This window comes from Lampetra fluviatilis, chromosome 38 (genome assembly GCF_964198595.1).
Source record: "Lampetra fluviatilis chromosome 38, kcLamFluv1.1, whole genome shotgun sequence".
Taxonomy (NCBI): Eukaryota; Metazoa; Chordata; class Hyperoartia; order Petromyzontiformes; family Petromyzontidae; genus Lampetra; species Lampetra fluviatilis.
Window position 1 is genome coordinate 9,958,120 of NC_136312.1, and position 70,200 is coordinate 10,028,319.

At 55.9% G+C, this 70,200-nt stretch overlaps 2 protein-coding genes across 5 annotated transcripts in view; one reads left to right on the forward strand and one right to left on the reverse strand.

Annotated features, from left to right (window-relative positions):
• Window positions 1–418: 418 nt before the first annotated feature.
• Window positions 419–31,399, forward strand: LOC144945729 (uncharacterized). Of its 4 annotated transcripts, none has more exons than XM_078874298.1 (4): window positions 419–490; window positions 17,935–18,034; window positions 20,721–20,833; window positions 31,012–31,399. In XM_078874298.1, exons 1-4 carry the CDS (start codon window positions 425–427, stop codon window positions 31,351–31,353), a joined length of 621 nt encoding a protein of 206 aa, XP_078730424.1. In that variant the 5' UTR covers window positions 419–424; the 3' UTR covers window positions 31,354–31,399. The 4 variants fall into 4 exon arrangements, with proteins under 4 accessions (XP_078730424.1, XP_078730426.1, XP_078730425.1 ...); XM_078874300.1 differs by lacking the exon at window positions 419–490 and adding an exon at window positions 567–719; XM_078874299.1 differs by lacking the exon at window positions 419–490 and adding an exon at window positions 1,469–1,638.
• A 20,780-nt stretch (window positions 31,400–52,179) lies between these two features.
• Window positions 52,180–70,200, reverse strand: part of LOC144945629 (uncharacterized) — a 153,090-nt gene continuing 135,069 nt past the window's right edge. Inside the window, 14 exon segments of the mRNA XM_078874168.1 lie at window positions 52,180–56,895; window positions 57,144–58,405; window positions 60,497–60,595; window positions 61,658–61,882; window positions 62,428–62,615; window positions 62,922–63,769; window positions 64,691–64,761; window positions 66,104–66,170; window positions 66,890–67,428; window positions 67,724–67,861; window positions 67,986–68,016; window positions 68,451–68,603; window positions 69,129–69,245; window positions 69,888–70,050. Of these exon segments, the coding sequence (XP_078730294.1) occupies window positions 56,575–56,895; window positions 57,144–58,405; window positions 60,497–60,595; window positions 61,658–61,882; window positions 62,428–62,615; window positions 62,922–63,769; window positions 64,691–64,761; window positions 66,104–66,170; window positions 66,890–67,428; window positions 67,724–67,861; window positions 67,986–68,016; window positions 68,451–68,603; window positions 69,129–69,245; window positions 69,888–70,050 (4,222 nt within the window). The 3' untranslated portion in view covers window positions 52,180–56,574.

The following is a 70,200-nucleotide window of genomic DNA, read 5'->3' on the forward strand; positions in this document are numbered from 1 at the left end:
CACGTGCTCACTCGTCCCTATGCATGTACGTATACGCAGGCGTGTGTATGAGCGAGCGTCCCTGCATGTGTGTGTGTGCATGTGTGTGTGCGTGCATGTGTTGTGTGTGCCCGCTGCGAGCGGGAAGTGGGTGACGTAGGGTTGCGTGCATAGATTTTTTTTTATGTCGGACGGCCTGCACACACGCGCACACACACGTGCGTGTGCCAGCACCCAGTTGATGACACAGAAGCGTAAGGGAGAGGGTGGCAGCTGGCCTTGCCCGGTGCCATCCCGCACGCAGTCACGCAGGCATGCCACCAGCGCCACCAGCGGCCCAGTCGGTGTGTCCCCCCCCCCCCCCGCGTAGTCGTCGGGGACGAGGAGGTCGGAATTGGCGCGAGCGCTCCCGTGCCAACCGCTCGTTCGTGAGCAAACATGGCGGATGTTGAGTTGGGGCGAGCGCGACGTAGGCTTGCACGTCTCTGCGGACGTCTTGCCGGGAGAGAGGGTGAGCGAGAGAGCGAGCGGGAGGACGCGTGGGTGAACGTGCGTGTGCGGGCGAGCGGGCGAGAGAACGTGCGTGCGTGCAGTGGGGTGGGGATGGATGGCGGTGGGGCGAATGGGGTGGTGCGTCCCGTCCAGGCCGTGCCTGGAAGCCGAACCGAGCCTCCTCTTGCCCGCCGCACGCCATGTGGCATCTCGTCGCTCCCGCATTCACGCGCGCACAGCGCACGCACGTGAGCCGATAATTGTGTAGGCATTCCGCGCGCGGTGTTTTCGCCGGCGAAAATGTGCAGCCACTTATTCATGTCATACTTAACGATGCCTTGCATCGCTACGGGCTAAATCATGCACGCAGTAAGTGGACACCTAAACGAATTTGTATATCGTTAATTCCTGTTGCCCGTGACTCGGTTCTGTTTATTTTTGCGAGCACTTCGCTTGCGGCGAGGGGAGGCGCGGCGGTGCCCTTCGCCTGCGGGGGAGAGACCCCTAATTAAGAGGGGAGGTGACCGTGTACGGTGAAGCCGTGTTTGGCACAGTCCGCGTGATTTGAAATTTTGAATTTCGGCCACACGTTTGTGGACGTTAGTAGCCCCAGTGATGCAATGTTTGCTGCCGAGTAGGGCTCGCGAATTCCGTGGGGGGGTGGGGGGGGGATCCGTGCTCGCGGGAGACTCTGGTTAAAAGTTAGTAGTTTTTCAGCGTTGCCACGCGTGCCGGAGCACGGACGTTATATTTTGGCTTACGTCGCCGTCTGGGCTTCTCTCTCTCCCTCGCTCGTTCGCTCGTTCGCTCGCTCGCTCGCTCCCGCCCGCGCTGCGCTGGGAGGAAACGTTTTGGCAGAGAAAACCTTCGAGGCGCCATGTTCACCCGCGGGTCTCGGGAGCCAGCCGCACTGTAACTGTAAGTGCAAGCGAGACCACGCAATCAGACACACACTCCCTCTTCTGTGCTCTGATTACTTTTTAATTTTTGGGGTATTTTTTTTCCTTCTTTCGCGCTCGCCGGTTATCCGTGCATTTTCTGGGGCCCGAGCGCCGCGTGCCGAGTCTTTAACCTCCGCGTTCTGCCGACTCGGGCCGCAGACTTGCAAGAGAGCCTGTGGCCTAGCAAACAAAACCCTGCGGTGCGATGCTTCGGCAAGAGGCAAAGGTAACGTCCGAATGTTTCCGTCCCCTTCCGACAATTTGACGCGCTCGCCCCCCCCCCCCCCCGTGTCCTCCCATGGCGCGCACCGGACGGAGCACCTCGCATCGGGGGGGGGGTGCCCGGCTGTCGTGAACTTTTAACGTAAAAAAAAATCCGTCGCTGTGTTCGTGGCACCCCGCGGCGCCCCTCCGCCGCCCAGCCCAGTATGGCGGCGGCCTCCTGTGCTGTTGGCGACACGGAAGAAATTTTGTGGCCGATTTTTCAGCGAGCGAGCGTCGATCCTCGCCGCCCCGGCGACAAAAACCGCCTCCCTCTGTGTGCGACGCGACGGAGCAGCAGGTTAAGGCGGCCCCAGCGCCGTCGGGGTTTGACCCAATTCACGGGGCGCCCCGCGCTCCGCTCGGCTGCCACCCCCGCGTGCTCCCTCGGGCATCGCCATGGGGTGCGGGATCTGCGACCGGACCGGGCAAGGCAACTTTTTTGGAAGTTGTGCCAGCGATCGTGGTGGCGGCGGCGGCGAAGGCGGCGGCGGAGTTTTCGCCATTGTGTGCCAACGAGCGAGATGTAAAATGGCGCCGGTCGTCCCGTTGGCGAGGGCGGCGCCGGGTTTGCGCACGGGACCTCGCGAGCGGGAGCTGTCTCGCTCGCTCGCTCGCTCTGGCCGTGTTGGGATCGCGCCAAGTGGTTGTGTACAAACCGATACGCGCCGTGTGTTTGCACGGCACGGCACACGTACCCCGCTCCGTGCCGTGTGAGAGCGAGACGATGCACTTCAAATTTAATCGCATCGCCACAGTGGCGGCCGCAGGATCTCGCGATGAAAATGAATGTTACCGCCGTCTTCACGAACGCGAGCCGATGCTTCGCGATCGCGGCCTCTTTTCCGTTTCTCACCTCGATGAAGCTCCCCGTTGCCTACAGAGTAACCTTGTTCAAGTATTTCTCCTCCGGGACGGTTTGATGCGGTTGCGTCGCTAGAGGATCAGCCCAGGGCCAGAGACGGTTGTTATCTTGTAAGTGGACACAGACTCGCTGGCTAGTTCACTTGAATATTCGACTTGCAACGTCCATCTTTTCACTGCTCAGACATTGGGTTCAAAATAATCCGCATGCGAGTTTCGTAATGCACTCTATCTCTGTCATTTTGACCATCTCTGTGCATGTACGCATACATAAATGTGTACGCATGCATGTTTGGCTGGCTATGTACCCCTACGTATCTGTATTTGTTTCGATATTTGCATGCATACATGCATGTGTTTGTATGTGTCTGTGTGCATATTTGTACGATTGTATTTCTATGTGGACGTGTGTATGTATGTGATTGTATGAGGGAGCGGTAGTGTAGTGGTTAGCACGCGCTGCACACTCTCACGGCCAACACCAGTGACGACTGGAGCTTCCTTAGGTCGACTCAGTCTCAAATAAGTTCCTGTGTGTGAACATCGCCACTAGGGAGACAAAGGCGGCCGGGCGTGGTGTTGGCCAGCCACCCCCTCGTGTGCCGTTCTGGCCTTCATCGGTGCTCGCTAACAGCACTTGCCCCAACAGTCTGTTAAGGCGACACGGGGGGGGGGGGGGGGGGATCTTTGTCTTGGTATACACAGTGTCTGTGTATTTATTTGTATGATCGTATTGGCATATAGACAAAAGCTGGAAAGTGCACAGAGAAGCGTGGGGTAGACGCAAGCTTGGAATTAGGACGAGAGACGGGGAGAGGAACGCCGCGTGGGTCAGGGCACACGTGCAGCTTGGGAGACGTCGCGTTGACCGTTGGGAAAAGAGCGCGGGGGTTTGGAGAGGACATGTTCCATACGAGGGGATGATGGGCGACACCAGTGATGGAACGGCAGCCCAGGGAGAGAACACGCACGAGAGCACGGCCGCGGTGGAGACGGAGCGGCGAGGTCGGCACACGTGCGGCGGCGATGTGGAATGGCGTCGCAAAATTGTAGATCGTTGGTCGAAGGGTGTGGAGACGGGCGTGCATTTGTGCATAATTGTGTTTTGCTGGTATTGCGCAAAACTAAAGCTCAACTATTTTTTACCAGGTAAGGCCCACTGAGCTGTATAGCTGTTTTTCAGATGCGACCTGGCCACAAGCGATCACTCCAAGAAGTGGCTTATGTTGAAAATTATATCAGCTAAATACTCTTGAAACACATGTTGATTCTAAATGTGGAGGGAAAAAAACCTCAGGACCCCAGAGAAAAATCCACGCGACCACAGGGAGAACACGCAAACTCCAAATATACAGCAGGCGTCAGGGTCAGGATCGAACCCACGACCTTCTGTATACCAGGCGACGTCGTTAACATCTCGCCACACAAATGCCCGCGCCACGATCGCACGCGTATCGTACACACCCGAACGGTCGCTGGATCACGTTCGTTAGCTGTCCCCGCAGCTCGCTTTAGAATCGTCCCGTCTCCTCGGATGTTTTGCCAAAATGTTACGGAGAGATTTTCGTGCGGATTTGCCGACGTTATTCGTCATCCTCCGAAGTTTACGTACGGAGCTTTTGATGTGACGCGATTGGCGACGCGTCCACCCTGAGAGTTGCCGCACCAGACGTGACGTCGCTGCTGTTGAATGGGAATTCGGATCGATTTTTCGATGTCGCGTTAGCAGGCCGTGATGTTTGCGAGCGCCTGTTAGTTCGTTTTTATTTGCTCCGTAAGCATAGAGACCGGGCCACGTCGACCACACGATTGCTCGTCTTCCACAATCGGCACGTGGTCGGCCCTCGCGTAGCGTGGATACCACGGGGCGCACGGTCTGCCTTGAAATAAATCCCCTGGCCGACTGTCGGATGAGATGCCAGGGAGAATGGTTGAGTTTACACGAGGAAGGACCGAGGTGGGCTGATGGCTGGAGTAGAGAAACAGTGAGAGGTCTTCGTTGGCGAGCGAGGTGGTTTGACAACGCCACGTGCGTGACTTGGTGCCAAGCACAAACTCTGCGACGTTGAGATCGTGGAGGGCGGCGGTGGGAGGTTTAGCGGCGGTGGCTGTTCCGATCGGAGAGAACGTGTTTATGAGATGTTCAGACGGAGGAGGACATCATCGCGGGAAAGGATCGGTTGAAGGGACGGGCGATATGCTCGGGCGATGTTTTGGAAGTGAGGGGATGACCTTGGGTTGTTGAAGGTTGTGGGACGAAACACCCCGAGAGCTTTTGGCGCGTGGGTGGGGGGGTGTGTGGGGGGGTGTTGGAAACCGATAGTCTTGGGATCTCCAGCTTGGTCTTGGTGTTCGTCCAATCCTCGCTCGGCTCGTTGACGATTGCCGGATGGCGGCGTCGTTCGTGCCGTTGGTGCCGTTGGGTTTTGTCGCCGCCGCCATCTCCCAGATTTAAATTCGGGGGGGGGGCCCGTTCGTGTGTTTTTTTTTTTTGCTCGTTGGGCACGTTCCAGACCGTGAACCATTGGGATGCAGTTCCAGGACAGTAAATCGGAGAAATCTTGCCGGCGTTGGAGGGGGGGGGGGAAGCGTGTTCGGTTTATATCCTCGGCACATCGATAGGGCGATTGCAGGCCGCACGTGAGCATTTCGTGGATTGTCGTCGCGCGAATTAACGGTTAATTTCACTTTACGCAGTTTGTCATTAAAGAAGTGTAATTCATTTACGAATAAACACCCAGGTGTTTGTTTATGGAGAGGGAAAATAGATGAACGCCACTGCATGGGTAATGCCGTGAAAGCTCTCGATTGTCAGTGGCGGCGGTGGTTCAGCTGTTCGTTTAAAAAGTAGCAGAATATTGAGTGGCTATACGAGTGGTGTTGCACGTAACGATGTACAGGCTACACAACGGTCAGAAGGGATTTCCTGCTTCCCGAGCGAGCGCTCAGACGATGGAGTTCATCATCTCCCGTTTACAGCCGCGAGCCAGTGGTGGAAATTCCACGTTCCTATGGCAGAGGCGGGCCTCTCCTAAAGGGCAGAACCACTGGTTGACGTTCGGCGCGCGCTAATAATTCAACGCGCGCTTTTCTACAATCGGTGAGATGTGGCCGCGACGTAGTCGTCACTTCCTCGCCAAGCATGCAAAGTTAAATATTGAATACTTTTAACGCTGCGTTGCGAGGTCTCTTTTTCTTCTTTTAAACACTGCCGCAGCGGGGTTTAAATATCGTTCAACAAGCAGCGCAATCCGGCGGCGCTCTTAAGTGCACGTTACTACAGCGTGCAAGTAAAAAAAATACCCGATTCTGCTTCTCGCCGTGCAACGTTCTCTGTGCACGTGGGGCGTGCTCGCACGTCGCCACGTTCGGCGCGATGTCGCCGAGCGTGACTTGGCTAAGCCACGCCGCGTACGACGCGAGCCGTACGCTTGGTGCCGCGTCCGTACGCACCGCGGCGTATCGCTGCAACACACCTCGCCCTGATGCAAGCGCGTGCATGTCGCGATGATGCACTTGCAAGCGCGTTCAATTTCGCCTCGATACCCTCAACGTGCGTGCACACCTACAGTGTTGTTTTTTATTTAATTATGGCATAGACACACACACGTTTAAACTTCTGTCAGGTAAGGCCCACGTTGAGCAGAGAAAGTAATCTTTTTAAACGTCGTCCGGCGTCTTCTCTTCGCACGCTTGATGTACGACTTTCACCGGCCACGTTCCCGCGTGAACCTCGCACACTCCCCCCTCGCCCCCCCCCCCGCCCCGACGAATTTCCCCTCGGTTCTCTCGGACCTGGTCAATGCGGTTACGTGGCGATCCATTTATAGACGCCCCACTCGTTTCTCACCCCCCCCCCTCATCCCACTTGGCTTCTCGACGGGGGGAGACGCGTCGCGGCCTCAATGTTTCACGCCGGGGTGTTTGGAAGACCGCCGGGCAAAATACGACCACCTGTCTCTTGCGCGGCCGGTCATCTGTCCCGACGGCACGGGGAGGTTGCCCGTCGTGTGTCGGGGGCCTCCCTGTCCGGTCCGCGCCTCCCGCGGTGGGCAGCGGCTCGGTCACGTTGACGAGCGTCGCGCGGTCACCGCATTCGCCATCGGGACTTTCGCTCGTTGTCATTGCAGTGGGGTATCGGTAAATGGATCGCGCCGTATGTTAAGGGTCTCGCTCCCCTGATTGGCGCGCGCGCACGCGCCAGTGCCAACGCCCGCCATTCGCCACCAAGTAACGGTGACGTCCCCACGGCACCTGTGCCAGGCCGGGTGCGCTTTGAGGCCACGTGAAGTGTTGAAGGCTCGCTGATAGGAGGTCACGGGACAGACCCAGGGGCCACGGGTTGACCGACTGAGATGACTGGCAGATGCACTGTGCTCCCTACTGTGCCAACTTTTGCTGCATTTTATCCGCCCGGCGCTCCGCTCATTGTTCTCCTCCGCCCTCCGTTGTTGGAGGGCGACTGCCTCCAACAGCCCAGTAGTGTCCTTCTCACGCACACACGCGCACATACACACGGGCCGATGTCAGTAGACTCCGCAGTTACCGCAACGCGCGTTGTCTCGCTCGGCTGTGTCTCGCGTGTGTTGAGGAGGCAAAGGCCTCGGTTTCCGTGTGCGTGTCTGTGTGCGCGTGAGCGGTGGTGCAGCGGTTAGCGCACTGCGCGATGAACCCGGCGCACCGACTTCGAGTCCCGCTCGCGGCCAAATAACAGTGTCAAATCTTGGGCCTCCGCTTGGTCAGCTCACCCTGAATGCCAACCTGGTGTTGTGTGTCAACATCAGTGGTTCTGGCCACCCACCCCTTCGTGTGTGCCTTGCCGGCCTTCATAGGCGCTCGCTAACAGCACTTGTCCCCAACAGCAGTCTGTTTCGAGGCTTTACGGTGGAACTTGGTCTTTGCCGCAAGCGAATCCATCGCTCGTGTCCCTGTCGGCTGCCTGTCCAGCAGAGGGGAGGGTGACGCGCACTTGCGTTTGGATGCAATGTTTTGCAAATACGAATGGTCGTGTGTGTCAGAAGTGTCCGTGGTGTTGCTGTTCATTCCTCGACGGTACAACGTGTGATCACGATGGGGGTATTTCTATTTACTCGTTTGTTTTCATCGTTTTGCTGTTTGTTGTACCGATCGTAGCAATTATGGTCACGGTACGTCACAATAATTTTGACACAGTGCGTTCGATCCTTTAAACTTTAATCACCTGCAGAAACATTGGGTCTCCCCGGTTACCCTTGGTTAAACCAGGTGAGAGCCCATCGAGACTGCGTGTTTCTTGTGCAAGGCTAAACCCGGGAGCGATTGCGGTTTGATCGTTACGGCGATTGAATTGCGTTGGACGCAGATTTTTAACGAAACAAACGCTCGACTTCTTTCTCCCGTTCACCGTGGCGAGCCTTGTCGAGCTCGCGTTTCAGACGGGAGCAGCTCTGGGATTTCCCTCCGGCTGCAGGCGGCGATGCCAAACACAGCGACCGACTAATTGGGCTTTAATTACGATTGCCGAACGGGAGGCATCTGTTGGCGAACGACAAATCACGAGCGTGCATCGTCCTGCACCGTCCGATCTCCTCCCTCCCGAGGCGGCTTCCTCTTGAGAATTGTTGTCGAGCGGACAATTAATTTGTTTTGGCTGAAACTTTGCGGTGGTAAAAATTCGCATTTTGCTTGGCCACGGGGCGGCAACGATTGAATCCGAGCGGATGACGCGGGGGGCGCGTTCGCTCGCGCAGGTACCCTGGCGATCGCCGCGCCTCCCTCTTGCCGCCTCTGTTGGTGGCGACCGAGGAGGAAAGGTCAGTGGGCGCAGCCGATCAGACGGGACGCCGAGCCAAAGTCGTCGGCGGCGGCGCTTCTTGTCGATTGATTTTCGCAATGGAAACATTTTAATTTCAAGCGTAGGGTTTCGCGACCAATTTTATTCATGACGGGGAGTTTTTGTTGTTGTTGCTCGGATCGCTTAAAATGTAAATGTTTGATCGTGCCCTGCCGTGTTAGCAGCAATGGTAAAAACAAAAATGGCCGCGCTCCCAACCTCCCCGCCCCCCCGCTGAGCACGTGTGTAGCTCAGCGCGAGCCTTCGCAGCGAATGTTCTTAGGCTTTGGGCCTTCCGGTTTTGTGTGTTTCTGATGCCACTCCAGCACGGTAAGAATACGCTGTTGTTGAATTGTAGTTTTGCAAGTGTCGTCCCGTTTGTGATGTCGTTATTCGTCGTTGGCGTCGCAAATTCCCGGGAATGTATTCGTCACTGCAATATGTTTGTTGCTGTTCGTGCTGTTCATGCATTGCTGCAATTTTTTATTACGATTGGGGAAATGTATAAGAAAGAATGAGTTCATAATCACATCACATGTTCTCAATGACACGTCACCTTGACTCGCGTTGTTCGGTTTGTTCGTTGCGAGTTTCGTAAAAGTTTGCGAATTGACCGCGATTAAGGTCCGTATTGAATCTTCACAGACCAAGTTTTTGGACAGGAGACCATTATTTAGGCTTCTCGGCAAAAATTGGTGTCCGGTTGAGAGCAGAGGGTGTGTGTGGGTGGTCAGTGTGGTAAGCAGTCGAGTCGCGTGCGTGGTGGCGTGCGTGACACGGCCGCGCCACTAAAACTAAACGATAAACTTTTATTTTACCAGGTAAGAGCCACTGAGCTCTGAACGTCTTTCTCAGTAGCGACCTGGCAACAAATGATAGCTGAACAAAGTGGCTTTTGTGGAAATCTATAGCAGCCAAATTCTCTTAAACACACGTTGATTCTAAATGCGGAGGGAAAAACTTGAGGACCCGGAGAAAATCCACGTGAGCACAGGGAGAGAGACACGCACACTCCAAATATACAGCAGCAGGCGTCAGGGTCGGGATCGAACCCGCAACCTCCTTTATACCAGGCGAGGTAGTTAACATCTCACCACAACGCAGAACTTACAGGTGACTTTTTTGTTTACGAGACCGCACCGTGAAATGAAATATCTACGGAGGTCGTAAAACGCTTTCTCTCAAAATAGACCGGCGTTGTTAAACGGACAGAACAATCGCAATTCAGTCGAACGGCAGTCAAAACTGAAACTCAACGTTTCCGCGAAATTTATGGTAAAACAATGAATGAAATAAGTGAGTCTTTCTGCTTAGTTCCTCACGGATTGGTTAAGCAACATTTGTATGTTCCGGTTGTTTCTATGGCTGAAGAAGCCTGCTTATTTAGAGTGCATCGGCAAACATTTTTTAAAGTTAATTCTCATCGGGGCCTCGTGGTCTAAAGTGCAGTGTCCAACTCTCGCTCGCCACCTTGTCTCAGGTCTTCCCTGTGCACGTGCTATGAAGGTCGGCCATTGCCTAAAACGTCACCTTTGACACATTTTTCCTCTATTAAGGCAACTGCAGTGATATTGATGGTATCAATGTGTTTTTTCTTCTTGTTATTTGCGCCACTGCCAATGCAGCAGTATCGCCAAATCATTTACTTATGAAATGTAAATCCCCTTGCTTCAGTAATGTGGAATGTCCACCGTTGGCTCGTGACCCCAACGGAGGTGAATATCACCCAACGGTTGTTTCTTAACAGGGACGACGCGAGGCTTTCGGCTCGTGCGCTGTTCGCGTTTCCGTTCGATGGAACGTCGCGCAAAGTTGGCGAAGCGACTCTTAACGAAAGTTCTTCTCGCGTGTATATTGCGGTATTCCCAAAAACAACGTGACTGAAATCTCCTTGCTTACGAACGACAGTTCCATATGCGAGTGCTCTCGCAGTGGATAGCAGTTACCGGCGGTGGTGTAATCCGATTACGCTGGAACGGTCGGTCGCGGGCTCGTGTCTCTGACGTTGGCAAATTTGGCGCACTCGCTCGGATTGCTTGAGAGTCGGCCCGGCCGTAAAAGCACAAACGCTTCCGCAATATTTATTCTTCCGCGACCTTGCCATCGCCGGCGCGAATGACCGCGCTGTGGGCGTGCGGCGAATGCGTCAGGTGAGATTTGCATGGGATTGTATGGGGGCGGCGGAGGAGGTGGCGGCGGTGGTGGAGCAGGTGGGGGGGGCAGCGGTGGCGTGGGCTGCTTCGACATGGCGCGCGTTGAACAAAGAGCGGAGCGGCGGTGAATTATAACGCGGCGGCCGCCAACGCAAGTGGAATTCTGAGACGGTGGTGACGCCGACGTACAAAGCTTTGCGACGATCGCCCCGCTCGGCCGGGCAGCGTTCGCCACGGCAAAAAAACAAGACACGTCGCACGCGATCGGACGTTGGGCGGTGCTCGTCTTCTCATTTGGTGGCCCAAGAGCACGCGCTGGAATTTCCATGTTCCTGTGGCGGGTGCCCGAGTGCCCGCGGGCAATGGGCACACGCTGTGTATATCCGCCGAGTTGTGCCATTGCGTTGTTGTGTGGTTTGACTTGGGATATTGCGAGGTGGGAGGAGTGGTCCAGATGAAAACAAAACACAGGTAAATGGCGAGACGTGCAAATGAGGCATTGGAGACGCCGTTTATCGATTGTCCAGGTCGGAGCGGGGATGAGGCTGTCATCGCAGCCGTCACGTGCGGTCTGTCTCGAATTGCTTCCCAACGTGAGCGGAGTGCTTTGCCGACCCACGGCGGGCGAGGAGCAGCTCATGGTGTAAAGAGCCCGTGCGGGGCCGCATTCATTTCCAATTGGCAAATTCCGCGGGAGTGGCCGGTGCGAACGTTGTTGGGGGGTGCCCATCTCTTGAGGTGGCTCAGAGCCAGTGGTGGAAACTCCACTTTACTTTGGCGGGAGTTCACGTTCTGCAGTTAATAAAGACAAAGATCCCCCAGTATAGCCTGAACAGACTGTTGGGGCAAGTGCTTGTTAGCGAGCACCTTTGAAGGCCGGCACGGCACACGAGGGGGTGGGTGGCCAACACCACGCCCGGCCACCTTTGTCTCCCTAGTGGCGAAGTTGACACATCGCACCAGGTACTCATTTGAGGCTGAGTCGACCTAGGGGAGGCCCAGGACCGGTTCTGATAATCGTCACCGGTGTTGGCCGTGAGCGGGAATCGAACTCGGATCGCCGGGTTTGTAGCACAGCGTGCTAACCGCTGCACCACCGCTCCCCACAGTTAACGCACACACACACATACTGTACATCTGCATTGTATATTTTTTGGTAATCCACTCCACCACGGTTGATTGCGAGTTTAGCCGTGTGCACACGACGTACGGATAAGCTCCGAGCATACGGCTCCGATTCACTTAACCCCTTAAGGGGCCATCCGTCACAAAAAAGAACTCCGATCGCCGCTTCTCCGGCCGAACTCCGCGACCGTGTCGGTGTCGGACGTGGCGCCCTATCTCAGGGGCCGTGTGCAAAGGGGCCTTACAGGGCAGGCAAGGCCCTGGTTTCTGTCCCACGTCGTCGGGGCGTCGAGAGCGGCGGCGACCGCGTCGCGTGCAATTAAGCCCGACGCTCTTGGCGGAGCTCAACTCGGATTCGCCAGATGCGGCAGGCGTAGGCCACGGCAGACTTATTTATTTATTAAATCAGAATCCTCGGCCGTGACGAGGAGCACGATGGGGCAGAGCCATGAGCGGCAGCGGCGTTAGCGAACGAGGAGGCCCTTAATAATTGTGGCGGATTTTGGCTCGTGTAAAGTTTGGAAGCCGTCACGTTTAAAATTTAAACAATACGAGCGCGGAGAGGCCGGCGGTGGTACGGACAAACGCGCTTGGGTTCCGTCCATGTTCGGGCGAGCGATCGGTGTCGTCGACTCGCGGACATCCTCAAAGCCACGGCTCGTTGCAAAACGGCGCTCGGCAAAAGCCGGCGGCGAGCGCGTGCGATGGCGGCGGTCCTAAAGCCGCGCGCAGGAAGCCACGCGGCCACTCGGTGCCCGCGTTCTGCGTTTACGCTTCCCGCGCACACCTGGTTCACGAGGGTGCAGCAGCAAAATGGCGGGCGACATCATAGGCGTACGTGCATCTGCGGGGTTTTTTTTCCCGCGCTCGCCCCCCCTCGTCCCCGCCCCCCCCCACCCCCCCAACTCCCACTCCCCCCCCCCACGCGCCTGCGCGACATCTCTCCCTTCCTCACCCCCCCCTCCCCCCCCCTCGCACACCCCCGCCCCCCCCCGCCCTCCACCGCCGTCCCCGCGGAACGTGCTAGCGCGCGCGGGGAAAGCGTCGTCGCGAGCCCGGTGGCGCCCGCGTTTGCTGCGAGCTGGCGCGCCGCGCTCGGGCCTTGGCGAGGCAGTCCGACGCGGAGGACCGAGGTCTCCGGGAGGAAGACGGCGTCCCTTTGGCCCCGGCGATCGTCCCCGCGGTTGCATCTAAAAGCGGTGGCCGCTCGGGCCTCGGGGAAGTTGCGCTCTCCCCCTTCGCAGGAGCGGCGTTCGTGTTAAGTCGCGGCCCGGTCGCGCGTCGGTATATAGCCCCGCTTGCGGTGTGGCGGAGATGCTCGCCCGAGCTAGCGGAAGGACCGCCAGGGGCGGCTGAGGGCAGCACTTGAATCTCGGCCAAGTGTCTTTCGGGGCCCCGTCAATTGCCAATTTATTGCCAGCACTGGCAAGGGCGAGCGGCGTGCCAATAGGCAAAAAAATAAAAGTAAAGTAGGCGTAGAAAAACTCACCGCGTCAAACATTAGTGACGTCTTCGAGGGGTTATTTTAAATCTCGCGTTTAGTCGTGGGTGCCCGACTGTAACTCGAGAAGCGGCAAACGCCGCGTTCTAGCGACGGCTCCGTCGTCGTACGAGCGAGTCTTGCCGACGGGGAGAGCAGGGCGGGGGCACAGCAGCCCACGCCTGGGTCGCTTTTTTCGTTCCGACCGCAGCGGCGTCGGGAAGCCGTCCACGGCGTGCCTCCCCGCCCGCCCTCCTGCCCTCCCGCCCACAGAACCACACAATCGCTCGCAGTCGTGGTCCCGAGCGAAGCTGGCACCGAGATCGAGAATCTGCGAGGTGGGGGGGGGGGTTGGGGGGCGGGAGAAGGGAGGCCGTGGGGGGGTGGTGGAGGGGCGGGTGCGTTCGGTTCGGTGCCGTCGCTCGCGAGAGAGGGTCCGGGGGGGCCGAGCGCCGGTGTCGATGGCGGCGACTGCGGCGGCGGCCTTCTTGTCTCGCGGTCCGCGCTCGGCTTTGCGCCGCACGCTGCTGGCAAGAGGCGGCGGAGCGGTCGCGGGGGCGCGCCATCCAACGAGAAAGCGAGAGAGCCTCGCGACGAGGGCCCGGACGGGAGCGCTGGCTCGCGTGCGTGCCTACGTACGTGCCTACGTACGTGCCTACGTACGTGCCTACGTACGTGCCTACGTACGTACGTGCGCACTTGGGTACGTCCGCATCGAGCGCGCGCACGCGCACACGCGCGCCATGCGGAGGGACGGCTGACTGGGCATGCTCAGAACCTGTCGTCATCGCGCACGTTTCCCGCTCTTGCAGGAACCCCGTCCTTTCGCCTCGACGTCTTGGCCAGGCGAGGCCACGGTTTCTACGTCTCGTGCGGGATCGAGGGGGGGGGGCGATATAAAAATAAATCTCGGCGTTCTCTACTTAAGGTGATTTAAAATAATAGAAAGATATATAGGAGAGCACAAACCCACCTCCCCCCGCCAACCCCCCCCGTCACAAAATAAAAATAACCGGACTCCTCCACCCGCAGCCTCTTCGCAGCCAAAGCGATCGGTCAGTAGCCGCTCTGTCGGGTTCTTGCGCTCGGGGGATTGCTTCTCTCCGCCGGTCGTTGGTGTTTCGTCGCTCGCTCTGCGACGCGCGTCGACCAGTCCCGCGGTGAATGCCGGGGAGAGAGACGGAGCGGGCGGGCGATCGGGCGGACGAGCGAGTGCTGGCGAGCGGGCAGGCGGGCGAGAAAGACGGCGTGAAAAATGAACGAGGAAAAAGATCCCGGGCTGCGCTTTGCTCACGCCCTTTGTATCGTCTCAGATTGTTGACTTTCGGCCAATTTTCCCCTTGCCGCGCCTGCTGACATAGCTCTTTTTTATTAAATAAAAATCATGCCCCCACCCCCTCCCCACACCACTCCCCCCCCCTCTTCCCCCCTCCCGCGCGCCCCCTTCGTGTCCACCGTCCGAGGCTGTGCGGGCCGCCGCTCCTCCTCTTAGTGGAGGCAGTGGCGGCCGACACCGTCCCGGCTTAAAGCAGAAAACTGCTGTGCCCCAATTGTGCGGCGTGTGGGAGAGAAAGTATCCCGCGATGGTCCCGGCTCCGGGGAAGGGCAGGGCAAAGCCGAGTGGTGGAGGCGAGCAAAATGCGCGTTTCTTTTCATCCCTTGGAGCGACTCTGGGCACAGTGCCAAGTTCGCGCATATACAAAGGAAAGTGGGAGAATGAGGGGGGAGAGAGGGAGGGAGGGAGGGAGAGAGCAAGAGGGGGGTAGAGAGAGAGAGGGGGTGCAGCGGGTCCGTGTGAAAGGGAATCGTGGAATTTTTTTTTACGTGCGTATAAAAAAAAAGCGAGATAACAATTTCACGTGTAACAAAAAAAACTCTATTCGGATAAAAATGCGAAATCGCGGCGACGCACACGATCGCGACGCTAGCGTGCGGGCGCGCGGTCGAGAAGGAATCGGCGGCGATGGCGGTAGCACGTGTGCGCGAATGAGCAAGCGGGCGGCTGAGCCGCCGCCGCCGGAGCCTGCCCTGGCGCGCGCTGTCACTGTACGCGCGTCGGAATGCCGCGGCCGGGGCGGGGGCCGAGGGGGGACGGCCGTGCGCCGTGCGGCGGCGGCGGCGGCGACGGCACTTTCTCGTTGGCGCTCCGTCTCTCCTTTCCCTCTTCGGTCACCCGCTCGCCCGGCCTGTGCCCGCTCCCGGGCCGCGGCAGGGAGGTGCTACCCCCCCCCCATCCCCCCGGGCCCCCCCCCCCCTCTGCCTTCGGGCCCTGTCGACTCCCGCAGGCCTCTCGTTTAGCCCACTGAATTATTCACGTGCCGGCAGGCGTGCCGGCAGGCGTGCCGGCAGGCGTGCCGGCAGGCGTGCCGGCAGGCGTGCCGGCAGGCGTGCCGGCAGGCGTGCCGGCAGGCGTGCGCCGGCAGGCGTGCGCAGGCAGGCAAGGCAGGTTGGCAAGGCAGGTTGGCCAGTGGGTGGTGCCGGCCTGCGCGCTGCCTAGCCGGCTAGCTAGGCGAGGCTAGCCGGCTACCCGGAGGGCCGGGTTCGCTAGCGGGGGGCTGGCTTGGTGAGCCGGCCGGCTGGACGGCGCACGCGTCGCTCGCGCCGGCGGGGTGGCCGACGTGCCGATCGACTCGGTCGGCACGCCGAGGCCTTTCCTCGCCGGAGCGCGGCTCGTCTGCTCGTAGCTGTGCCGGCACTGCGTGCCCAGCGCGGGCTATTAGCATGCAGTGGACATAGCCGCGCGTCGCCAGACGGCCTTCTGTCTCCGCACGCACGCAGCACAAAGACTCGTCTTCCTCGTCTGCCCCGTGTCCTCGTCAGAGCCAACTTCTCGTTTTTTTTACTTCTCTCTCTCCCCGTCCGCCGGCCGTCTTGATGATCGTCTTTGTTTCGCGCCGCCACTCACGTTCGCGTGCCGCCGCCGCCGCCCTCGTCGCCGATTTACTTCGACGCGTCCTCACGAAACGCGAAGTCCCTTTTGTCCCCTCGCTCCTCGTGTTTTGTTCCCTCGGTTTTCGTTGCCGCGGTCGAAAACAACCGTGCGATCGATCGAAATGGTTAAAGGGTTAATGAAAACACCTCGGGGATGTGGGGGGGGCGGCGGGGGGCCGCATTCCGTCACTGACGAAGATCGTTTGGCTCCAAGCAGCCCGACCTGTAAATCTTGCGACGGGCGAGGAGAAAAATTTCGCAGGCGCCCCCCGCGATCAGTTGGATGCAAGTTTTGTTCGACGCGGCACGGAACGGCGAGGGTAATAAATATCCCACGGGCTGGAACACCCCCCCCCCCCACTCCGGATTGTTTAATCGCGCCCCCCCCATTGTCGGGCTCGCTTCGTTGGCCACTTTCACGAAGCGTCCCGTAACTTACGGCGGACGCGGGGGGCGAGCGCTGTGCCGATTCCACGGCGCTCGGTCGGGGGGGGGGGGGGGGGCGCTTGCACGGTCGTTGTGCCCCGGGCCTCCCGCCGGCCAGCCCCCTAGCCCGCCCGCCCGCTCCTAAGTGCGGTAGCTCACCTAAGGCTGCTACTCAACTGTAGCTGGTGTGCCGCTCGATCCGAGGTTTCGTGCGAGGGGTGCCGGGGATGGTTTGCGTGGCGGGCGCGTGCGCGCCGGCCGAGAATTCCCTTGCGGCGAGGCGAATGTGCGCAGGGCTGCTCGAGACACAAAATGTGATTTTTTTTTACGTTGTCTATTTTTTTTTCTCGGCAGGGCGTGTGCGGGGGGGGGGATTGTTGAGCCGTAGGGCGGGCGGGGAAAGGGTGGCTTTTCACTGCCGCCATCTTTAAAGATGGAGCAAAGTAGCGACGCATGTTTCTGGCGCGATTTACGCGGCGCGGCCACCGCTCGCTCGCTCGCTCGCCGGCTTCGTTGGCAAATTAACGCCGCCGCTGATTTAACGCTCGGGCCACAACACGGGTGTAGCCCGCGGGAAGCGCGGTTGTTGGCCGCCGCCTCTCCGAGCTTTTTGAGATTCCCGCTTGACCTGCGCCCGTCCTACTTTCGGCTGATCCACCGAAACCACGCGGAGGTTTTCGGCAGCGCAGAGGAGAGACGCGGCCTGCGGCCCGTGTGCCCCGCCGCCTTAACTCTTTGATTCGTAATTTGCTGCGTCCGCTCGCCGTTGTCGCGGCACGGAACATCCCTCCGAAGATGTAGTGTTGATCTGCTCGGGACGTGACGGTGACGCTCTTTGAGTTGGGTTCGGGCCTTGGAGACGGTTGTTGTTGGTGCCTTGGGTAGCCTCTGAAATCTCACTAGCGGTGCAGGAGGGGGGGGGTGAGAGGGGTTGCGAATGGTGTTTCGCTCGTAAGGGCGCGGAGGTGGCTGTGCTGCTACGTCACCCGCAGTGTGGCTGCAATTCGTGCCTTTGGCAGCAACCGGGTTCGACCCTCCGCCGCCGATCATTTCGACGGAGCGTTTTCATCGAGGGGGGGGGAGGGGGGGGTTCTAGTTCTGGGGGATTTCGTCCGGGAATCTCGCGCCGACCGTCGTCGCCTGAGATCGCGGCGTCGTCGTCGCCACGTCCCCCACGCCCCGAGTTGGCGCTTGCCCCGGACTCGCGCGGGACCGGCGCCCGTTGGCTCAGCCGCGTTTTCCGGGGACCCTCCTGCGTCCTCGGGGTTCGGTGTTCGGGGGCCCCCCCCCCCACCCCTGCGCCGGTGGTTTCGACGCCGCACCGATGCCCTCCGTCGGCGCCCGCGGGCCGACAGGAGGCCGGGAGGCACCGCGGCGGAGGAGGAGGGTGACGTCTGGGGGTGACATCTGGGGGTCACGTCTGGGGGTGACGTCTGGGGGTGACGTCTGGGTTGCGCTGTCGTTCCTCAGGACGGAGGTGCCACGGGAGGACGGGGACGGAGCGCCGGACGACCGCCGGGGAGGGCGGGGGGGGAGGGGGCCGCGCTCGCCCCCCGCCGGACTCGCCGAGGTGAGGAGGAGCCGGGAGAGTCGTCCCGCAAGGGGGCGGCGGGCGCCGCGACTCGCCCTGCCGAGGCGGGAACGGTCGCGGCGGCACGTTCACGGGAACGTTGATATAGATATTGTTTCATTTTTACAACCGCACAAAAAAGCTCAACTTTTCGTTGAGAGCAGACACCTTTAGCACACCGTGACCCCGAATGTGTTGGCACCACCGACAGTTACTGGCACATTTTAAAACCCCCCTCCATCATGATGACAACATTTCGACACAAACGAATCTGCCGGTGGAGATGCGCAATCTCGCACGGTGCCGATTCCACCTCAACTCCCCCACCTCCTCCTCGCACGCTGGGCGGCGCGGCCGCCGCTGCCCGTCGGTCACCAGTTTTTTTTGTTTTTCCGGAGCGGTTCGTAAACCGCACTCTCGCTCGCCGCAACCACGCGCGGCGGCGAGACAGCGCCGAGGTGCCCGGCAGTTCGTGCCGCCGTTCGCGTCGCGCAAAACCAAAAAAGAAAACCGCGCGTGACGCTTACGCGCCGCACCCGAGCGACGAGACCGCTAATTTCACTCCCGTGAGTAGATAAATCCTTAACTAGAGGATCGGCCTTTCGTGGACTTGCGGTGAACGTCGATGCGTCACTGCCCGCGTGTGGCGCGCGGATGGGCAGGTGATTTACGGCGATTTTTACGGGGCGGCTGCTGTTTGGCCGTTGGCTAGGTGCGGTCGTGAGATTATTTTTATCCCAAGGGTAGTGAAAGTCAGTCGTACGCCTCCTTCGCTGTCGAGGAAGGGGGGCGAGCTGGTGGGCTGGCGACGGAGGGGGAGTGGGGGGGGTTTGTCGTGATGTGAAGCCGCTTTAATTTTTTACTTTGTCACGTAAGGAGTGGGTGTGAGATTTCGATTACGAGAAATTTGCAAGACGCCCACTTTTGGCTGTCGCCATCAATCACAAGGCGAGCTGTTGCCGGGCCCCGCCGAGTTTGAATCCGCTGCACCGTCGCGTCGCGGTGGCGAGATGTTAACTACCTCGTCTGGTATACAGGAGGTCGTGGGTTAAATTCCGACACTGACGCCTGCTGTGTATTTCGAGTTTGCGTGTCTCTCGCCCCGTGGTCGCGTGGATTTTTCTCCGGGTGACGCATTTAGAGTGTTTGGCTGCGATAAATGTCCACATGATGCGCCACTTAGTTGAGCTATCATTTGTGACCATGCCACTTCTGAAAAAAGAGTTACATGTAGCTCAGTGGGCCTTACCTTAGTAATAGTTTTACATGAGGGCTCATCGTTTCTCAACTCAGCCGGGAGGCGCATTTCATCGGTGGTGATTGAGTTGGGATATTGGTGGGGGGGCGGAGAGGAGTGGGGGGGGGCGAGGGCGGTGGGTTTGAGGACGACGTTGGCTTGCGCAGCACAGCGACTTCCGCACGATGCGCAACTCGACTGCCGGCCACTTGTACGTGGACGGCTCCGGTTTGCGGGGATGTTCACGTGCGGGCGGTTCTCTGTGCCGTCGAGCGCTCCACCCGCTCGGCTCTCCATGGGTATCGCAGTGGTTGTGCAGAGGGTGGAGGAGTTTCCTGTACCCGGGCGAGTGTGCGCGTGGTCGGCTCAGGGTTTGGCTGCGGAGCAGAGGTCGCAACCGGGTACCCGATACCCGTACCCTACCCAATACCCGGCTACCCGTACCCGGCCGGGTACCCGTACCCAGCCGGGTACGGGTAGCCGTTTGCGACCCTGGTGCGGCCGGGTACGGGTACGGGTAGGCCGTGAGTCACTGGTGAGTAACCGTTTGTCACTCATTTGCGACCCTGGTGCGGCCGGGTACGGGTGAGGAATCAAAACCCGTTTGCGACCTCTGCTGCGGAGGCCTCGCTTCTAATCGGTCGATATCTTGTCATTGACTTGTGCAATGCTGCCTCGCCTGTCGTTCCACACGACGCTCTCGGTTTTCTCCGCCACAATCTTGCCCTCTCTGCTCTATGCTTGCGAAATGTGGATCCCCTTTACAGGAACGCCTGTGTCGGCTTGAAGCATTCGAGCTGGCCTGCCTACGATTAACCAGGCTGGAATGTGTGAAGAGCTCACAGATCCTTGAAACGTCTGGACATGGTCCCTTCAGTGAGCTTTGCTCCAGTAGTGGCGGTTATGTCGGTTGGGTCATGTGGCCCACATGCCCAGCCACCGCATGCCCAAGCAGCTTTCTTGTTTGGCCGAATGGAAGGGGCTAAATGGGCTCCGCATGGGCTAGAGAAGAGATGGACGGATCTGTAGTTGATTGGACTTGGCAATGACCGGTACCAGTGGTGTCAAGATTGGCCTCTGTGGAAGAGACTCATGAAGAATGCTAATGGGAAGTTGGAGACAATTCCCCTGCAGCAACAATGGGAGGTGGAGGAGCGATGCTCACAACAACGAGCAGATTGCCGGGTCACTAAAACACGAGAGGTGGCACAGTGGAGAGCACAGATAGTGCACATGTTGGTCATCTCGGTCAGTGAACCCATACTACAATACCTGTCTGTGTGCCGCAAATTCTTGCCAGCCAGCCATCGACACTTCACATTGCCTCACACTGCACCTAGCCCGGCACAAGTGCTGTGGTGATGTCACCTCCACTTATTGTGTTGACGGTGGTTGCTGTTGTTGTGTGGTCATGTGCCTAAGCGTGTCTGCTTGTACCCATGTGCACAGGTGTTCCGGAGGTGCATCTTGCCTGTACTGGCTGTTACCCCAACCGTGACCTTGAACTTGACCCTGACCATAAACGTGATTCACCAGTGGCTGCCTTCCCCTTCCTTCTACCAGTACGTGTCTTTTATTCAGCATGATCCACACATTCGATGCTCAGTCACAGGGCATGCACACGTTGAACCTCTTTTGCACCATACGCAGCCAATCGTGCTAATCGGAGGTGCGTTAATTCATTCGGTGGTCCATTTATTAATGAACTAATTAATCGTCTAAGCCACTCATCCGTTCTTAAATTAACTTAATCATCCTGCTATAAATTCATTAATGCACTCATTCACTCATTTATTCACTCGCTCGCTCGCTCATCCATTCATTCATTCAGCCACTCGCTCAATTCCGTATGCCCACGTGTTGTTTGTGAGTGTTGCATCTTGCGCTATAGGCACGTCACGACTCATTGAATTCGTCTGTGAAAATCGACGATCCCTACGCTCGCGATACATGCGTCAAACCGCGCGCGTGCGGGAGCTGTTGGCTTTGCGGTTCGTGGGAATGGTCATGCGCGGACGGACTGCGATGTTTGCGGTTCGGATAATGTTGCCGACGAAACTGTACAAAAGGGACAGAAACGCGATAAATGATGGAGTCGAGACAGCAACAATTGACAGATTCTTGAACTGAATTGTGATCTGGAATCGTGACCTTCAGTTGTGGTGAGTGAGTTTGCTGGTGAGTGACTTGGAGTGTGGTGGTGGTGGTGGTGTTGGCGAGTGAACACGGTGGGGGTGAGATGAAACGGTTGGGTAGACCGAGTCCTCAACGTGCAGGTGGAGGAATAAATGAGTGAATTTCACAGGAACGGTAACCATGGTGGTGGTGGTGGTGGTAGCGGTAGAAGAGTGACACGGAGGCGACTGACCGCCGGTGAGAGCGTGACCGGGGTCAAATCGGCAAGCGCTGGGTCGCCAGTCGACCGGACTGCTTGCGGCATCTGGAAGGTCACGGACGGGACTTGTACGGGCGACATTTGCGAATGAACTCGCGCGATGCTGCAACAGGTGAACAATCTTCCGTGAAGTCACAATCGAGTTAATTATTATTCAGGCCGCGGCGTCGCGGGATCTTTAACTACGGCGCGTAACATTTTTACGGTTAACACGCCGCGCGGTAATAACCAGGGCGGCCGCTGGATGCGAACCGTGGAACCTCTGCAACGTGCCACCGCCGGGCCGCGTCGCCATCCCGCTGCCCGGGCGAGACACGGAGTGACCTCCAGGGAGGGTGGCTGCTCTTGAAGTCTCCCGTTCCACGCGCCGTGGGGGTTGTTACGCGAACTCCCGTCATCCTCGCAGCAGCTGCGGCTTTTTTTGGCTGGCCCATCGAACAAAGGCGGTCACCGCATCGCGTGGCGCTTTCAGGTGCGCTTGTGCGGCAGTTGAGAAATATTTTCTTTCGATGTTAGGAAGCCACTGGAGCTATGCAATCTAGATTGAAAACTTACATTTTTTAGGACAGTTTTTTTGTGTTTAGTTTGTTGTCCTTCCCCCCCGCACGATGAGTGTGGTTGGCTACATACGGTGGCAAAGAAGTTCAACATTCATACATACAACCACGATTGTTGTGGTCTTCATACTGTACGTAAGAGAACATCAACAGCGCAATGGACAGCTCTCTTGGAAATCCACTGCTGGATGAAGGTCTCCCCCACACCGTGCGGCTTGTTGGGGGAGGCGTTAGATCGCGCTTGGAGTGCAGCGAGTCAACAACAACAACCCATCCGATTACGTTGCATTTGGTTCTTCGCTCAAGTTCGGCTCAAGCACTGCACCTCCTGTTAGCACGTTCGTACTCACACTGGGTGAAGAGCCCCCCCCCCCGCTCTGCCGCCTCTTGCGTCTCTCTGCCACTTTACCGAAGCGTAACCAACTTTGTTTTGGGAGATGCTGCCGAAGCCGTTTCCCCCGCTCGATCGAGCGAGCGCTCGTCCTCCCATTTTACGGGCTGCGAGCCAGCGGAGGAAATTCCTCGTTTGCCATCGCAAGGGGACGAGTCTATCCGCAGGTCAACGCTGAGTTGCGTCGTTTCCACGCTTGTCCGCACGGCGCCTGACCTCCCAAGGACAGGGAATTCTGGAGCCTGAAGTCCCCGCCACACGTTAACCACGGCCTCTTCGCTGTCTCTCTCTAACTCGCTATCGCAGCGTTCTCCGTTGCAAGGCCCGCGGGCCGCTGGCTGCCCCTGGTGGCCTTGGGTGCGGCCCTTGACGTGCGGCCCCCGACAATACACGACGTGTGACAACACCCCCCTCATCATCGTGCTGCTGTCAAACGCCAATGGTTTGAAATGTGTGGCAGCCCTCACACTGAGGTCTTATCGGCGAAAGTGCCCCTCCCCCCCCCTCTGAAAATGAATGAAGAAGACTTTGTCTATCGTGTCTCTCTTCTGGGTTGCTTCATTATCCTCGTTGACATGTGATGCATTCTGAGATCCATCGTTTAAGGTTGCCTTATCAATCTCAATTGCTACCATTCAAAGTCTTTCCTGCACAAGACCTCTGGCTTGTTGGCCAGCTCACGCCGCAGACTTTGCCCGGGTTTGGCTCGTACGCATGCATGCATGTTGAACTTCTTTCGCACCACCGTACGTAGCCGGCGATGCTCATCGGAGGTGCGGATCAAGTGAAACGCACGAACGCCTGGGGCGATCCCCAATTGGCGGCAAGGAGTTTGTGCGTGCATGCATGGGTGCCAGATGGTGCGTGGCGTTGCGTGTGCATTGCGTGGCGTTGCGTGTGCATTGCGTGGCGTTGCGTGTGCATTGCGTGGCGTCGCGTGACGATTGCGCCCTCCGCCCACAAGTGACTGTTGCGGTGGCACCAGGGCTCGGCGATCAAGAGGAAAGACCTCGAAGCAGATGGTGGTGGTGGACAGCGTATAGCGGGTTTCAAGTTTGTTTAATCAAGTGGGAACTCAGCGACCAGGATGAGCTTCATTCGTGAGAGTGACCCGAGCCAGCAGTCTGAACCCAGATGATGCCGGTGGACTTTTGACAAGAAACAGCGGAAGTCGGGTGTCGGCTGTGTTTCAAACGGGTCGTGGTGATCTGTCAGCAGGGAGGAAGTGACGTCGAGGTGCGGTAAGGAATGGAGGCAAGAACACGGAGCAACTTGACGTCGATCGTACCCGAATGCTTTTTAAGCCGGCCTGTCCTCTCGTTGCCATGGCGAGCGGGAGAGAGACTGGACGGGGCCGACTGCGGGTTATGGTGTTGGTGAGGTGGGTGGCAAGCTCGCCAGGTGGACAGTGTGGGCGCGGATGCCTGGGGTAGCTTCTCATCCCTCTCTTACACTTAGCTTCGCGTTAGTCTCGTCGAGAAAAGAAAACGCTCACGTTCCGCTATCAATTCCGCATTCCCATGGCGTGGGCCCGGTCCCTCCTGAGGCTGACTGTTGTTGATTACCCACAAAGTGGTACTGATTTGTTTTGATTAAGTCTATAAGTGTGATGGGCTAATTCCATCTGCAACCACCCTTTGTTTGGATTAAAATATATAAACAAGGGAGTTTTTGTACAAAAAATATTGTCACCGTCTCTAAAGCTAAGAATTCATCTGAACGAAACAACAGCGATACACAGTTGCAACGCAGGAGGGATCTTACTTTGGCTTAATCATGGTCAGTTTATTGTTATTGCGCAAACTTTTGGGGGAATCACTTGAGCCTCAACAAAAACTTAAATATTCATGCCGTGTTCGGCATGCATATTTAACCGACGCCGACCTCCACCTGTCTTGAAAGACCCCTGTCATTTTTCACGTCACGATGGCCGTTTGCCCCCCACCCCCCGCGTAACCCCACCTCATCCCCGTGGCCACCCCTGTTATGACTTCCTGTAGCATCGCTCGCCAAACGTTTCCGGGCTTCCGGTGTCGAAACCCAACGGCGGTTTACTCAAACCGCCCGCGCAGCGAATCCCAGCGAACTCGCTTTGTTTTCAAAGATTGCAATTACAACGCTCGCCGCACCCGCCATTCCGACAACGGAGGCAAAGCACTCCTGGTTTTTTTTGTTGCCGTCGCCTGGGCCTGGGACATTGAGCAGCGAGCGGCCTTGTCTCGGAGCTTGGCAGCCTCCCAGCTGATGGGGCGGTGGGGCATTTTTTTTGTGTTGTACGATTTAATTGGCATGCCAGCAGCCGGTGCTGTGCGCTCTCTCTCTCTCTCCCCCGTCCCCGGACACCCTTGCCAACGTCGTGTCTCTCTCGCCGCGCGACGTGCCAGCTTCGCGTAAGCCGCTCTCCGCCACTCTCCGCCGCCGGTGCAGGGAGAGGGGCACGCCCGTCGCGACTGGCATCGCGACGATGCGCTCGCCCGCTCGCTCGCTCGCCCGCTTGCCTGCCCGCACTCACTCACCCGCCCGCCCGTCAGTCGGGGTGCCCTTCCCTCTCCTCCCGTCCTTCTCCCCGCATGCGCTCGCTCGCGCGCGCATGCGCCAACCACCCCGGCTTGATTTTTTTTTCTTGCTTGCCGCCCGCCATTTTGAAACGGTGCCACCCGGGCGGATGGCATCGGGAGCGAAAGAAGAAAGGGGCTTATTTAAATAAATAACTTCGCCGCCGCCGTCCTCAAAATGGCTCCGGTTGGCACCGTGGTGCCCGCCCAGCGCTGCAGGCGCGAGCGGGAGACGCCGCCGCCGCCGCCACCGCCCCTTCTCGCGCCGTTTGGCTAAAATGTCGCCTTGCGGGAGCTGAGCGTAATATATATTTATTTATATATATCAAGACGAAGCGTTTTTCCTCGTTGTGATTTTGTGGCGGGGTGGCCGTTGTTGGCCGGCGCGTGCCGCGTTTTTGGCGGAGGTGGTGTCGGATGCTGTAGAAGCGGCGGCGGCGGCGGCGATGCGGACGTCCCGTGAGCGTGTGCCGCACGCTGCCCGAGATTCTCGTGACTTTCGTCAAAACTAGACGGAAGAGTCCGAGACGAAACGTGTCTTCTCGCCGGGGCGAGAATTTTAGGCCGGGCGCGCATCTCCCGCCAGTGGCTCGCGAGTAACTCCTCCGGAATTCCCGCATCCCAGAGGGGATGCGCGCGCCGATCCTGCCCCGCGAGAGAATCGCCGTCGACTCGCGAAAGCGGTCGTGGTTTCACCAACCCCCGAAGGCGCGACGTGCCACGGCGACCCGCGTCGTCGCCCTCGCCAGCTGTGATGCCGCTGGCTCCACCGCCGCCGCCCGGCTTCTGGGACGCGTTCGCAGCCTCGCGTCGCGAAAGGTAAATCCAGCGCCGAAGACCTTTGGCCGAGCGGCGCCAAAGCAGCCCGGACTCTGTCCGTCGAGAGCGAGGGAGGGGAGCCGCGACGACGCAGACGGTCGAGAGGAAATCCCCCGCGTGCCCCGGGCGCCCCGAGATTGCCACGGTTCGCGTCGGCCTCGCCGCGCCAGGGGTCTGGAGGTCGGGAAGCGACGCGGTCGGAAACGTGCGGCTGTACCGGCTGCTGTGCCGGCAGCTGTACCGGTGAGTCCTTGTTGGTGAGCTGCCATATTGTTTCGATCGTTTCAGATAGGTGGACGCTTTCACGTGGACTGCTAGAGAGACGGGTGTGTTCACGGCTGCAGATACATGGTTTGTAGACACTGACCAGTGGAGTGAGATTTCAACGTCATCATCATCCTCATCCGTTTGTCCATCTGCTGCTGGATGAAGGTCTTCCCCGTGCCGTTGCCATTCCTCAGGGTCCTACGATGCCATGGCAGTCCGCCTCTCCGACGCATTCTCCCTTGGCTGTCGTTCTGTCACCAGTCTCGTCCCCTCGGTTTATCATCCTGCCCAAGCCCGGCTATAAATCTCAACGGGTCAACGTGACGTCTCCGATTTTCCATCGTTCCTCGGATGACCTCCGTGTTGCTATCTCTGCCTCTCCGAGCAGTTCTGAGAGCGCGCGTTCTCTCCGCGTGCGTCTCTTGTGCATTTTTCAGCTTCAGAAACTTTTAATTAAATTGCAGAAGCTGAATAAAAAAAAAGGAAAGAGTGCGATTTCCGCGGCGAGCACGCTACGTTCACTTTCTGCGCTTCTCCGAACGTGTCTGCCAGGATTAAAGGGGCCGGTTTTAACGCCGCCAGACAGATCGGAGGCAATTTGGGGGAGGCTGAATAATAAATGAGCGATTGATTTAAGACTCGGGGGGCCCGTCTGATGCCCTCGCCGATGATGATGCTGCTGCGCTGTCTGGGCGGGGGCGCACGACTGCGGCGAGAGCTTGCGTGTCGTGGGGCTGCAGCCAGTCTGGGGAATATCGCGGGTGTCCAGCTGCCAGGCAGTCGGGGCAGCCAGGTAGCGGTTCATGTTGCCGAGTCAATTATTCAAGTCGGCGATGGCTACCGGCGAAGGAAAATCGGCAAGCGTGATGGGAACTGCTGCGACTGCCAGAGGACCAGAGCGTGGCCGACTTTTGACGGGAAGAAATTACCGAGTCTCCATGGACACGTGGACCTTTTGAGTTAGGCAGCTCAATGATCTGGCCACCACCCAACGCAGACAAACTAATTGAGTTGTAGCTTGCCCAGAGCGTTAGTGACGACGCACCATTTGTTGTTGTTTCGGCTCGCCCAGCGGTAAGTTGAAGAGCAATTCCCACAATCGAATTTAGTCTCCAAATTTTATTTGACACTGCAGGTGCACACTGCAGCGCGGAAGGCCAACATTTATAACTGGCCATACGTGCGCACACTAAGAGCGACCGGGTTTGACGTTTGGCCCGATTGTGGTGATCTTACGGTGGGAGGGAATTTTGCCGCGCTCCCTCACACCCCCGAGTGGAACAGCCGAGAGTGGACTGACGACACGGCGGATGAAATCCGCAGGCCGTCGTGTCGCACAGCGGCTCTGCCATCAGTGGCGGCTCCTTCACTGTTGTTGTTCCCCCCCCCACCCCCCTTTCCTTTCCCGCGTAGGGACGCGAATTTGCGACCGTGTGGAACGTCGCGGAGATTTCCCCGAAAATCCCCGGGGGTGGGGGGGGAGGGGCATGGGCGCGCCGCGAAAATCCCGGGTCGCACGCGAGACATCGCAGCGACGAACTCCCCCGAAGTGTTGCGCGCTGTGAGCCTCCGCAAAGGAGAGACGGTCACGGTCGTGTTCTCCTACAACGGCGGTCGTGGAAATTGCGCTCCCTATGAAAACGCCGCACCGTGGAGGAGAAATCGCGTTATGAGAAATGATTCATAGCGCAGGGGTAAAGCACGGTCCGCGATAACACGTGAGATGCTAGAGACGCAGGCCGAACAAAGACTGTGGCGCGCGGGGAGCTTCTAGAAGCATCCAGCAGCAATCCCGCCTTGCGTGAGGCTACGCCGAGGCAGCCGTGCGACCGTTTATTCCTCCACGCGTGACGTAGGTCTGTTCACTCGATCGCGTTATATCCAACTGGCATCCGCGTTATGAGAAAGCAGCTCCTTAATACATTCATTGAGTTATATCTAATTTGGCGTTGTGAAAATACGCATTATGAGTAAACAAACTGTATGCCTGTCGCTCCACTGCCCGGAACTCTGCACACACTCCTGTGTATGTGTGCGTAATTTTATATATATATGTGTGTGCGTGTACACGTGTGGGGAGCGGTGGTGTAGCGGTTAGCGCGCCGCACTACGAACCCGGCGACCCGAGTTCGATTTCCGCTCACGGCCAACACCGGTGACGATTATCTGAACCGGTGGTCATGGGCCTCCGCTAGGTTGACTCAGCCTCAAGTGAGTATCCAGTGTGGTGTGTAAACATCGCCACTGGCGAGACAAAGACGGCGTAGTATTGGCCACGCACCCCCTCGTGTGCGTGCCGGCCTTCATAGGTGCTCGTGAACAGCACATGACCCAAATGGTTGTGAAGGCGATGCGGGGGATCTTTATCTTTGTCTTTTGGAGCGGTTCCATAGTGATTAGCGTACTGCGCTGCGATACTGGCGACCCAAGTTTGATTCCTGGCCAAGGCGTACAAAGGTGCTGTTTATTTGAACCAGTCCTGGGCCTAGCACTGGGAAGACAAAGGTGGCTGGGCGTGGTCCTGACCATACCCCACTCCCTTATGTGCCATGGTGCTGGCTAACAGCACTTGCCTCCCCACTCTATGTAGGATATATGGGGCATCTTTGTATAGGTTTCTGGTGAAGTACGGTCAAATAACCCATACGTCCCACATGGCCTGGGTAGGCCCTCATCTGTGACAAAGAGCTTCATAGCTCATCGGATTCCTCCAGTATAAATTACTCTTCTGATTCTGGATCGACAAAAATGGCTGGACACGCTTCAAACAATCTAACCTCAAAAGTTGCAGCGCAGTTGAGGGAGGCTAAGTAGCTTTTTTTCTGCCTTTCAATGTCAATCGCCTTGTTATTGTTAATCCTGGTTTGAATTCGACATGATATTTTGGTGCGCACCCGAACATATTTGTTCATGTCGTGAGCTGCTACGGGGGGCCCTGAGCCCTTGCTCGGTTTGCTTGGTGCCCCAGCCGCCGCCCGTGCACAGCTACGGAGCAGGGAGAGGAAGGAGGGAGCCCGTGACCTCAAATAGCCGCAATAGTTGCTCACGAACAATATTTACTGTAGCAGTGTTTAAGGGGTAACAGGAAACCACAGTGGGGAGTGTATTTCAGTGTGGTTCCTCTGCGAGCGGAATATATTATTTGAAATATTTGGCATGGGTTTTCCTTTGGTCTTTTTTTTGTGCGTCTCCGAGATAACTTTGCATTTCATCAGCGCCCGGCAGCTTGGGTGCGTCGCGGTGCATATTTTTGTTAGACGACATCTCCCGTGCGAAAAATAAATAGGTCGTGTTGACCCCAAGAAAGACGCGTAATGGGCACGTTGATAAATAATAAATGAGTGTCGCTTGGACGTTGTATCTTAGGTGAAATTGATTTGCATCTTGTGGCAACGTCTGGTTTGCCAGTGTTTTGAAAGCCACACCGTGGTCAAAAAGGTGATGTATTATGAGTAAATAATTCCCAAAACTTTTTCATTTTGCCCTCAATAAGGTTAAGCGGCCTGAAATGTTAGCCTACTACTTATCCTTCTGTTACATGGCAGTAGAAATGAGGGAGAGGGTGAGGTCATTTTCATTTTTGTTTGTACGCCACTGCCAATGCAGTCCTTTCTGTTTGACGCGTACAATCGTCGCTTTGTTTCTTTTTAACTTCACACGAGGTTCCACGGTTTGTACCGCGCTCAAAACGAAACAAGTCGATGCTTTGCTCCAAAATCGGTTCCAAATGGCGGCCATTCAAATTTGACTCCAAACTTGACGAAAAAATGGCGGCAAAGCGGCGGGAAATCCCCCTACAACCCCCCCCCTCCAAAGAAAAAACCCATCACCATTTTCCCTCAAACTATGCGACTAAATACCTAACCTTTTCGTCCTTAAACAAGCTCGCAAAACGCACGGATCCGCGTTTATTTATTTTACATTTATAGATGCCCTCCGGTACGGCGATATTTACACGGATTACGCGAAACCTGTGAGGGGGAAACTGCGTCAGTCCGAGAAAGTTAAGGCCTTCAGTGTGACTGTCGTTCGGACGAACCATTCCTCTTTTTTTTATTCCCACCACCACCGCCCTCCCCCCTCGCACGACGCGGTCGTTTCCACCGCACTCGCTGCGCCGCTGATTCGACCGTGCGCGCACACGGAACGCTGGGTTCTGTGTTTTTTTTTTGCGGGAAATTTTTTTTATTAACAAGAGGCTGGCCGGGTGAAAAGGGTTCACTCGTGGGTGTGGGTAAGTTTCAGCAGAGATGGGGGGGGCGGGGGCGGAATGGGGAAGCGCGGGTGGGGGGGTGGAGAGAGAGTGGCAGGAAGGAGGGAGGCAGAAGGGGGGGGGAGGTTGTTCCAGCGCGCGCGGCCAACACGACGCACAATGTCGCGCGTAACACAGCGCGCTCGCGCGGGCCCTCGTGTGTGCCGATGTGGCGTTTTCAAAATCACGCCTCCTTTCGACTTCTCAAATAGTTTGCATGCCTCCGGGCCCCCGCGGTTGGGCGAGGGGGCTGCGCGGCGGGGGGGGGGTGTGGATTCGCTGGGCAAGGCAGGGCCGCGGGTGAAAGACACGTGCCGTCACGCGCCCTGTTAGCTCATAGCCCAGTATGATTTTTTTTCTTCCTCTCTCCTCCCCCCCCCACTCGGTTTGGCTGACGGGCAGGCCAAGAACGGGGCGGGGGAGGGGGGATCGAGCGAGCGGGTCATTTGAGGTTCCTGCCAGAAAAGCACGACCGTAGTAGACTCCTGTGAATGTGCTTTTCAGATGTCCGCCGGGGCGGCGCGTCACGCACGTGGGGCGCGGCGCAAACATTCGGCCGTCGGTGCCGCCGCTTGCTGCCGCGGCCAGCTGAGAATCGCCCCCCCCTGCCCCCCCTCTCCCCTCCACCACCACCACCACGGGACGCGAAGCGACGCCTCCGGTAAGGGCCCCGACTCGCCGCGCTCACGCGAGGCGGCGTCCTGCCGGGGCACGACGGCGACGACGCCGCTGCCGCCAAGGCCGCACCAGGCCCACCGCGTCCCCGATCACGAGTGTTGCCACCTGTGCGACGTTTCGCAGGATCGTCCTCTCGTTGAGGTAGCTCGTCTCCTGGGTGATCGATAACTCTTCCCAGGGCGTTATAAAAGTCCCAGCTTTTGTCAGTTGAATAATAATAATAATACACACGGCGAGATGACAAATTTACTTGGAGATCTCCCCTGTGCTGATGTTGAGATATCCGTCCTCCGATGACACGTCCCAGTTTTGTGTATCTCGGAGGTGGCAACCCCGCCGATCGGCCACACCGCGCCACGTGAACTTTTAAATCGAAACTCGTTCTGCACAAAACGTTTCTCGGAGGTTCGGTTGACATTTCTTCGTGGCCCTGGCCCGTCTCGGATGCCCCGATCACACGCCGAACGTTGGGTTAAACTCGGAGACATTCCCTCATTTAAACACACGGCGTAGTTTACGCTTGGGCGTCACCTGCCGTTGACTCCAAATGTCGCCGCCCACTTAGTTTAATCAACATTCTCAGCATTGGAACCACAGAACACATGTTGTGGTTAGAACAAAGACGTCCTCGCCATCACGGCGCCGCCTCCGTCGCGATCCAACCCCTCGGCTGCTCGTCGAGGAGCGCCGCAAACCGAACACGACGCGGCATTCGGAGGATTCGGAACGTCGACTGCACGAAACGTCGCAAGCTGGGGCCGCCCCCGGTGCCACCTCAGCAGCAAGCCAAGTCCCCAGATCTCCCGCCCCCCCCTCCGTTCCCACCCGACCTCCGTCCACACAATCGGGATGAGCGTCCTCCCCTTGCAAATGCTCGTCCGCAATCAGGTCCGCCCCACCTCGAGCCCTGACGTTTGAAACGTCGGGTGCGACGGAGGGGAGAGCTCAAGGTGGGATCGACGGTGTGGGATTTTTGTGGTTTTTTTTTTGCCGGCCAGGGAACTTGCCGCTGGCTGGAGGGTGCTCCGGGCGTCGGGCTGCTAAGAGGTGGGGGGGCGGGGGGGGATTGGACAAAGGGTCGGGGGCCCATTTTCATTCCTTGCACCTACCAGAAGGGCGCGTGCCTACCCGCAGTACGCCACTGGGTGAGGGCGCACCACGAACCCGGCGCCACGAGTATGATTCCCGCTCACGGCTAACACCGGTGGCGATTATCTGAACCGGTCGCGGGCCCTCCCCCGAGGTCGACTCAGCCTCAAATGAGTACCTGGTGTGGTGTGTAGTAAACATCCCCCTTGTGTGCCGTTCCAGCCTTTATAGGCGCTCGCTAACAGCACTTGCCCCAACAGTCTGTTGAGGCTATACGGGGGATCGTTGTCTTTTGTGTCCGCCGTGAAGCTGGCGCAAAATTACAATCACCAGTCGTTGAAGAGGTTCCTCGGACCGGTTCAAATATCACTCGCCCCACCGATGCTTGACTGAGAAATGAACTCGGGACAAGCGTGTTCACGGCGCTGCGTGCGCGCCGCTCTGACGCCGCTGCGGTACCCCGAAGAAGGCGAGATTGCCAAAGTCATCGCGTCGTTCTGAGACTTATTTATTTGATGCTCCCGCGTTTTTTAGGGTTACAAACGATGAGCAGCTTGTGGCTAAATTGGCCACACCCTGAGAGATATATTACGATGCATGATCACCGGCTTTGCAATTAGACGACTTTCCAATTAGACGAGGAAAAGATGACTAATTTTAAATAGAACAGGACTAAAGCTTGACTTAAAGCTTTCGTGACTGCAGGAAATCATATTCTCTGGGTCTTTCGATAAAGTCACGTAGAAAATCAAATAATAGAATACGACACTGCATGTGTGTCTGCCTATGTTGTTTCCGTGTTTGCGTTTCATCATTCATTCTTACCTGATGATGGTTACTTGTGTTGCAACCGAAACGTCCTATTCTATTATTATTTGATTTGATTTTCTACGTGACTTTACCGAAAGAACCAAATATTAAGTTAAACATACTTGGATGATGATGATGAAAATATGTTGTGTAGCTTTAAACGGGATATATTCTTTGTTCAAGAGGATGTTTTGTTTTTTCCCTCCGTCTGTCTTATAAATTCTCCACGCCTCCCCCCACCCGGTAAAGCAACTCCGCTGTTGTATTCAAGCGCAAAATCTAATTTCTGAAACCCAGTAAGTGGCGTCGCTTCCGCTTCACCGTGCCCCGCCCGCCGTCAGCTGTGTGCCGGAGCGTGCGTGGCAGTGCGTGATCACGAGCAGGCACGGCGAACTTTCCACGCTTCCCCCCCGCCCGGCGTGTTTGGTGTCGCGCTCTTCCAAGGAGCCGCTCAAAAAGTGAGTTTTTGTTGCTTTTAATCCGACGTCGTATTTGTTACTTGGCAACCTTCGCAAACGCGTCGGATGCAAACTGTCGTAGGCCTGGGTTAAACAAATCAAAAGTCACATTTATTTGCCCCCCGCCCCCCATATTTTCATATTTTGCAGGACCCGAATCTTAAAAGTATATATTTTTTAGGATTATGCAAATTCAGTAAATTCCCTTTTAAGAAAAACCTCAAAATGTAAACATTCGTAGACCTGGGTTAAATATCTACAAAGTTAAATGGCCTGTAGGAGATGTGTGTGTGTGTGCCTAGGGGGCATGCGTATGTGTATGTAGGGGGCGTGTGTGTGTAGGGGGTGTGCGTGTGTAGGGGGTGTGTGTATGTAGGGGACGTGCGTGTTGGTGTGTGTCGAGGGGGCGTGCGTGTGTCATGGGGCCGTGCGTGTGTGTGTATGTAGGGGGCGTGCGTGTGTGCTTGTGTGTGTTTAGAGGGTGTGTGTGTGTAGGGGGTGTGTGTATGTAGGGGACGTGCGTGTGTGTGTGTCGAGGAGGCATGCGTGTGTGTGTAGGGGGCGTGCGTGTGTGTGTGTAGGGTGTGTGTGTGTGTGTGGGGGGGATTTGTGTGTGTATGTATAATGGACATGCATGTGAGTTCAGGGGTCTGTCTGCTCGCTCCGACACCGACGACGACGACGCCCGGCGTGGGGAAGTTGTGGCCCGCGATCCGAGACGGCCGGGCTAATTCGACGGAGATTGGGTTCAATCCTACGAGGGCTGGAATACCGATCACCGGGGGCGGTGTGGCACAGCCTCTTGTGTAAGGTGAGCCCGGGCCCTTGGCACGGAATGCGCTAACAGCTTAGTTTAGCCGCCGCAAATTTAGAAGCAAGCGCGCGTGCGCGCGCGCGACCCACGTCTGCGGCGACGAGTACAGTGACCCGGCCTTGCTCCGGAGCTCCCGGCCAGTGCGCACACCGATGTATTGTCTGCTCTCTTTGTGTTGTGGTGTTGTGTTTTTATCTCTCTCTCGCCCCCCCTTTGGCACCGCCGCGGGTGCTTTGGGTTGGGTCGCACACCGGGCTCGCGATTCAAGGCCCCCCCCCCCCCCTCCCGGATCGGTTACATCTACCCGGCATGGCAGTCGAAACGACGAGGCAAGTTTCTCAAACTACCACCCCCCCCCCCCTCATCATCCATCGCCATCCCCCCCTCCCCCACTGCCTCTGTCCCCCCCCAGAAATACTAAGTTCAGGTCGTGTGTGGTGGTGTAACGTGTGGGTAGTTCCACCTCTTTCCTGGCCAGTGTGGAAGAGTAGGCCAAATACCTAGAGGGGGGGGGGGGGGGTGGTGTAGCTGTAGAGCTCCCTCTAGGGGTGGAGGCTTCTTCCGCCAGCAGTGTCGCCAGCGAGCAATTGCAGGGCTGCGCCTCTACAAGTGTCTCTCTGGAATCCGTCGCGTCCGTCGTTTGTCCGGTTGGCGGCGCTTACTTCACATCTTTACACGGGGGAGAAATCTGCGGCTCGTGCGCACGCGTGACTTAAACAGTGACAAATCTGCTGTTGCAATAAACCCCCCCTCCATATTTATTTCGTAAAACTTTGCCGAGGTTTTTTTTTCTTTCGTCGCCCACGCTCCATCCTGTTTGAGAGTTCGGCGGCGGTCACTGGGAAGCAGACCCGAACGGGGCGCTAAATTACCCGCGGGTTTGTCCTTTACAGGTCGGCGGGGGGGGGGGGGCACCTTCTGTTTGACGAGAGCATCGTCATCTCACGCTACCCTCCTGCTTGCCGGACACCCTGTGCCCTCGCTTGCTCGCTCACTCGCTCGCCCGTCCGTGCGTCCGTGTGTGCGTGAGTGCGAGCGTCCGTCCGTGCGTGAGTGCGAGCGAACGTGCGTGAGTGCGTGAGTGCGTGAGTTTGAGCATGTCACTGGTTTGATCCTGGGCCCCGGGGAATCGTACCCGGATCGCTGGGATTGTAGTCAAGTGGCATCCACAACTGATCCCGTCAGTAGCAGGGGGTTCAATGAACCGATCCTGTATCTCTCCCCAGGTCAACTCAGCCTTCAATGTTTGTTGCGTAAAACCGCATTGGTTGGTGGAGGGGGGGGGGGGGAGACAATACATTTTCGAGCCAGAGTTGGTGTCGGGCCACACCTCATCCACGTGTGCTGTGGTGGCCTTAGTAGTTGCTCGCTATGAGCAACTGGGCCCCAAACAGCCTGCTGGCCTACACGAGTGGATCTTTGTTTTTGTGTACTTGTTTGTGTACGTGCGTGTCAGCAACAGGGGAGCGGTGACGTAGTGGTTAGCGCGCTGCGTTACGAACCTGGCGACCCGGGTTTGATACCCGCTCACGGCCAACACCGGTGACAATTGTCTGAACCGGTCCTGGGCCTCAAATGAGTACCTGGAGCGGTGTGTAAACATCGCCACTCGGGAGACAAAGGCGGCCCGGCGTGGTGTTTGCCACCCCCACCCCCTCATGTGCCGTGCCGGCCTTCATAGATGCTCTCTAACAGGACTTTCCACAGTATTTTAAGGCTATACAAGGGATCTTTGTATTTTAACAGCTTGTGTTGGCCTTCACAGGAACACAAACAGCACTTGCCCCAACAGCCTGTGAAGGCTATAGGGGGATATGTGTCTTACTATCTTGGTAACATTTACCCCCAGTTGACTGGCAGAATCTCATAACTAACACGATGGGAAATGCTGCCAGTAAATACAGCCGTAGTGTTCACTGATTGCAGCTCAGCCGCTTGCTGCAGAACAGGCGGCTTTTGTCGCAGCAGCAGACTTGCATCAGCGGCACGCACGATAACACCAGCAGCAGCAGCAGCAGACTTGCATCAGCGGCACGCACGATAACACCAGCAGCAGCAGCAGACTTGCATCAGTGGCACGCACGATAACACCAGCAGCAGCAGCAGACTTGCATCAGCGGCACGCACGATAACACCAGCAGCAGCAGCAGACTTGCATCAGTGGCACGCACGATAACACCAGCAGCAGCAGCAGACTTGCATCAGCGGCACGCACGATAACACCAGCAGCAGCAGCAGACTTGCATCAGCGGCACGCACGATAACACCAGCAGCAGCAGCAGACTTGCATCAGTGGCACGCACGATAACACCAGCAGCAGCAGCAGACTTGCATCAGCGGCACGCACGATAACACCAGCAGCAGCAGCAGCAGACTTGCATCAGTGGCACGCACGATAACACCAGCAGCAGCAGCAGACTTGCATCAGCGGCACGCACGATAACACCAGCAGCAGCAGCAGACTTGCATCAGCGGCACGCACGATAACACCACCAGCAGCAGCAGACTTGCATCAGTGGCACGCACGATAACACCAGCAGCAGCAGCAGACTTGCATCAGCGGCACGCACGATAACACCAGCAGCAGCAGCAGACTTGCATCAGTGGCACGCACGATAACACCAGCAGCAGCAGCAGACTTGCATCAGCGGCACGCACGATAACACCACCAGCAGCAGCAGCATTGCACGGCAGCTGTAGCAGCAGTCTCGGTCACGAGGCCTCGTCTGGTGCCAGATTTTCTTGGCACTGCAGGTTTATTCAGGCCTAGCAGGGCTTGATGAAATGGTGGTTGTGGTGGTGATGGGGATTATGATGATAACAAAAACAATACTCCCGGTGATGGCGATGATAAAGATGTTGATGGTAGTGGTGAAGATTCTGTTGGTGATGATGATTATTATTATGATGAATATTATTGAAGGCCTTACTGGACAATGATTGTTTACAATGATGACGGCAACAACAACGACAGTGGTGATGGTGTGATGCCGGTGGTGAAAATGATCGATGATGGTAAAAATGCTCTGGTGACGACGATGACATTGATGATGTAAAGGCGAAGGTCTCGACGGCATTGATGATGATGATTATCACGGCGACGATGATTGCAGCAGCATCAGCGTTGGTCTGACCATGCCGGCTCGCGGGGTGAGGTAGTAGATTGTATGGTTTTAGGGTCACACCCTCGGTTGGGAGATAACTATGCAATCTACTGTCTTTCCCGCGGGTGCGGACGTCCTGCAGAGAGACCCGGCCTTGCGCCCCCACCTCGCCGGACTCCCGAGCGACGGCAGAGGCTGCGATTCGACGCGAGCGTCGCGGCGTCCCGAAGGAAAAGACCCGTTGGTTTTTACTTTTACACGAGCAAGTTGACGAACCAATCGGGATCAGGAGTTTACTTCCCGAGTGGAGCCCATTGAGCTGAGAAGGGCGGCTCGGCATGGCCTTGGGTGTTCGGGGGAGGCGAGCAAACCGTGCGGGCCACGTGAGCCGGTGTTTTCCGTGCTTATTTAGCGGGCACATAATTAAAGATTAATTTTATTTCGTGCTGTGTTTTTTAGGTGGCAAAATAGATTTAGTATTTTCCCCCTTAACATGCCTGCCCTGCGACATTAAAACATTTAGGTACGGTACAGACCTCCCTCCATATATATAGATCCTGAAAATTTGCCCGTAAAGCGAAATTCCGTTTATCGAACCACGTTTTTCCAAATTGACTTCTATTGTATCATTGCAGATGCGTTCTTACGGTGAAAAATTCGGCCCCAAGACACTTGAGAATGCAGCAGGAATTTTTTTAAGATGTACATTTTAGGATAAAATATGAATAGTAATACTCAAAATAAGTCGGCAAAAATAAAAAATACTTTACAGTACTTTCCCGAATCTTTAGTGAAATGAGTGCTCGGATAAACGACAGACCATGTGCATTGTTTTTATTTTTTTCACTAAATTATAACTTACATAATTCAAAATCCCGTAAGTGCACATTTAATGTAACACGTTTGAAATTCGTTCCAGAACGTATGAGTTACATGATAGCGAAAGTCGGTACGTTGACGTTCCCTTTTAAAGAGAGATTGCCTGTATGCACCTCACGTCCCATCGGCCACACGGCTCGTATTTTCGGGCGTGCGTACATTTCAGAAGCACCGGTTCAATAGCGAGTCCAGAGTCTGCTTGAGCGCTGAAACCAATATTGCTAAAATTACGAGCCTACGGCACCCCCCCACCCCCCCCCCCACAATCAGTGGAGATATAAAATAATCTTATTTTATATTTATAGAGCACCGTTGTTCAAGGGGCTTAACGTGGTTAAAAAAAAACGCCCACAGTATAAACAGAGAAATGCTTTAGATGGCACAGGGGCGTGCGAGGGATTAGGGGATGTGTGACCGCGATAGAGGGAGGGGTGGGGGTAGCAGTTAGGAAAAGGGTGGCGGGGTGGGGAGATGATGGTGATTCTACGGGTGCTCTGCTCGTTCTGCGCGCGCCAAGGATCAGCACGAACCGCGCCGGCTGGATGAGGTAGTAGGTTATATTGTTTTTCGGCAGTGATTTTGCCGCGTTTTTGGAGATAACTCTATAACCTACTGCCTTCCCGGCCGAGTGGGGAACAGCAGCATGACCCCACGGAGACGATCGGGGGGGGCCCCCGCTTGGGGCTTTGGTCGTGGGAGAAAGGAAAAAAACGTCGCTAAGCCACGCTGAACTTGTACCACTTCAAGGTTAACGCACACCGATGCGGTCAACTTAACTTTCCCCCCCCCCTCGCTGTCATCGCTTCCCCAAATGTTGTCTGTCGGCTTCACGTGGTGACACGGCCGTGTCCATTCAGAACTCTCGCAGGCTGCTGCAAAACCCTTTCGTGTTTGAGAATGTCCCAAAGAAGCGGATATCAAGGAGCTACGTTCAAGTGACCACTGTTCAACGCAGTCGGGGGGGGGGGGGGGCTGGGTGGCAGTATATGCCCAGCCTGTTCTGCCACTTGAGCGGAATGTGTCGTCCCGTGACTGTGAAACCGATATTTTTGATTCTCGTTGCTCGCCAATTTGAGTACAGAACCAAACTTGACGTGACGTGTTGTCTCGCGCAGTCATCGGTATCCGTGCTCAGGCCATCAACTCGCATGAGAACCCGGTTTAATCACTGGCTGCGACCTGACATTGGATGAAGCCAGGATCATCGTGCCCAGCTCGGTGCAGGCCTCTTGAACGACCTCTTCACTCGTCCAGTTTTTTTTAATACAAGGATTATAAATTATAATTATTTTAACTTGCAGAGTTTAACGACATAGCAGGCGGGAATACTTCCGGGGTTGATGACGAAAAGCAGTGTGGCGCCCACGTCGCTGAACAACAACAAGCTTCTGAGCGGGCAAATATTGTCCGCTAATTACACATTGAGACGAAAACATCGCGGGTTCTTCTCCTTTCGTGCGGCGGTCGTGGATACCGACGAGGTGGAGCAAATGATGAACAGCAAAGAAAGAATAACGGGGAGATGAATGCTTTGGAATTGACACCGAGAGATGTGCAAGTGGAGCGCGTGGAATATGAAATCAAATTAAAAAAATTGGATTAGACCACGTAAATGTAGGATGTGTCGTTAACTCCGCCACCACGTAAGCAAAACGTGCTAATTAGTAGCTACTTAAGCACACACCGGTGTGTTAGAGAGTAAACCCACAACATTCACAACTTGAGTACCGTGATGTTTCGCTGGGTAATAACATCCAGCCTCATCGCGCGTCGATTTTCCACAATTTGTGACGGGAAGTCTTCTAACCCCCCACAAAACTTTTACCTTGAATAATATTCGTCGCCAAAGCCTGCTGACGTGTTGAACGGACTCCGTATTGCGTATTGACCGGTTCGAGAGCGGTGGTGTTTGTGGTGGGGGGGGGGGAGTGTTTTGGCAGGAGACCTCTCCGATGGTCGATGACCGATGGATGACTCCCGGTGAAGGGAGTGGCACCCAAATGACAACTCAGCCCCGGCGGGCGTCCCCCCATCCGCGGAGATGGAGCAATGAGGTGAGCGTCCACCCAGGAGCGAGAAGGATCGTGGCGCTGGTGACCTTGGGGCCGGGGGGGGGGTCTCCGTCAAGCAGTGGATAGAGCGTGGCTCGTGACGTGTTTTGGAGGCGAGTGCGTGCGTCGCGTTTGAGTTCATCGCACGGTTTATTTGCAAAGGTCGCCTCGGGTTCAGCTTCCGTGTTGTGGAGTTATTTTTTTGTGCTCGTAAGGAGCAGTAAGTGTAATTTGAGAAATAAATTAAATGTTTCTACCTTAGTTTTTTCATTTTGCAAATGTGATTTACTGTTATTTTATTATAACTGCATTCGTAAATTAAGTCGGCCCTAAATGTTGAATTAAGTGATTTCAATAAAAAGATGTGTTGTACATTAAACGCGTGACGTGGAGTCTTGAATTATTCATTCAGCAGTGGATAGTACATGTCTGCTATGTGTGTGTATGCGAAACGGCCCAAGGTGCACTGGTGATGCTAAGTGTACCTAGCCTGGCACAAGCCCCGTGGAGACATCACGCCACTGGATGTTGTGCAGGATTGCAACGATCTCTTCATGATACGATATTTTATATCACGATGTGGCGATTATCGCGATATCTATCGCCCTTCATCTATTTTTGCGTTTTCTTTGTAACGTTATTGTGCGTCGCTGTGCACTTTTAAAGAGTACAACTCAAGATCGCATGAACGTTAAACTGCATATTGCTTAACGTACGCCTTGCCATATGGCTTCTAACCACTGCAAATTCATCCGTGATGATAGTCACCAAGTCGACGTTAAATGTAATCGCCATGCCAAAGTCACTTAATTAGTCGGGGGGGGGGGGGGGTACATTTTACAAACCTGCGCTAGTTTAATGCAAAACGGCGATCGTGTCGAACTTTAATAATCCCTATGAACTGTAATCACTATTTAACATGGGTTTTTCTATCGGGAAGTTAACATTTCCGGCAAAATAAACGAGCGATATCGAGTAACCAACAAAAATACGATTACCACGGACCGTATGGTGATCGTATCGTCACATCGTGTCAATCCTGCGAGGAATAATTATTAGAACGGGCGAATGAGCGGCTCGGCTGAGGTCCTGGGTTCAGCCGATGTCCGATTAAGCGGGCAAAGGACCCATGCCGTTCGGAGCCGGCTCAGGGTCAAGCGTGGGGGTCAAGCGTGGCTTTGACCCGTGGCTCAACTTTGAGCCCGTGGCTCAACTCTTGAGCCATCAGCCCAAGCCTGGGCCTAAGAAAAAAATTGCGGGGTCAGCGTTCACATCTTGTTTGTTTTGTATGCGTCGCATCATTTTTTGTCTTCTTTATTTGTTTAACAAATAAAGTACTCGTAAATAAGTATTGTCCCGAAATAACCCAGCCCCGAACATTCTCGCACGAATAAACAACGCCGGGGCAACGTGACGCCGCTGTGAGCACGTGGTGAGTGGCATGCACGACGTTCTCTGCGTGGGATGCTGCCGTGAGTTAACCGGTTATCGCCGCTCACTGACACTTGGAGTTCAGATGCACGCACTTTTTCTGGCATAAGGTATTCCAACGGTTTTAAGGTAATTTTGGGGTGCTGATTCCAAATCTGGCATAAGTTTTTGTCTTATCACATCAGGTTTTTGAGATATCCAATATTGCATTTTCAATCAAAACTGCAGAAGAAAAATATTAAATAAATGTGGATATCTACATAAATTATGTTATAAACACACTATCCTAAAAATACAGCACCATATTTTAACACTAAAGCAGTCACTGCTTTAGTGTCGCAACAACTTGCAATCATAAGTGACAGAGTTAATTTCGGGTAAAATCAATGAAAATGGGGTATGCCGATAGCATAAAATGAGATGTGATTGAGCAAATCTGAGATCAGATTTGGAATCAGCACCCTGAAATTAGTCTAAAACAGCTGCAAAAGTCCAGGCCAGAATTTTTGTTGTTGACCAGTGTTATCATCCGGGCGCGGCCAATTAAAAACAATCGGACAAAGAGAGAACAAAAATTGACCCGTAGGTATTAAATAAAATCGATCACGACGTTTTGGGCGCAACACAAGCGTCCGTTATCAAGTGGGAAAGCATGGTCTGCTGCTGCTGCTTCAGACTTTTAAAACAGCATGGTCTGCTGCTGCTGATGCAGACTGTTTTAAAACTGTTTTAGCAGCAGACCATGCTTTCCCACCTGATGACGGACGCTTGTGTTGCGCCCGAAACGTCGTGATCTATTTTATACCTACGTGACTTTACCGAAAGAACCAAAGAGTATGGATTCCTGCAGTCACGTAAGCTTCAAATCAAGATTAAAAATTCACCCCTCGACGAGAGGAGGGGTCTTCTCACTCGACGCACCGGCTAGTAAGAGTCTTCTGCTAGCATCGGTGCGAGCAAGGAATTGCAGTCCTGCGCCTTTAGATTTGAGATAATTTCCTCCCCACTGCAATGCCATCTCGCGAGTTGCCACATGGCGTAGCGCCTGTACCCGGGGCTTAGCAGCCTCGAGGTTCAAGACATCGTTGCTTGCTGCCCACGTCTGATGATTGGTAAACTCGCGCAGCCCAGACGCACGGTGGCTGCCTCGATAACTTGATTCGGCACTCTACATTCAAGTTGGACAAGAGCTGTTTCGCCGAGTGATGTCGATCACCGCAGGCTGGGTGCACGTTGAGGCCCACGCGAAGTGTCGAAGGCTCTCGCCGCTGGGCAAAGCCACCTCCTGAGCCCCCACTCCACTCGTTTTAGCCGCCCGGCACTCACCTCGTTGTAAACATTACTCCGTCAACCTTCCATTGTTGCTGGAGGGCGTTCGCCTCCAAACTGTCCAGCAGGGTCGTCCACGGGCCTCCTCACCCATGGAAGGGAGAGGGCGCTGATTTAGCGATTTCAAGATCGACCCATCGACTCGCACAGAGACCCATAGACTCGCACAGAGACCCATAGACTCGCACAGCGACCCATATACTCGCACAGAGAACCATAGACTCGCATAGAGACCCATAGACTCGCACAGAGACCCATATACTCGCACAGAGACCCATAGACTCGCATAGAGACTCATAGACTCGCACAGAGACCCATAGACTCGCATAGAGACTCATAGACTCGCACAGAGACCCACTGAGAGAAGCTGGAATGCGCTGGCATTTGCGCTCAACGTCATGGGCACGTCCTCCGGCAAGACGGGCACCCGCGTCTCGCGCAGCTTCACGGGAGAATCAGTCTGGCAGGAGCCCAGCACCGGTGCCATCATCATCACTACCACCACCACCACGTTGACTTTGTGCTCCAATATCAACCGAGTCAACCTGAAAAGAGGCATCACCCGAGGCTGCAAACCCCGAGACAGACTGCTGCTGTAAGGACGCCGACGACGAGTTTTGAAAGCAGAGCCACTTTTATTGAGGATCTCCACAACACGGAACCCGACCAGAGACTTCGGCGATGAGGGACGGTCAGCGCAGAGCTGCCAGGCGCTCCGCTGAGCAAGTTCAAGTTCATTTATTAGGTATAGCCCTGTGAGCCATTCGGCTCTTGAATCGGGTGCAACCGCAACAAACAAAAAAACAAAAACATGAACAAAAAAACATCTTAAAGTGACTATGTGACTAAGTGCAAACAGAAAATCCAGGAAAAGACAGATGATTGCTCTGTATACTCCAAATTGAGCACATTTGTGTTATTTAGTCATTTTTAAATGTGTTAAATTATGACACTGCCACACGGTGCCTACGCTTGCAAACTACGTCGGTGGGGGTCTTTAACTCGGGCGGCCGGGGGATTTGAACCGTGAACGTCTGCAACAAGCGGCGAGCGCTGGGCCATGTCTGTGGTTCTCAGATCAAGTTCAAGTTTCAAGTTCATTTATTAGGTATAGCCCTGTGAGCCATTCGGCTCTTGAATCGGGTGCAACCGCAACAAACAAAAAACATGAACAAGAAAACATCTTAAAGTGAATATGTGACTAAGTGAAAACAGTGAATCCAAGAAAAGACGGCAAAATATTGCAGTAAAAGCACCGTACACCAACGCTGTGTGCAAAAATGCCAGTGGGATGCAAGTCAAACAACCAACAACAACCACAAGACAACTTAGATTAAGGCCATCAGTCTTACTCCGTACTACAACAAACAAACATGACCCAAACCAAAAAACTTTTCGAAATCACCAAAATAAAGCAATGAAACAGTGATCATAGGAACTGACGGAATTTTCACAATAAACAACATGTACTACCAAAACCCTGCAGCCATAGCTGGCTGCATGAGTCACTCAACAGCAGGAGCATCAGTCGGAGTATTATCATTTTTCAATGCACGTGTCACCAGTCGTGTGGCTTGGCGTGGAGGCAAGGGGTGCCTTGCCCCCCCCCCCCCAAACTTTGTGACCAAAGCTACGAGTTGGGCCATTCCCTGGAGAACCGGCACGAGGTAGGTTTTGAATGACAGTGCGTGGCAGGAACAAAGCGATGAGACAAGAGGAGCCGCGATAGAGACACATCGAATATGCGAGCCCCCCTCCTGGCTGATTGCCTCATCACCCCCCCCACCCTCTCCCCTGAGCTGATAACACCGTGTAACAAAAAACATGTTTTGTCCCTGGGTAGTAAGTGTTATTTCCTAATTGCTCATGCCTCAAAGGTACGGAAGAATGGCTATTATTCCCCGCAAACTTTGCTTTTGTGAGCAGGACTGATATTTTGAAATGTACATATTTTCAACGAGAAAACGTGGTGTGCATTTGTGTCTTTCGTTCACGTAAAGTCCTGGTCACAAAATCAAAGTTTGTTGGGAATAATAGCCATTTTCTATACTTGTTAGGCATACGCAATTAGAAAATAACACTACCCAGGGGCAAAAATCGTGTTACATCATTTTATGTGGTCACTGCGCCACGCACAGAGCACCCACCCACGTGCCAGGCCACGGGCCGGTGTAGGGAATCGGACCAAACGCGCTCGCCCGCAAGGCGCGCCGAGCGGTGGACGGTGGTGGCCACTGCGGGGCAGGGAGTCACCGGCAGTCGTCAGCTCGCAGTGCAGAGGTCGCAAACGGGTTTTGATTCCTTACCCGTACCCGTACCCGGCCGCACCAGGGTCGAAAACGGGTACCCGTACCCGGCCGTACCTGACTGGGTACGGGTAGGGTACGGGTATCGGGTACCTGATTGCGACCTCTGGGATGAAGCTATGTTGCAGGCGCGAGTGGGTTGATTCTAGGAACTTGAATTGTGAGAAGAGACGAGACGTTGGGAAATGAGTGACAAACGGTGACTCACCAGTGACTCACGGCCTACCCGTACCCGGCCGCACCAGGGTCGCAAACGGGTACCCGTACCCGGCCGGATAGCCGGGTATCGGGTAGGGTACGGGTATCGGGTACCCGGTTGCGACCTCTGGCTCGCAGTGCAGAGCGGGGACGTCCCGACGGCGTTGAGAGAATGGCAGACACGGGCCAAGGGCGGTGATGGGTTCGTGAATCTTCCTGTGATGAAATCTTGACTTCGTGACTGCAGGAATTCGTATTCTTTGGTAATTTCGGTAAAGTCACGCAGGTAGGTTAAAATAAACGATCTATACGTGACTTTACCGAAAGACCCAAATAATATTAATTCCTGTGATGAGTTTTGAATGTCACCTCCACCCCCCCCTCTCCTCCTCCTCCCCACCCTCTCGTGGTGCGCGTGGTTTCTTGACCGGGTGCTCATGGTTCTTTTTTTCCACCCCCGCCGCATTAGTTTGACCGTCCTCTGCGGATTTCGAGACGCTCCGGAAAGTAAGACGCACCCCGTGAAGTTTAACACTCATCTGGTCTCCCAAACACACAAAGACAAAGGTCCCCCGTGTAGCCTGTAACACTGTCGGGGCAAGTGCTGTTAGCGAGCACCAATGAAGGCCGACACGGCACACGAGGTGATGGGTGAGTGGCCAGCACCACGCGCGGCCCCCTTTGTCTCCCCAGTGGCGACGTTCACACACCTGAGCAGGTACTCGTTTTTAGGCTGAGTCGACCTAGGTGAGGCCCAGGACTGGTTCAGATCATCGTCTCGCTGGTGTTGACCCGCGAGCAGGGAATCCAACTCGGGCCCCCCGTGGGTGGAGCGAACCGCTCCATCCACACACACACACCGGATTATAAGACGCACCTCCCAACTTTTGTTTGAGACTTCTAGATTTGAAGCTTTCGTGACTGCAAGGATTCATATTCTTAGGTTTTTTCGGTAAAGTCACGTAGGTAAAAAAATTTAAATTAATAAAAGTACAATAAAAATAAAATAAAAATCACGACGTTTCGGAGGCAACACAAGCGTCCGTCTTCAGGTGGAACCGTCACAGCACGATAGCTGTATCACTTGATACAGCTATCATGCTGTGATGGTTCCACCTGAAGACGGAAGCTTGTGTTGCCTCCGAAACGTCGTGATTTTTATTTTACTTTTATTAATTTTAATTTAGTTTGAGACTCCCATGGGGCAAACACGTGGTCACTATCGCCTGCACTTTACCGTCGCGTGCCGCGTTATTCCACTGCTTGGACGAGAGCTTCCCCGCAAGCCGTGCAGGGCTATTTGACCATTCTTCATTACCCCTGGTCACTATGGGGGGGGGGGGGGGTAGTGGTGAGGGTGAAGTTATGGGGAAGCCGATGGGATTTGGATGCACTGCCTTCTAACCCACAACGCGTATGCAGTGGGACGACCGTGGTGCAATGTGACAGGCACAGAAACGCGATATTTTTGGGGAGCGCTGAATATGACCCAATGACCCGCACCGCTCGGCGCGTGTATGTTGAACGTCTGCCACACCGCATGTACGTGTATTGAACTTCTTTCACGCCGTACGTAGCCAACCGCGCTAAACGGAGGTGCGGTGGAAGGACAATAAACTAAACACACATCAAGCAGTGTGTGTGTGGGTGTATAAAACGCGCATGTGGTTTATATATAGGGAATGTAAATACTGGTCTTCCAAGGCTCATAAACCCTGCTTCGTTTCTGAGGTGTGACGGAAACGGACACGGGGAGACCTGGCCAACACATCACAACGCGTGGACCCTTCTGCAAAACGACACTCTCGTCTCACTGAGCATCTCCTAGGAGCTTAATGTATGGAATGGCTGTGTGTGTGTGTTCAGCGTGTGTGTTCAGTGTGTGTATTCAGTGTGTGTTCAGTGTGTGTGTGTTTTCAGTGTGTGTGTGTATTCAGTGTGTGTGTGTATTCAGTGTGTGTGTGTTCCAATATACTTAATGTTAAATCGGACCCTAGACTTCTATGTCAATGTTAAAGGCTCCCATAGACTTGAATGTTATACTGGTAGGAACCTCCTGGTTACACCAGCCCACAGGGGATTATTGTGTCCGTCGTGCAGGGAGGGGCTGGGTGGGGAGGGAGGGGCTGGGTGGGGAGGGAGGGGCTGGGTGGGCAGGGGAGGGTGGGGAGGGGCTGGGTGGGGAGGGGCTGGGTGGGGGGTGGGAGGGGTTGGGCTGGGTGGGGAGGGGCTGGTCACCCCGTGGTGCCCTTATAAAACTCAACGTTTAACCTACTCACGCCGGCTTGTGCCCGCCCTCACAGTCGGCCATTTTTGCGGAATACACCACGCCGCCGTTGACCCTGGCCATTGACCGAGCAACCCAACGTTCCTACCAGCTCCCTCCGCAGGAATGTGTAAGGCTCCCATAGACTTAATGTTGAAGGCTCCAATAGATTTTAATGTTAAAGGCTCCCATATATTTTAATGTTAAAGGCTCTCATAGACTTCAATGTTAAAGGCTCCCATAGACTTCTATGTTAAAGACTCCCATAGACTTTAATGTTAAAGGCTCCCATTGACTTCAATGTTAAAGGCTCTTATAGACTTCAATGTTAAAGGCTCCCATAGACTTTAATGTTAAATACTCCCATATACTTTAATGTTAAAGGCTCCCATAGATTTCAACTTATCGGTCTATGGGAGGTTTCTCTGAATCCAACCCTTTGCTTTATTTTTAATCTCTCTTTTAATGTTTTTATCTACGTCTCTACCGAAAGAACCAAGACTATGAATCCAACCCCTTCGCTCTTAACTTAGCCGCTCGCGCCTCCTGTGCCGCTAGAGGGCGACACTTCGCAGTGAAACCCTCGGCCACGGGGCGTTGTGGACTTCAGGGAGTCATATTCTTAGGTTTTTTCGGTAAAGTCACGTAGGTAAAAAAATTTAAATTAATAAAAGTAAAATAAAATAAAAATCACGACGTTTCGGAGGCAACACAAGCTTCCGTCTTCAGGTTTATTAATTTTAATTTTTTTACCTACGTGACTTTACCGAAAAACCTAAGAATATGAATCCTTGCAGTCACGAAAGCTTCAAATCTAGACTTCAGGGAGCTTCTCACTCAGTGCGGCCGCTGCGTCTTCCGTGGCGAGACGCGAGGGGCGCAGTTGCCCTGGGGGCACGGGGCATGGAGCCTCCAGGGCAGCCGCGGGGAGAAGAGGCGAGGAGGGGGAGGAGACGGCACCGACAGAGGGGATGAGACACGGAGAGATTCACAGAGACGGAGAGAGCGACGGGCAGGGGGGGGAGGGCTGCAGTCTCGGCCACGGCACGGGAAGGGCCTTGAACAGTGCGGACGGTCGTGGAGAGGGAGCTCCTGACAGAGGGAGCAGCCGAGGAGGAGGAGGAGCGACCTTCCCCATTTAGAGCGGAGCTTGACGGAGGTGTGAAGGACTGCGAGAAGGGCTGGGTGCAGGATGCAGCACTTGTCAAACAAAAATTACATAGACAGCAGGGAGAACATAGACATAGAGGAGGGAGAGAGGGGGTAGAGAGAGAGAGGGGGGGGGGTAGAGAGAGGGGTACAGAGACAGTGAAGGGGTAAGAAGGAGGAGAGCAGAGCGTGAAATCTTTTGTGAAATCTTTCATTTGAAAAGGGGGGGGGGGGGGTGGCATATAAAGCAAAGCATTGAAAAAAAAACAAAAAACTAAATGATGAACGAAGCAAAGTGCCGACTACACCGAGCATCTTCTTGTTTCCTCTGATCGTAAAAAAAACAGAGAGGGTGCCTCCTCGGGCTGCGTGAGCAGAGAGCACGGGGAGTGGAGTGAGGTGAGATGGGGACAATGGGTGGGTGGGGTGGTGTCTTCGGTTTGCTCGCTGGGATATCCGTGATGGGAATTCACATTTTAAGTGACGAAAAAATCATGTTAGCAGTAACTTTAAATTATTTTGCAGACTTCCATAGTTGGGGAACGTTTCACTGCGGTGCAACTGGTTGCGGTTTGGAGAATTTGCAGTCCCTATGCCAATCCACTGCTGGATCGAGGGCCTTCTCAGGCAGTGACACGGGGGTTATTGACTATACTTCACTGGGTGCGTGCGTTTTAATGAGTTAAACAGCTCGATTTTGTTGGTTAGGTAATATTTAATAGTTTTTTTTAGATAAGTCACTTTTTTGCTGTAAGAAAAGTTTCATCATTAAAACAGCAGTTTAATGCCAAATCCCATCAAAGCAGCGCTCCCGATTGAAGAGAGATTACCATTTTACCGTTCTCACGTTACTTTAACAGTTTTTTTTTTGGGGCAGATTTCGCTGTAATCTTACCGCTGCAATACCGGGGAAATCCGGTTTATTGTTCCGTTATTGCGGAAAAGCGGCAATTTCTATGGGAACTTCAATCGAACAGCGCCCTCTTCTTGGTTCTTTCGGTAAAGTCACGTAGAAGGGAAATAATAAAATAATAAAAATAAAACATAATAAAATACAATTCTCACGACGTTTTGGTGGTGTTCATTCAGACGCTGTCTTTCCGACAGACCTGTTCTTCACCTGAGGACGGCTGCTTGCGTTGTAGCCGAAACGTCGTGAGAATTGTATTTTATTATGTTTTATTTTTATTATTTTATTATTTCCCTTCTACGTGACTTTACCGAAAGAACCAAGAAAATGAATCCCTGCAGCCACGAAAGCTTTGAATCGAAAAAGAACAGCGCCCCTTAGCGGACAGTTTTGCAGCAGCTTCGTTAAAAACTTTTGAGGGCCCCAGGTTGGGCCACTCTGAGGGCCCAATGCTGGGCCACTCTGAGGGCCTCAGGCTGGGCCACTCCTGCGGCAAGTGGGGTGTGGCCGTGTCAAAAAAAAGTGGGGAGGGGAGGCTGCCAGATGCGTCACCGTTGAGCCTCCCAGAAAACGTGGGTCGTTTTACAAATGTTCACCGGAACAAAGATCCTCCAGTGTAGCCTTCACAGAATGTTGGGGCAAGTGCTGTTAGCGAGTAGCAGCTATGAAGGCCGGAACGGCACACGAGGGGTTGGGTGGCCAGCAACTGCTCCCGGCCACCTTTGTCTCCCCAGCGGCGATGTTTACTACACAAGGCACCAGGTACTCATTTGAGATCGGGTCGACCTAGGGGAGGCCCAGGACCGGTTCAGATCATTGTCACCGATGATTGCCGTAGCGCTAACCGCTACGCTACCGCTCCCCGAACACACACACACGTACACACAACAACAACCGCCATTCGCCACTAAGTGGCGGTGACGTCACCACGACGCTTGTGCCAGGCTATGTGCACCTTGAGGCCACGTGAAGTGTCGAACGCCCTCTGGCAGGAGGTCACGGGGCAGATCCAGATGCCACAGGTCGACTGACACGACTGGCTGATGCACCACCTGTGCCCCCTACTGTGCCAACTTGCTGTGCTTTAGCCATCCGGCGCTCCGCTTGTTGTTGCGAGCATAGCTCCTCTGCTCTCCATTGTTGTCGTACGGCGCAGCAGCGCCTCCAACTCTTTTGAGTGAGCAGCAATTACCAGATCATTGGCATACATAATGTAGTTGAGCAATAGGGAGCCATTCCTTGACCGCACCCGATCATTAATCAGCCTCCCATTGTATCTGTACCAAATGTAAATTCCTCCGGTACAGCTATTGAAGGCTTCACGAACTACGTGGTCAAAATAGATGTTAAATAATGTGGGAGCCAGAGGACATTCCTGTCGCACCCCAAGGTGTACAAGGAATGGCTCTGACTCCCGGCCACGTAGTTTTACCCGGGCCCGCTCACCATCATGAAGGTCCTTAATGATCGTGAGCAGAGGGTCAGGGACTCCGAAAGCACGAAGAACAACCCAGAGCCCAGGCCTACTGATGGTATCATAGGCCTTCACCATGTCAATAAAGCAGAGATATAGGTCTTGTTGGAATTCCCTACACCTCTGCTATAGCAGTCGGACAGAAAATATGTCATCCGTGCCGAACCGCCCTTTCCTGCAACCGCATTGGGGCTCCGCGAGTCTCTCCTCAGCGTGCCTAGTAAGGTGATGTTGGATAATCCTTGCCAGGACCTTTCCCGGCACACTGAGGAGTGAGATGCCCCTGTAGTTGTTACAGTCTGTGCGGTCCCCCTTCTTAAAGAGGGTGACCACCAGGGCATCCTTCCAGTCCTAAGGAAACCGTCCAGTGGTCCAGACTGTTGTTATGATGTCATGTAGGGCAGTCTGTGCACAAACGCCACCCTCCCTCAGCATTTCGCTTGGGAGATCATCTCTGCCCGGTGCCTTTCCTGGTCTCAGACTCTGGATCGCCTTCAGTACTTCCTCAACAGATGGCACCTCAGCCAGCCACTCACAGGGGGTGACTTCTTCCAATATTTGAGGCACCGCAGCCTTAGCAGGGTCATCCCTCACTTTGTGCCACGATGTTTTCCTGGCCGAGGGATTTCCCCTCCCCCAGGACCACACGTACACACACACCAGCACACACACACACATGCACATTCGATCATGATACAAAAAAACGAAACATCATAAACACTTGGACTCCATAAGCTTCACGCTTTGTATATTGTAGCAGTTTATACACGACCATCATACCGACATTGGCTTTCTCCTGTCGCGGCATTACTGCGCGACTAACAACAGGTCGCGACAAAGCGTATACTTACTTGATAATATCGGTGTTAAGAAAAGAAGGACAAGGGAGAAGTAACGGGGAACAATAACAAGAAATAATAAACGTGTGGGAGTTTTCTCATTAATAGTCGTACATTCACTTTAACATTTGTTTTTGAAAGTCGCAGTTCAGACACAATAAGCTTGTTCGATCCACCCTGTTTTGTAACACGCCAACGACAACAAACCTCCTTAGCCTTACAAACTCTGGGGGGGGGGGGCAAGTGCTGTTAGCGAGCACCTGTTAAGGCCGGTGCGGCACGCAAAGGGGGTGGTGTGGCCAGTACCACGCCCCGGCCACCTTTGTCTTCCCAGCACCGATGCACACGCACCACCGCTAACTGGGGTTTCTAATTATTTTTTTCTGGCTGAGTCGACCTAAAGCGAGTCACTGGGACAACTTCCGGATATCGCCCGCCAGCCACTCTGATGTCAGCCGTGGTGGCCGTGAATACAACCTCGGTGGCGCAGTGCGCTAACCACTGCGCCACCGCTCACCTCCACACACAAACACGCGCGTGCTATCAATACCACAGGCGTACACATACAACGAGCACGTGAACAATGTCCAACCTGCACCGTGAAACAAGAGGCACTCGTCGTTAGCGATAACAGCATTAGAAGACTCGACGTCTCCGAGGCATGGTGTGCAGACGCAAGCATTTATAATTCCCCTGCGTCGGGATATAGATTTTTTTGGTGATTTCATTTTTTCTCTCCAACGTTTCAACGTTTTGGTACCTCTCGCTCTCTGTGTCTCTGTCGAGTTGGTTGACTGCCACACAACAGCCGAACCGATCTTTTGACGGTAAAAGCGACCGCAGTACAGGCACGGTGACATCGTTTTGCGCCATCGGCCGTTCCGATTCGACGGCGCGCGATTCCTCTCTTACAAGGGCCGAGGAGCCAATAACCCAAACCCATCGCCTCTCGCGGCATTTAAGATGCCCTTGCGCGGACCGGAACCCACCCAACAGTCGGGGCAACGTTGCTCACACTCGCCCATTCCTTTGAGCTCTCCAACCTCGGTTGTAGGTCCCCCCCGAAACCGCCACAACAAACTTGTCTAGGGGTGGACGCGGGGGTGGAGGTGGTGGAGTAATTGGATCCACGATCGGCGGGCAAAAGAAGATCGCTCTCGAAATCGGCGCGCTCGCTAAGGGGTTCGTGATGCGAGTTTTTGCTTTGTTTTGTACGATCATGTGGACATATTGGCGGGAACACCGGTGCAGCATAACACACCGGTCCTCATAAAACTGCCTGACAATGTCGCCGTTACCCATGAGTGAGCTGCAATACTCTCCATAACAAGTTGCCTTATGATTCAGCAGCTGGTTTACCATTCGAAAGTGTGACACGGGTGGATGCCACCGTCCGCCAATAAATGATTCTGGAAATTAATCGAGGAATCCTCCGACCAGGTCTAGGGCACGAGGAGTAAAATCTTGCCTTTGGATCACGGAGCCAGCCAATCGTCACCAGGCTGGGTGCTGCTATACGGCAACAGACTGCGAAGCTTTGCGTTCGGCTGCTCAGTACCATTCGTCTCGCGACTGCTTCGCACATCAACACGAGAACGGACTTTGACGCACATGTTTCTGACCGAGGTTCGTGAATCGCGGGAAAAGAAATAATCATTGAGAAAAATGTGCTTGTCTTTATACCGCGCACCGGTGTGCCGCCAATGACGTTCGTATGTCCAATTATTGAATTGCTATTGTCTAATAGGCGAGCAATGGATACGGCAAATGATCGATCGTGAAAAGAATTATCACGCAACGGCACCACGCGTGGATCTGTGAGTGCAGGGAATGGGGGTCGTTTTTGAGTCGCGCAAACACGGCACGTGGACGTTCCGTCGACTTTGACCGTCTCGACGAATTCTACGAGCGAGGCAAAATAATCGAATTTTTATCCGTGACCCCCCCCCCCCGCCCCCCAGATCACAGACGAACAACTCGGGAGATATCATGGTGAGAAGAAGGAACATCCAACGATACCGGAAGAGGTTGAGAAACAGCTCGTAAAGGCGTTGGCACGGGAGTGGTGCATAATTAGCACTGCGATTGCAAACTTCCCGGGACAGCCATCATTAGAAAGGGGGCGACCGACGATGGGGAGAGTTGGGGATCGACGTGAATTATGAATCGTTAATTCCCCTTTTAAACTTTGGTGGCTAAGTTGAGAAAAATAATCGAAAGCTGCGATGGCCTTCCAAAACGATTTGCGTGTTCCCTTTATTTAAACGAGTGTCGAGCGGGGCGGGGGGGATCAGGACAACCTCTCCTGTAGACATCCAACAACACAGTCCGGTACTCAATTTTAACCGATCCCGTTATTAAGAGAGATGATGGGCTGAGAGCTGACACCGTGGCGTATAATTACTTCCCAGAAAACGTTACCACGTGAAATCGTAAAACGCAGCCCCTAAAACTAACGAACACCTAACAAGCCCCCGCGAAGCTCGCACGCGCGCTCACAAAAGCGACATTAACTCGTCAACACGTCTGCGTGTACATTTGGCATTACAAATGTGGAAGGCACTCGATGTAGCATGGCCTAAAGCTCTGTGGACAGCGGTTAGAGCCAGGACATTTACCATTCCCTCATACCGTACCAACGGCCGGTCGTATAAAACTACCTGGAAGAGGGCCTTTCACTTCTCATAAATAATAAGTGTTACTAAATTCCATCAATTCCCGATCCAATATTGGATAAAGCTCATCCCACCCCATGTGTGTTTTTTTATTTCACCATACTTGGTCGGCACGGTTTGATGCAGGCGGATTGAGGGAAGGCCCGGTTCTGATATCACTCAGTAAAGTGTAGTCGGCTGGGACCAGGAATCGAACTCGGGTGCACCGGGTTCACAGGGCGACGCGCTAACCGTCTGTGCCACACTCCACACGGCCTTTCCTGCTTGCCGCGCTTTGAGTGACACGAGAAGATGAAATTCAATGCGCTCTCGGGTGCTTTGTACGACCGGACCGGTTACTGGTTGTCTGACAAAACAAAAAAAGCATGCGGCTCCCTAGAAGTGGCCGCAGCATTATATAGGAAATATGTCTCTTAATTTTAAAAACAGTAGCAGCATCCTCTCTCCTCTACACACACACATATATATCTTCTTTATTTAAATCTCATTGTCGTGCAAATTTAGAGCGCAGGTGATGGGCTCGCAGTCTTGCCCAGGCAGGTGTAGTCGTCAATGTCATCGTCTTTTAATGACAGGCCTTTTGGAATATATTCAGCCATTTGTGGGGGTAGAGCGGTGGTGGGTGCCCAGTTGGGTGCCCTGTTGGTGGGCACAAATGCCATCCAATCACTGCATTCTGGGATTGTCCACCGAGACCGATCCAGGGCACTGCGGCTCCCAGCAGCCTTTCACAGTTTGGTATAAACAGCTTACAAACAAACAAGCCCACGCATTCTATCCTGGCCGTGTTTTAATACCACAATCTCATTGCATATTCTCGCTAAGGATTTTAGTACCCATTACCATATATATAATATCACGTATACTTTTGTCTTTGTTTTTGTGATGTTTCTTTTTGCAATAGAATACCCAAATTCACAGCCTTTGTTCCCGGTGTTTACTTGATGTGTTTCTGCATTGATATGCATCCCCAAAAAAACCCAACCCCCATTACTCACACACAGTCTTGGGCTTGCGTTACATATAAGTTGGAGACGGCCTATATGTATGTTTTTATTAATGGTAGCGCACTTGAGGGGGCATATTTCATGTGTTGCCCCAAAAAACTACTTCTCAGCCAATTTTTGATGGGGGGGGGGGGGATATAGACATTCGTGAACTGCTCGCTCTCCCCACCCTCCCCCCCCCCGAAAAGGATTATGTAAACCGCTATTTATTTTTTAACAGACATGTGAATGAAGCCACATCGTCTCGGCTACTTACTCAAGCAAGGTAGGGTGGGGGGCGGGCGGGCATGTTTAATTCTGAGTTGAGGCGTTGGCTTCAATTGGAATCTCGACATTCGCGGGAAGGTGCTCGAACGACGCAGTCGAGCGGTCGTTGTTACGCGGTCATCGGCGTTCCAGCCTCCCGCAAACCTGGGCCCCCCTCCCACCCTGCCCCGCCCCGCTATTACTGCACAGCCCACGTTTAAAGTGCACAAGGAAAATAATAAAAACTTTTGCTCGACCGCCTGCCTTCGCCGCCACGTGCTGAAACTATGAACTTACACAGCGCTGCGCACGCACACACACACGCACGTGCGCACGCAGGAAGGAAGGAGGACTTCAGAATCCAGGCGAAGCCCTGCCCAGGCCCGGCTTGTGCTGTGTGGCCACGTGCGTCATGGCCGTCTGCAGGCCTGGTGCCGTGGGAATGCCATAGCCCATCGTTGCCGCTGGCTGCTGGAAGTGTGGGAGCCCCACTGAGGGTGGCAGGCCGTGCCACGTGCTGTGGTAAGCCGCGTGCGGTTGCACGGTTGCCCCGTACGGCATGGGGTAGGCCGGGGACATGGGAGCCTGCAGTGGAGTGAGAGGCCTGCCGGGTTGGGCGGCGCCAGGGGCGCCCATCTGGCTCGGCACGGACAGCTTGCGCGTCATCTGGGGCGTCTGGAAAGGCACAGGGTGAACGCGCGGAACGTTAGAAGACCGTGGTGACATTCGCGTGCTGTCACGCCTGCTCCTGAAACCTGTCGTCATGGCCAAAGTGATCGATTCGTGAAAAGGTGAATTTCCAGAAGGAAGGCTTCTGGTGAGTGCTTGCGAGTTGTAACATCGCAGTGTTGCAAGTGAGCGTTTGCCCTCATTCAAAACTCCGTTCATAGATTTACAAACACGCCGCCCGGTCGGCTACTCACGTCCGGCTGCTGATGCATCGGCTGCCTCTGCTGCACGCTCGGAGCGCTGACGAGCCGGCCTGCTCTCGCCCCGCCGGCCCCAGCAACACCACCAGCGGCAGCTCCTCCCTGCTGCTCAGTCCTCTGCCAAACCTGCCTGGCCCCGGCAAAACTCGCCCCGCCGCCGCTGCCGCCGCCGCCGCTACCGCTGCCCGGCATCCCGGACACCCCGACTGCGTCGCGCGCCCAGTTGTCAAGCAGACGGTGAAAGTCGTCTGTGAAGGTCGTCTTCTTGGCGACGTTGGGCATCGTCAGCGAGCCGCCGTTGCCCCCGAGGCCTACGGCAGGCAGGCTGTGCTGCCGCGACACGGGCGCCTGAGTGGCGGGCTGGCACGCCGGTGGGGGGGTCATCTGGCCGGCGAGCGGCCGGTGGATGGTCGGGTCGCTCGACCAGTTGGGGATGAAGACGGTCGGGCTGGGTGCGGCGCTCAGGCTGAGCTGCGTGGGTCGCACCGGCGGACTCACCTGCGCAGAGGCCGGAGGCGGCCGGAAGCCCTGGGGATACTGTCCGGTGTTGCCCGGCTGCTGCGGCAGCTGAGCCGAGATGGTTCTGCTGGTGGCAGGATCCGTGTTGTTGTTGTTATTGTTGGTGGATGTAGTGGGGTAGGATTGTGGAGCCGGCTGATTCGTTAGTACCATGCCTTGCTGCTGCTGAAGCTGCTGCTGCTGTTGGTGCTGTTGCTGATGTTGTTGAAGCTGCTGCTGCTGATGTTGTTGTTGCTGCTGCTGATGTTGCTGCTGCTGATGATGTTGCTGCTGCTGCTGATGTTGATGCTGAAGCTGCTGCTGCTGCTGGAGCTGCTGCTGCTGAAGCTGCTGCTGCTGATGCTGTTGCTGCTGCTGAAGCTGCTGTGGCTGTTGCTGATGCTGCTGCTGATGCTGCTGAAGCTGCTGCTGCTGCTGATGCTGCTGCTGTACGCTCTGGCCCAGCTCGACGGCACGCTGGCCTGGCGAGTTATGAACGGAGGTGCTCTGCTGCGTTGCGGGCTGGCTCGCTCTGCCCAGCACGTGAGCGGGGGCTCTGGATTCGGCCTGCTGAGCTGGCCCGGCGCTCGGTTGAGTGGCGGGCTCGGCAGGCGCGGCGTTGGCGGGAGGCTGCTGCTGTGGACGTTCGGTTAAGTTCCTCGCAGCGGCGGGCGTCGTCGCCAAAGGTGAATCCGGGAAGCGTGGCTGCAGGCAGCCGACGACCTGAGCGATGTGCGTCGCTCCTCCCATGCCGGTCCCTGCGGTGCAGAAATTCCAGCCGTCGCTCGCGTGGGCAAACACCGCCCGGTCACCTTAACCGTCGTCACCACTCAAGCTGTTAGCCGTCACTTCTCAGTATCGATCGCCGGAAGTTTAGAAAACGTTCTTTCCAACGTGATACTCTCGAGTAAACGGAACGAGATCACCTCGCTCGTGCGTTGAAAAACTACCCTTGAATGTTAAATCGGACTGGTTTTTTAACAACACGGACGGGGGGTCAGGGGCAACCCCTCCAGCAATGAAAAATAATAGGAGTTGTTAGTAAATAAGGACTTGTCCCTTGCTTTTTATTCGACGCGTGTGTGGCGATGGCGCAGCCATCGATCGAGGGCGAATTCGAACCGTGTGTGATCGGCATCGCGCTTGCTGAAGGTGAATGCCTTCAGGGAAGTCGTATACTGTATACGCAACTGCGCACAATTCTGTGAGTCACTTATAACTGCTTTGTCGTTACTTATTGCCAATTAAGGACTATTGTCCTCTCGTCTCATAGATTCCCTAGCACATAATAATATGCTACACAGTGGCAGTGGGGGTCGCAAAATGCCGATTTATTACTAATAAACCCCATCTGATCGAAAATAGGGATCCGATTGAAATTAGGGATTTCGATCAGATCATTAGGGGGGCACGTGCCACCCCCCCCCCCCGCACTGGCTCCGCCAGTGGTCAGGGGGTCAAGTTGAGGGGACGGCGTTGCATCAAACGATACAAACACAAGCAGACATGCAAAAATAGTGTAAATTAGGCTACGGAAAGCCCCAAAAGCTCTGGTGAACACGTGGTGTGTCGTCTGGCTTTTAATGGTTCCTGACGTAATCGTATTTTACCTGAGGAGCGGCTAACGATCGAGACGGCGCACGTCAAAGGGTGAGCGTAACGAGCGCGGTTAATCGACAAGGGATCTCACCACACCTGAGTGATCCTTTGTGCCGCTTTGGTTGCATGCAACTTGATCGCTTATATATATATGTGGACGTCTCCGCAACGGGTTGCCCAACCGGTTGAATAGAAACAGACTCTATGGCAGATATAGATTCTGCACTCTCAGGCCATCTGCTGAGCAGACCCGTAGCATCACGTGCACATTTGCGAACTCGTGATTGGCTGTCACAATCCTGATGTGGGTGGGGGGAACCAGAAAAAAGGGGGGGGCTAGGTGGTATAGGGGCGTGGCCAGACACACCCTAGGTTTGAAGTTTTCGTGACTGCAGGGATCCATACTCTTTGGTTCTTTCGGTAAAGTCACGTAGTGATTACATTTATTTTATGGTATACCTATGTGACTTTACCGAAAGAACCAAAGAGCAACTACTTGCATAGATGTCGGCAAAGTAGTTGCGCGGGCGATTAGGTTACGCGATTTTGCGAGCGATCTGGTTGCGTGACCGGTGGACCCGGCTTTGAAAGGCCGGCGCGCTTCTTGGGCCACGCTCTCTTGGTTTTGATACCGGCACGGCGCTGGCTGGCTTCCCGATTCACCGAGATCCCTCTGCTCGGTGCCGGTTATTCACCGAGGCCTAACGCCCAAGTCACCCCGGAATGCACCGGAAACTTCCGTGCCGCATGCGAGCGAGGGGAAGCCGCGACGGTGCGATCAGCAGGGGGGGGCGGGGGGGGTCTGTGGAAACCTGAGGAAGGCTTACGTCCGATCCAGAGGTCTGCCCGATCGGGCGAGGAAACCCACAGTTCACTGACGCCAGCAATTACCGCACAGCGAGTGAAACATAATGATCAAATTTAGTTTTTTTTGTACGCATTTTCGCGCGAAGAATGGAGTGAAGTCGGTTACACTGCCCGAATTCGTAAACAGGGCTCATGGTTGCTTAAAGTTCGATGCAATCGGCAAAGATTTCTCCTAAACGAGGGATTGAACGTTCTTTTTCCGCAGGTTTGTCCAGGTCCCGCGACGCCACCATCTTGTTGGGTGGCTGCCAGGGGTAAAAGTTCAAAGCTCAGAACTCAAAGTTCGGGGGGTCAAGCGGGGCGGCGGGGCAGGCGGGGCGGCGTGAAAGTTGAGCAGGGCGGGGTGGAGCGTAGGGGGCAGGCGGGGCAGGTGGGGCACGGACACAGGGTGAGCGAGATGGGTCCGCTGAGGAACCGCGGGCGAGGGCGCCCGCTGGTTTTGTACGTGACGTGATCGCCGACGCGATGGAACACGGTCCAGCCTCCGTGTCGCGCAAGCGTTGTCGGGAGAGAGGGTGAGAACGCGCACACAAAGACACAGATCCCCCGTGTAGCCTTAGCAGACTGTTAGGGCATGTGCTGTTCGCGAGCACACTATGAAAGCCGGCACTGTGGCATGTGAAGGGGGTGGGTGGACAGCACCACGCCCGGCTACCTTTGCCTCCCCAGTGGCGATGTTTACACACAGCACCAATGTACTCATTCGATGCTGAGTCGACCTAGGAGAGGCCCAGGACCGGTACAGATAATCGTCACCGGCGTTGGACGTGAACGGGAATCGAACCGCTCCCGCAACGCGCACACACGCACACACGCACGCACACACACGCACGCACACACACGCACGCGCAAGGTAGAGGACGCCGGCTTAACGCGGCTCACAAACGGAATAGTGTACACAGTGGGTGGAGAGGCAGACAGGACGGACCGACAGACAGAGCGCACTTGCCAGACGTAGGTTAGTGTACAGACGGGGCAGCGTGCGCAGGACTATTGCAGACAGAGCAAGAATCACGACGCCTCCGTCATCTCTATCGAATGCGTGCTGACCAGTGAAACTATTTTACCAGGTAAGGCCCACTGCACTCTACGGCTGTTTTTCAGAAGCGACCTGGCGACAAGTGGTAACTCAAACCACGTGGACATTTATAGCAGCGGCAAAACACGAACGTCTGTGTTCCTACGAGTCTATGCATCTCTATGAGTCTCTATTTATATCTGTGAGTCTCTATGCATCTCAACGAGTCTCTATGCATCTCTATGAGTCTCTATGTATCTTTAAATAGTCTATCTGCATCTCTACAAGTCTCTACGAGTCTCTACGAGTTTCGACGTAAATGTAGCCGAGCAACCGGGCTGACAAATCAAGACAAATTCCAACAATTCAAACAAACCAACAGCGTAAAGTGAACCCGCGGTTCCAACGCAGCGTCTTGAGATTGCCCCCCCCCCCAGTAGTCGAAGACACGGCCACCGAACTAAACCCCCACACCCCCCCCCCCCCCCCACGTCGCTCGCTTGCGTCGGCCGAACAGCGCCAGTACCTGCTATGGGCTGGTGGGGAAGTCCCTCGCCAGAGCCCGCCAAGTGGAGGGTGTCCACCGACACGGAGTGCCGCACGGCTCGCCGCGGCGGCTCCGAGCTGGCGGCGGTGATGGCGCCGCCGCCGCCGGGCTGACCCAGTGGCGGTGGCCCCGCCTGGCCATGACCACCAGAGGGCCGCATGCCGTCTGCGGGCTGGGAGGAGGAGGACGGCGGCTGGAAGATGCCTGCGGGAAGGCGGGGGGGTGGGGGGGTCACACGAGTGGCTCCAGTCGTCCGGGCTGGCCAGGTCTTCGGGGTGGGTGGGTGGGGTCGACGTTCGGCGAAGGGGCTTCGCGGTTCGATCCGGCATGCCGCCCCGGTTAATACTTTCGGTGCCAACACAGGCGTTGGGGTACTCCGCGCCGTCCCCTTCGCTCGCGGCGGAACGTCAAAGATGCTGTGACGTCACTCGAGAAAGAGTGGACCGGCGAACGAAGACCGTCACCGCATCGCGCGGCGCTTTCAGATGCGCTTCTGCGGCCGTCTGGATGTTAGGAAGCCATTGGGAGCTGTGCAATTTTAAATCTCGATTGAAAACAAGCCGCTTCGTCGAGCTATCATTCGTGAAAGCCACGTCGCTTCTGAAAAAGAGCTCTAAACAGCTCAGCGGGCCTTACCTGGTCAAGGCGGACAACCTGTACGGCGCAGCGGAGCGAGTATATCTGCCGTGCCCCCTGCCGTGAAACTACCGGCGGACCACGCGAGGCGCGTCGCCGCGGCGCCTTCGTACCTGGCAGGGCGTGTGCCGTGCTCACGCGGGAGGCACGGGCAATGCGGCCCTTGCTGGTCCTGCGGCGCCGCCCGGCCGGCGGGTGGAGCTGCAGCAGTAGCTGCGGCGGCGCTCGGTTCAGCCGGCGGTAGAGTTCCTCCATCTCGCGGCGCTGCGCGGCCTGCAGCTCCGCCAGCTCCTTCAGGTGTCTGGGGCGATGGCAACGGGAGGGGGGAGGGAGTGGAGGGGGGGCAGGAGGGAGGGGTGCGGGGGAGGGAGGGAGAGAGTGGGGAGAGCGTATGCAGCATGAGAGAAAGAGGAGACGAGGGGAGGCGTGGAGCAGTAGAAGGGAGAGAGAAGGGGAGACATCGGGGAGACGTGAAGGAGTTGGAGACACGGGGAGGCATGGGTGATTACAGAGCTCTAAGTAATTGGCGATTCGTATCCACGTGACATCACCCCAGAAATGTGCAACGTGAACGCAGTCTGCCCAGGGTCCCAGATGCCGTGCTCACTTTTCACGCAGCCTGCTCAGCTCCATCTTGAGCTCGTCGTCCTCCGCCTCCTCCGAGTCGTTATCGCTGCTCCCGTACGCGGCCACGGCGGCCACGTGCGACGACGACGCGCCGCCGCCGCCGCCGCCGACGACGACTGGGCACACGGGCAGCGCCGACCGCAGGCACACGGCCCAGGGGGACGGCGCCTCCGCCGGCAACTCGGCGTCTGCGCCCGCCCACCCGCGCACGCCGCCTCCGCTCGTCGCCGTCGGCTTCGCTGCCCGCCCGACGTCCGCCTCTTCCGCTCCGGAGGAGACCCGCGACGACGCGGCCTCCGCCGGCGCCGGCACGGCCGCCGCCGGCGTCCGCTCGGTTTGGGGGCCGCCGTACGCTTCGAGCGCCGCCGCTCTCCCGCCGCCGTCGGTTTCACCGCGCGCGGAGGCGAGGCCGGAGGAGGCGAGCGCCGGGGCCGGCGTGGCGGGAGGCCAACTCTCGACCCCCGAGTCTCGGGACGTGGCCTGCGGCGGCGAGGCCTCGTGGGGCGCCCCGCCGGAGGAGGCGAGCAAGCCCCGGTCGGTCGCCTTGGTGACGAGGAATCGGCCCAGCGTGGCGGCGGCGGCGGCCTCGCTCGCTGACGTCGTGACCTGGAAGCGCCCGATCACCGAGCGCTTCGCCGGCGACCCCGGCACCGCCTCAGCCCGTATATCCGAGCTCCCAGAATGCATTGCGGCGGATTGAGCGGAGGTGGCGGCGGCGGCGAAGCTGCGTTTGTCGCCCGTGTCGACGCCGAGGGGGCTCGCGGGAGTCGACTCTCCGACGCTGTCCGAACGGGCCCCGATTAAATCCTTCGCAGACGTCAGGCAGACCTGCGGGAGACCGATTGCACAATGGGCATGTGCACGTGCGGGGGGCGGGTGGTGGTGCGACGGCGCCACAGCGCAACCTGCGCGCTCGTCTTGTCAGCGTCGCGCCGTTGCGAGGGACGGGCGAGTGACGCGAGGTCACGTGCCTTGTGAACACAGGTCGCGATGCTGCGTCAAGAGCACGTGCGTGCGTGTGTGTGTGCGTGTTATGGGTTGACACAGACCCAGAACCCATGACACCTGGTTCTGTCCCATTACCCCCTGCCAGCGAGCCTTTGACACTCAAAGTGCACCTAGCCTGTGTTTTGATGGCTGTTGTTGTGTGCGCGTTTGTGTATGTGCTCGGGAAGCGGTGGTGTTGCGGTTAGCGATTATCAGAACCGGTCACGAGCATCCCCTAGGTCAACTCGGCCTCAAATGAGTACCTGGTGCGGTGTGTAAACATCGCCAATAGGGAGACAAAGGCTGCCGGGCGTGGTACTGGTCACCCACCCCCTCGTGGCCTTCAGCACTTTCGGCAATAGTCTTGTAAAGGCTATACGGGGGATCTTTGTCTTTGTATGTGCATGTGTTGGGAGGGGTGGTGCAGTGGTTAGTGCGCTGCGCTATGAACTATGAACGAGTTCGCTTTCCACTGAACACCATCGACGATTCCATCGACGATTCCCAAAACCATCGACGATTATCTGAACTGGTCCTGGAACTCCCCTAGGTCGACCCGGCCTCAAATTGGCACCTGGTTGCGGTGTGTAAACACACCACCGGGCGTGGTGCTGGCCACGCCACCCCCTCGTGCGCCGTGTTGGGCTTCACAGGTGCTGCTGCTCGCTAACAGCACTTGCCCCAACGGCCTGCTGAGGCTGCAGGGGGAATCTTTGTCTTTGTAAGCGTGCGGGGTTTTTTGGTGTTGTTCCCGGCTCGTACCTGGAATCTCCCTTTCTTGAAGCCCTGCTCCTTCGTCTCGCCGGGGTCCTTGCCGGGCGACGGCTGCGCCACTAAAATTCACGAGAAAAGCAGACAAACGTCGGTCGGGAGTTAGGGCAGTTCCACGGCACTTGTTGCTTTTTCCCCTCCGAATTTTACACCACTATGCCCCCCCCCCTCCGCCCCTAGCAGCTAAGCAGAGTTGAGCCATGAAAGTGCTCGGATTGGTGACCACCACACGCAAACAGGCGGTCATGGGGCTTCCGAGCTACTTGGCGGGCAGCTGAGGGGAACAGTGCAGATTTGCATCTCGCTATGCTCCCGTGTTTGAAGCGCCGCAGGTAGCGAGATGTTAACTACCTCGCCTGGTATGCAGGAGACCGTGGGTTTGATCCAGACCCTGACGCCTGCTGCTGTATATTTTGGAGTTTGCAAGTTCTCCCCGTGGTCGCGTGAATTTTTCTCCGGGTCCTCCGGTTTTACCCTTCACATTTAGAATCAATGTCACACGTTTTAGAGTATTTGGCTGCTATAAATTTCCGCACAATAAACTACTTTGTTGAGTTATTATTTGTGGCCAGGTGGCTTCTGAAAAAGCAATACAGCTCAATGGGCCTTACCTGGTAAAGTCATTTATTTTTTTTGTATATTCTTCCTGACTCTACCACCCTGCACTGAGCGGCGTGGCAAAGTACGGCCGTCATTATCAAGCGGCGGATCGACAAAGCACCGCACGTTCACGCGAACCGAGTTTGGGTCAAATCCATATTGTGCCGGGCCATGGCGGCTAAGCGGCCGCACGTGGCCACCAGTAAGTCCATCGCTGCTGTGGAGGCGGCAGGGAGGGCTGGTGGATCACCGCACACACAGAGAGACGTTGCCAGGTTCCCTTCCCGCGGGCGTCGAGGAGGAGCCCGTGACCCTGGCTCGCCAGGAGAAGGCGGTACGGCAAAATAAATGTGGACTCCGCCTGTTACGTCTGTAACAGGCGGAGTCCACATTTCTCCAGCGTGCTCCGATTTCCTCCCTCGTGCTTCCGAGTCGTCCTCTCGCTTTGAGAGCGAGCGAATACGGTGCAGCGGTGGTGGGTTACAAGTTTGAATGGTATTATTATTATTCTATGGAATGATCCACCTTCAGCGCGGGGCGTGTGTCAGTGTGCGGCGGCAGTGGTGGTGGGGGTGTGGCGGCGGTGGTAGCGATGGCGGGAGTGATGGTGGTGGCAGCGGTGGCGGGGGTGGTGGCGGTGGCGGTGGCGATGGTGGCGGTGGTGCTGGTGGAGGTGGCGGCGGTAGTGGTGGTGGTGGCGGTGGTGGCGACTGTGGTGGAGGTCGTGGTTGCAGTGGCGATGGTGGTGACGGCGGTGGTCGTGGCGGTGGCAGTGGTGGCGGTGGTGGTGTCCACCTTCCTTACCCATGCTCAATGGGAGCGACGCGGGTGGAGTGTTGCACCGGTCACTCCCTCGCTCCGAGTCTTGACTCTGCACCACACACGATCGTTACACCCACAGGTCAAGTCCAGGGCCACCCCCCCTGCGTCGTGCGAGGATCACGCGAGCCCGTAGCGGAACGTGAATCGCATGCGATCGTTTCTCACGCACAATTTGATACGCGTTGTCGTAAGCGTACAAATACATTTCGAGTGACGAATCGGTGCATGGTGACGATCCTTCGCTCTTAACCGGCGACCGGGAAACTATTCAATGAGATGATTATTTTTTATATATACCCAGGAAAGCCGCATTATGCCTCGTGACTGTTTTCAGGAGAGTTTCCTTCCCAGTTTTCAGAGTCAGGCATGATGATCGTGACATCATTCCAACTGAACGCATTTTCAAGTTTGGCGAATTTGCTAAATTATTTCTGGCGCACGGTGACCTACTCTTGCGGATGGCGCCACGGTACCTTTAACGTCAGCTGTGAAGCAGATGCCACGTAATCTCATTGTGGCTATTACACCGCGTGGTATTAACCGGGGCCGCTGGTGGATTCGAACCGTGAATCGAGCGCAAATCACGCTACCGCTGGACCACTACACCGCAAAATGAAGACCTGCCGTGGTGTCATGGTTAGCGGCAGTTGAAACAACGGGGCTGAGTTGCCTTTTCTCCGGCAGTGGCACGAGCGAGCGACAAATCGGCTGCGCTTCCACCTCATTAAAAACACAAAGCGACGACCGTCCGCTCCCTCCGACGCTCACCGGCATGCGCGACACCCCCGGCCGGCGCTGCTTGGGGCTGCTGAGGACCGCGAGCGCCAGCGGCGTGACGACTCCCTCCGCGCGGCATTGGCTCACCGGCGAGCCCACGCCGCCGGGCGGCCCCGCGGGGCCGGGTGCCGGGGACGACGGGGAGACGATGGACGAAGCCCGGGCGGGCGACGCGACGCGGCTGGGAGAGGCGGCGCCGTCCGATTGCTCGCCGCCGCACACGTGCTGCTCCTGGAAGAGGCAGCGCAGCTTCTCGTCCAGCGAGCGGATGTCGTCGTTGGCGAGGCTCCCGGCCCCCCGCGCCTGGCCCTCCCCGTCGGCGTCGCCCGACGCGGGAGAGAAGGCGCCGCCGCCGGGCGTCGTGGCGGTGCTGGCGGAGGCCGCGGCCGGGGTCGGCCCCGCCGACGACGGCGCCGCGGGCGGCGACGTCGCCTCGGCCGCCGTCGGCGCCGCGGCCGCGAGAGGGGACGGGTCCGTGGTGAGGGCGCGACGTGGGGGCGTCGCTGCGCCCTGCTGCTCCCACGCTCCTCCTGTGTGGACGCACAGGAAGCCGTGCGCAGGTCAAGCCGCAGCTGGGGATGTTTCTCACTCAGTCAGGGAATGGAGCGGTGGCGCAGTGCTTAGCTCCCTGGGTAGTGGGCGGGGCTGCCTGGGTAGTGGGCGGAGCTGGCAGGAGTAGGCGCGGCCTACGAGCAATCGGCAGGGGCCTATTGCTCTGGCCTGGGCTGTGTAAATGGAAGGCAGGTCTCCTGAATTGCGAGCCGACTGAGCCGGCAAACCTGGCTCACGCCGCCGGGAATGCCGCCGTGTGCGTCCTCGTCTCACCGGGCCGGGCGGCCGTTCCGGACGCTGGGGCATCCGTCTGCTCCTCGGCCGTTGGCGTCGTCGCCGCCGGTTCCACCACGGGGCTCACAAAGAAGCGGCGGCCCCCGGCGTGCACCACCGTCGTGTCCGCATTGGCACCTGCGGCGAGAATCCGACAGACGCCGTCGAGCTCCCACGCGAGCCGGCGCTACTCTCACTTTACCGGCCGCGAAGGCGTAAAGTGGCGAACTGCGTGCAGGGTCTGATCGGTGACATTCTTTACCTGGCGCTGGAGCTCTGTCCTGTTCGGAATCCTGTACGAAAGAAAAGACAGCCGGGTTCAGGCACAGAAGCGCAAAGCCCTCTCTTGTGTGACCGATCTTTCTTTACATTTTGTTTAGTTTTTTTAAACAACCACAACAACAACAACAGCGGCTACTGGATAACTCAGAACCAGGGTACACGGTGTCCGTGTGCATAGAAACGTCCCAGTTATGATCTCGACAACATAGAAGGGAAAGGGGACACAGAGGTAATGACAGAAGGCAGTGGAAAAGCAAAAACAGTGATGGGTAGAAAAAATTTGATTGGGTCAGAGGGTCGATAAAAGGAGACCGTGGCCATCCGTTTCAGTACGACGCGTTCACGTGGCGTGCGTGGCCGAGACACTGCGAGTCCGAGCAGAGACACCGCGAGTCCGAGCAGAGACGCCGTCTGTGCGCGGTGCACTGACGTGCGGTGCGCCGACCTTGCACCCGCCCGCCTCCACTCCGCCCCTCGCCGCGGCGGATCCCTGGCCGATCCCCGAGTCTCCGAGCATCACGGCGGCGCGCTCGATGATGTCCCGGATCTGCTCCACGAAAGCCTCGAGCTCGTTCTTCAGGATGAAGTCGTTTTCCACCTGGGGTGGGGGGGGGGGGGGGGTTGGGCGGGTGTGGGGGGGTCCCACAAGGTCGAGAGTTGAAATGTAATGGTCGGTGTGAAGCTCGTCGCCTCCCGAGATCCAAACTAAACTATAAACATTGTTTTTAATGTTGATAGCTATACATACATACTATAAACGCGTGATGCCGATTCTAAATGCGGAGGGAAAAAGCAGTGAGATGGAGAGTAATCCAACGTGCACTCACCAGCGGTGGTGACATATGGTCAAACAACCCCCCCGCCCATCACGTAACCTGTGACCCGTGACCTCTATAACCTGTGACCTGTGACCCAGGACCTGTAACCAGTGATCTGTGACCTGTAACATGTGACCAATGACCTGTAACCTGTGGCCTGTGACCCCGTGACCTGTAAACTGCGACCCGTGCGACGACGTGGGGAGGCAACTCTAACCCAGCCGCGGCTCAATCGATTGATGGATCGCGCAAGGCAGCGGCGACGGCGACTACGACGATCGCAGCGGCAAACTGCGCGCACGTACCATGTGGTGCGCGATGTCCTCGGGTACGTCTCCGTCCAGGTCAAACTTGAAGGTCACCTTCTTGTGGTTGTGCGTCTCCATTTGGCACTCCACCTCCTTGTCGCCGCTGTTGGAGACCTGCAATGGTCCCGCGACCGCTCAGCCGCTGTCTGGAGCCGCTCGCGAGGGGTGGGGGAACTTTTACACGATGGACGCAACCTCTCCCCCCCGAGTCGCCGTGATGCCACGCGTGCAGATGTACGGGCGCGGCCCAAAGGTTCTCGACGCGCGGGGTTGTAACGTTTGTTTATTTTAAACGCTGGCGTTAAAACGTTTCGATTTGTTTAAGTTGATGTTTTATCCGTTGCCGTCGTTGACATCTAACTTTGTTCTCCTTCATTTCCAGACAACGCTGGTGAATGGAAAGGAAACGCAATTGATGAACGTTCAAAGGTCACACCTGTGATCTTACAACAAAAAAATTTCATGAATTAATTTCAAAAGAGAATTCACGCACGCCTTCACGTGAATGGAAGTCCGTTTGAATCGCCGGTGACCTCCCCACCGAGTGGTGCTCGTTTTAATCGACCCGGAAAGGGACGACGAGCCGAGTCAACAACCCCCGAGCGTTAATGCGCGGCAGACATCGACCCACTCGCTCCGCCGCCGCTTTGCGACTAGGGGCTCAAACCCGCGGCCGGCGGTGCCGTGGAATGGCCGGCCCACGGGGACTGCCTCCCCCCACCCCCAACCCCCAACCCCCATCGACGGTGGACTCACAGAGAGGATCTGGAGCTTGGGCCGCGTGGTCTTGTCGTGGCGCGAGCGGGTTCGCGTGGGGCGCCGGCGCGGCCTGCGGGTCGCCCTCCTGTCCTCGTCGCCGCCCGGAGGCCACTCGTAGCCGTCGCTCATCTCCACGCCCGATGCCGCGTCCGAGTGCGTGCTGCCCCCCCCGGCAACAAAGACAAAGGTCCCCCGTATAGCCTTTAACAGACTGTTGGGGCAAGCGCTGTTAGCGAGCACCGACGAAGGCCGGCACGGCACACGAAGGGGGTGGGTGGCCAACACCAATGCTCGGCCGCCTTTATCTCCC

What these genes read in the sequence shown, in the direction of transcription:
- LOC144945729 (XM_078874297.1), top strand. Translation starts at nt 14,998, where the DNA reads ATGCGAAATCGCGGCGACGCACACGATCGCGACGCTAGCGTGCGGGCG. An exon ending in CCCCCGCCGGACTCGCCGAG is followed by an intron (nt 18,035 to 20,720) that starts GTGAGGAGGAGC and finishes CCATGTGCACAG; the next exon opens with GTGTTCCGGAGGTGCATCTT. An exon ending in CCTTCCCCTTCCTTCTACCA is followed by an intron (nt 20,834 to 31,011) that starts GTACGTGTCTTT and finishes TGTGCTTTTCAG; the next exon opens with ATGTCCGCCGGGGCGGCGCG.